This window comes from Tuber melanosporum (genome assembly GCF_000151645.1).
Source record: "Tuber melanosporum whole genome shotgun sequence assembly, scaffold_17, strain Mel28".
Lineage (NCBI taxonomy): Eukaryota > Fungi > Ascomycota > Pezizomycetes > Pezizales > Tuberaceae > Tuber > Tuber melanosporum.
This window is the reverse complement of record NW_003298830.1, coordinates 353,235-407,221: the sequence shown is the minus strand read 5'-3', so window position 1 is coordinate 407,221 and position 53,987 is coordinate 353,235. Positions and strand designations below refer to the sequence as shown.

Below are 53,987 nucleotides of genomic sequence, written 5' to 3'. Positions count from 1 at the left end.
GATAGGACTACTGTGTGAGTCAAGATAACTCTCCCATTAACCAGAGAAGAGACAAGCGAGGTGAAGGTGGAAGAGGATGGAAGAGTTAACCGTACCACTAGGGAAGAACTATGAAGGGATCAGAGGGGAGTGGAGGGGCCTACAATAGTTGACATAGTATTATCAAACTACGTGGGAGGAAAATAGGAGTGATGGAGTGTGCTGTAATGGAAATCCCTAGACCTTATTATTTATACAAACACCTCACCCACCCTAACTCTATGTGACTCATACCTTCACATCACCATATCCTATGACTTATAATCATGAGTCATATGAGATCCTTAGTTGACTTGTTTGAGTCAACTGCGCAACATACGTAAACCAATCATAATTCTTATAACAAGTCATGTGTGCTAAATGCATCACATACATGAAACTCGTGACTCATAAATATAAGTCATGTGTGAAAGTCATAACATCATATAACTTACAACTGGGAGTTATTACATAACAATAAACCCTTATGACTCACAAGCACAAGTTATGTAACCGGTACGGGTACTCGGTTATTGGTTTTATTTTAAGTATCGCTTTAATACTTGATTTGTTTTAAGTATCGCTTGATACTTAGATTTGTTTTATGTTTTGTTTTAAGTATCGCTTTGATACTTGGTTTGTTTTAAGTATCGCTTGATACTTGGTTTTGTTTTATGTTTTGTTTTAAGTATCGTTTTGATACTTAAGGAGTTTTACCAAAGAGTATCAATTGATACCTTTGATTAGTTTCGTTCATGCTAGACATGAACAGATTTGTGTATTTAAAGACCGCCTGTTTCTATGATAGAAAAGGCAGACTTCGACAGACAGTATTTCAATATACTTGGTTGAACGGTTACTTATTTGTTCCTCAGTACACCCTCGAAGCCTCCTTTAGTTCTCAGCTCTTGCCTCCTCTCTGGAAGAGCAGGCCACCTGCCAACTATCGTACCTTTACCGATAACGTGATTAGCACCTTGCGAACACATTACATTTTTTTAACCTCAGCAAGTGGTTAAGAACCTGTCCCGGATTTAGGCCTGATCAACCTATCGATATCCACCTCAGAACGCTAGCGGAGAGAAGTGGCAGAATCACAGCACATTCGGCTTCATCTCAAACCCAAGATAGAGTCTTTGACGACCAGGAGTGGGAAGCAAATCCCACGGCAAGACCTTACAAGAAAGAAACAACCCCAGCGCTCTGCTAAAGAGCTGGGCTATCCTGCAAACACGGAAGATACACAACCTCCAGGAGAATTCCCTTCTACTCCAGCAAAGAAGCCTTCCTTTGAACCTCCGATTGACCCCGAATCCAGTAGTGAATCAGATATGGCTAGCACAGGAGGAGGGCCTTCTGGAGGAGGGAAATCTCAGGCAAGGCCTGAAGAAGAGGAGGTACCCGCAGCGTTTAAACCCCCCAAGTTTAAACTCCACCTCCCAGCGAAATTCACAGGAGAAGGAAAAGACCTCAAACCTGAAGCTTTTGACCGATGGGCGACGGAACTCTCACACTTCCTACTCTTAGAAGGAAATGATGTGGAAGACCCTACAACCGGACTTATCATTGGATCATTTTGCGAAGGAAAGGCAACCGACGCATACCACCAATGCTATAAGGATTTCGGCGGAAATGTAAGATTAAGAAGAACTACAGTTCTCGATTACCTGAAAGGACGATTCCAACCCTCTATAACCAACGACCTCCTATACAACAAATTCAACCAGCTCCTGCAAGTTAATGGAACACATGTCAAGCGAATTACTGATGTGGCTATGGACCTGATGATGTATGTGGACCGAATGGAGAGAGGAAGTATCTCCAAATACATCCTGAAGCGACAATTCTATGACACTATGCACCCTACCCTCTGGCGAGAAGTAGAACCACTCGAGGAAGACGGCCATGATATTGCAGTAATAATTGCAAGAGCAGAATGAAAGGATGCCATTCTCCATGAGACCAAGGCCTACAAAATACAGACACCTTCTAGTAGGAGCAGCCAGCCACGGCACAAAGCCTCCAGCAACTCTGAAGATGATATCCCACGGGTTTTCAGGAAGAAAAAATCCTCCAAAGAATCGAGACGGCGGAAAGGAGAATGTTTTGAATGTGGAAAAACAGGACACATGGCAAAGAACTGTCCTACGAAGAAAGGAAAAGGAAAGGCAATTAAGCAAGAGGCGTCGGCCAACAATGTTGAAAGCGATAACACCCAATCCAGTGAATATGAAGAGATCCATATCGGATATATCGATGTGGAATGCAACCGTCTTCGACCTCCAACTACATTCAAAGCACACACTGCTCTGGAAGGTACTATCCTGATCAATAGTAAAAGGGCTCGAGTCCTATTCGACACTGGCACAATCGGAAGAGATATGATCAGTAATGCCTTTGTCTCTGTCCATGGACTCCTAACCCGAGACCTTAACCAACCCATACCAGTCAATATGGCAGTAAAGGGATCACGATCTAAAAGCCATAAAACCTGTTCTGCGACTATTCGACTTAGTTCTGCTATACTACCCCCTCAGGAAATGCTGGTTGGAAATCTAGCCAAATACGATGCCCTAATAGGTATCCCATTCCTGAACCACCATAAAGCTATAATCAGGTGTGGGGAATCAACCATCGATTTCCCAGATCAGAAGGTCAGAGTCTCATGCAAGCCAACAAGCGGAGAGTACCGAGCCGCAGTCTGTGAAGCAACTGCCCAACAACTATTGGATGATTACTCTAATGTTTTCCCTGATCAAATACGCAAAGAACTACCACCTATGAGAGAGGTGAACCACCACATTCGCCTCCGAGACCCCTCTAATCTCAAAAACCAACCCACCTACTCTATTCCTGACGCATACAAAAGCCCACTTTGTGATTGGATCAACCAACAACAAAGAAGAGGAGTCATCTACCGGGCAGAAGCCCCAGGTGCCGCTCCTATATTTGTTCAACCCAAAGCAGATGGCAAAAGAATCTGCCCCTTGGTTGACCTCAAACTATGGAACGAAAACACAGTTATGGACAGCTCCGTTATCCCAAACCCAACCCAGATCCTAAATGCAGTTGGACGGGCTAGATTCCGAAATAAGATTGACTTAAGCGATGCCTACTTCCAAACAAGGTTAGATCCAGAAAGCGAACGCTACAGCAGTTTCAATACATCCTTCGAAAGTTTCATTAGCGGAGTTATGTTACAAGGTGATATGAATGCACCCACCACCTTCATGCGAATTATGGAAAACCTCCTAAGCAAATACCTCCACCATTTTGTTTGGGTCTACATTGATGACATTCTCATCTTCTCGAACACTGAAATAGAACATGCCTACCATATAGGATTGGTTTGTACCAAACTAAGGGAAGCTAAATTCTACGCTAGAAGAAACAAATCAATTCTGTTTGCCGATAAACTCGATATCCTAGGACATGTTATAGATGATGAAGGAATACACGCAGCCCCTGGAAAAATAGTCTGTTTAACTGAATGGTCGATACCCCAAAATCAAAAGGAACTCATGCGATTTCTAGGACTAGTCAACTATATTTCCCAGTTCCTCCCACACCATGCCACTGTGACAACGCCCCTTACAGAACTTACCGGCAATGCAGAATTTGTCTGGACCCACACTCATGACCAAGCCTTTACCAACATCAAGGAATTGATTAAAAACGCTAACGTTATTCAACCTATCGACTATAGTAAACCAGAACCGATATGGCTAATTACTGATGCATCAGATGTTGGAGTTGGAGCATGGGTTGGGCAAGGGGCCTCCCATGAAACAGCAAGACCGGCGGCATTACACAGCAGGAAGTTCACTAATTCACAGATGAACTATGGAACAACAGACAAGGAAGCCCTTGCTGTGATTGATGCTCTCGCCGCTTTCAACCACATCCTGATGGGCAATACCTTCACTATTGTTACTGACCACCAACCTCTCACTAACCTTAAAACAGCAAGGATACCCGGAAGAAGAAGGACAAGATGGATAGGTAAAATCAGCAAATACGATGCAAAAATCATCTATACCCCTGGAAGAATGAACTATTTAGCTGATGCTCTCTCCCGTCTATATGAGAATCAAGATCTCGCAGATCCTCCTCTTGTTCATGACCACACAAGACAAAGTGAGGACAGCCCTGACGACACCTCCTATGAATAAGAACCATCGATGACTACCACCAGCTCTGCCGCTCCCTCCAATCCCTTCTCTTACACCATGTATAGCGCTGCCAGAACGGAACACGGAAAGGACATTGACGAAGAATGGAAAGACATTTGCACACTCCGCAGCACACCTCCTCACGAACTTGAACAATGCAGACTCCACTGGTCCTCCTGCTACCACGACACCTGCCCTTTTCACCAGACTGAGATTAAGTTTGGAAACAGATACCAGCGACCGTACTATATGCCTGCTGATGATTCCAAAGACACCAGCTTCGACACCGCAGAAGGAGAAGAAGAGATGATCGATGAAAATGAGTCAACCCAATCTCCTCATATCCTTAATCCTGCTCTAACACGATACCAAGGTCTTGAAGAACTCGAACAAGCAGCAGCCTACGTGGATGCAATATCCTATTTACACCCCCCACAGTCAGCCCCGCCATCCTCTCCTCCCATAATCGATTCACGACCACTATATGGTGGACCCTTACGAGTATACAACAATGAAACCATTGTCTCGGTCATACCCTCTACTATTCCCGAGCATCGCCGTCAACTCTATGAAACCTTCGAGGAAGAGGAAGCCCCTATCGAACCAACAAGAGGATTCCTAATCGAGGATGAACGAGATGTTAGATCGACCACAGAAGAATTAACCTCCTCTTTCCGAAGCCAAATGATAGCAGGATACCGCCATGACCCGATTTACTTCAAAGCCATGGATAGCTCCAGGCATGGAGACCTCACCCCCTACAACATATCAAATGGAATGGTCTATACCAGCACCCGTTATGGTGAACACTGCCTATACATACCAAAGGGCCATATGTTCAATGGAATGGCTATTAGAGAATATGTCATATCCGAGATTCACAACAAAGGACACCACAGTGCGGACCGCAACCTTCAATATACTTCAGAATATCTTTACTGGCCTGAGATGCGCAAGGACTTCTGCGATTTCGTCAAACAATGTGAACTCTGCCAGGCAAACAAGGAGTGAACACAACTACCTGAAGGAAAAGCACAGACCCTCCAACTACCATGTAAAATATTCGAATCATATGCCATCGATTTCGCAGGACCATTCAACAAGTCGGCAGGATATGATACCATCTTGGTAGCTGTGGATCGATTCTCTGGATACACATGGCTCATACCAATAAAGGTTACCAATTCCTCCAAAGACACCTGGAATAACCTCCAACGATACCTGTTTACCCCCCATGGGTACCCCTTATCTATTATCAGTGATGCTGATTCCCGCTTTACCGCCAGATTCTGGAAGCAAACCTTGACCTCCCTCGGAATAAACCACATCATGGCTGCCCCTGGACACCATGAGACTAATGGCCAAGCAGAACGAAAGATCCGCGAGGTTAAGACCGGAATTAGGAACATGATCAATGAACGACAAACCAACTGAGAACCAGCCCTTGTTGAGCTAGCAGCATATATCAATACCGGATTTTCAGACACCTTGGGAATGTCTCCATACAAGGCAATCTTCGGCCGCCAATATCCTCTCTTACCTACAACCCTATTCAAGAACTCCTCAGTCCCTGCCTCCGATGACCACTTAAACCGCCACCAAGCGATTTGCAATGATGCTTTCCCAGCAGTTAAAGCTGCCCGATTCCGAAGCACCACTACTGCTCAGAAACGACGACGCAAACATGTCCCTATTCCGCCAGGAGATATGCTAATGGTACATGAAAACATGTTCATTACTAATGTTGGACGCAGCAAGAAATTGCAACCCCGGTGGCGAGGACCTTTCAAGGTCTTATCCTTTGACGAACATATAGAAAACTACGAGGTCCAGATGGATGGACGCATGTATCGCTGCAATACTGCAGTCTTTCACACCTCATCTGTCAAGCGATTTCATCCAAATGACGACTCTAAATTCCCTGGAAGAACACACTCTCTGCCTGCACCTATCATCATTGATAAGAAAGATGAATAGGAAGTTGAAGAAATCAGAGATCACCGCTTTTGGCATGGAAATGATCAGTTCCTAGTCAAATGGAAAGGATATCCGACGAGTAAGAACAGCTGGGAACCACTAGAAGGACTAGAGTATGCTATAGATATGGTGAACAAATGGTGGAAAGACAATATATGTAACGATCCCTTCTCCGATAGTTAGTACTTGGCGACGGGGAACAATACTTCTCTTCGTGTCCTCTTCTTTCTTTGTCTTACGATAGCTCTAGGTCTCTGCCTACGTTACCGATAGTACAAGACCCTTGTCTTCTACCGGGAACGCCTATCGTAAGCTTTCTCTAACTCTTCTTCGTAAAGCACCTTCTTTGGCATAACGATAACGTTGCAATAAAGATAAAGATCGTAAAGATGTTTTATATTTTTTAAAGTAATAAGTAGGAAAAGTACTTAGAACAAAGCGTGAAGAACCTATCTTCTTCGGCCGCTTCGGCCTCCTTATATAGTGTTCTTCCCACCTTTTAATCATGTGACCTAAAGTGGTCACATGTGTAAAACCAAATCAAAACAAACTAGTCATGTGACCAAAGTGATCACATGCTCAAAACCCATAACCTTATAGCGAGGTCATGTGCGAAACTCATAAACCAATCATAACGCAATAAACAAGTCATATGACTCGACTGAGTCATATGCGCGAAACCCATGACCTCAGAATGAGGTCATGTGTGAAACATAAATCATATGCACAAGGCTTACCTGCAAGGCACACTCGCAAGGCATACTCGTCAGGCGCATGTCCCTTGACTCATATTTGAGCCATGTGCGAAAGTATCACAACTCCCACATATAACAAATCATATAACCCGAATGAGTTATATGCGTAAAACAATAACATACCTGTGACTCATAACCATGTGTCACATGAAAACCTTTTCCATGCTAAGCCAGGTTCGTGACATTAGCTCCCCTCCTCCTAAGCCTGAATCCCATCAGGCCTTTTCTCCCAGTTTCAATAGTTCCTGTCCTGCCGAGCGCATGCTCCTTCTCAGCTTGTGGAACTTATCGTCTGCCTCCCTCCATCTGACCCTCACCGATTCCAGAGTCAGGTTCGCCATTTCAATCGTGTGCCGCTGATTTTCGTTCAGCTGTCTAAGCTCCGCGATGGTTTTGTCGTTTGCCGAAATTGTGGCCTCTGCTTGGCCTAGTTGTTCTCGGAGTCCTCGGATCTGTCTGTGTAGGCTCCTCACGTCCGGTTCCATGTCTGCTGAGGAGTTTTGGGCCTCCCTCTCCCTGGACCACGTCCTCACGGCCCATGCCTTTCTGGCATCTTCTCCTTCCAACTCTTTTCTGCTCCCATCCTTCTGCGGGTAGAATCCTGCAGATATTTTTTGTGCCCTGTGCATCCTGCACCCATTTCTGAAGCATTGTTGCCAATGCTTTAGAACGTGGTCTGGGCATGGGCCACGCTTTCGACATTCCCTCGAGAACCATCCCAAACCTTCTTTGTCGCCAAAATGTGTTTGGCAACCGTCATCGTAGCATACTGTCCATGACATGGCGTTATGCTGTGCTTGTTGTTCCCTTTCCTTAAGTTCCTCGTCGGTTGGCCCCATGAATGAGTATTCGGGGCTGGTGGGTGTGGTTTGGCGGGGTTTATCGCCCCAGCCCGCGTGTTGCTGCAAGGGCGCGGGAGTTTTTCCCTCGCTTTTGTCTTGGTTGAAGGTGATCGTCACCTGGGCTGGGCTTGCCTGGGTATCGCTGGTGGAAGGTTGAGATGGCATCTTGTGTGTTTCCGAAGTTGTGTGCGAAGTATCAAGTTTTATCGTGTTCAGGAGAGTATCCTGTCCACTTGGCTCGGTATTGGAGGTGACCGTGGAAGAAGTGGGAATTGACTATTTCGTCGAGCTCGTATTCTGGTTCTCCATCGAGTTCGATCAGAGGGGGAGGAATAAGTGTTTGCGAAGGAAACTTATTGTCGTTGTGTAATTCGAGGAGTGAGATGTGGAATGTATTGTGTATTCGCATTGAGTGTGGAAGGTCGAGTTTATAAGCTCGGCTGCCCACTTTTTACAATATCCTGAAGGGTCCAATTTTCTTGTAGTCCAGTTTCTTTGATGGTCGTGTCGTATGGATGTTGCGTGGTATTAGCTATACCATGTCTCCAGGTTGTATGTTTGGATCCGATCTTCGGTCCTTATCGTATTGTTCTTTTTGCCGTTGTTGTGCTTGACTCATCTCGTATTGTAAGGTTTCGTGTAGTTTTCTCATATCCGCTTTCTCTGGTATCACATCATTAATCGTATATGATGGATGTGGTCTGACTTTGTAGATGTTGTCCGTAATTCGCAAAGAAGGGTGTCGTACCAATTGTTTCTTGCTTTCCATTGTTGTATGCGAATTCGGCCATTGATAACAGCTTGTACCAATCATCTTGCTGATAGTTGACACAGGCCCTTAAGTATTGTTCGAGTATCGCGTTTACCCATTCCATTTGTCCATCTGTTTGTGGGTGGAAAGCTGTGTACATCCTGTTTTGTATTCCCATTTCTCCGGTTACTTTCTTCCATAGTCCCAATGTGAATAGTGTTCCTCGATCGGTAATGATATTCTTTGGGAGGCTGTGAAGTCGAAAGACCTCTCAGAAGAATGTTTGTATAAAATCCCTCGTGTTGATGTCTTTTCTAACCAGAATGAAATGACTCATTTTGGTCAGGCAATCCACCACGACCAAGATGGTATCGCAATTTTCCGATGTTGGTAGGTCCGTGATGAAATCCATAGTGTAACGTGTTCGCAAGGTGCTAATCACGTTATCGGTAAAGGTACGATAGTTGGCAGGTGGCCTGCTCTTCCAGAGAGGAGGCTAGAGCTGAGAACTAAAGGAGTCTTCGAGGGTGTACTGAGGAACAAAGAAGTAACCGTTCAACCAAGTATATTAAAATACTGTCTGTCGAAGTCTGCCTTTTCTATCGTAGAAACAGGCGGTCTTTAAATACACAAATCTGTTCATGTCTAGCATGAACGAAACTAATCAAAGGTATCAACTGATACTCTTTGGTAAAACTCCTTAAGTATCAAAGCGATACTTAAAACAAAACATAAAACAAAACCAAGTATCAAACGATACTTAAAACAAAACATAAAACAAAACCAAGTATCAAACGATACTTAAAACAAAACATAAAACAAAACCAAGTATCAAACGATACTTAAAACAAAACATAAAACAAAACCAAGTATCAAACCATACTTAAAACAAAACATAAAACAAAACCAAGTATCAAACGATACTTAAAACAAACCAAGTATCAAAGCGATACTTAAAACAAAACATCAAACAAAACCAATAACCGATTACTCGTACCGGTTACATTCCCCAAAATAAAACAACTGTTTAAACAAACAAAACCTAATAATCATCAAAAACATCGGCTAAAGAATCAAAGGCTTCAAACTCCCCCATCTCTTGTTCATCATAAGTGTCACACCAGGGACAAGTTGAAATCCTAAGAAAACACTTAGACTCGAAGAAATCTAAGTCACAGTAGTCACGAATACCAGATTCGTGCTGTACATCAACCCAAGCATGATCGCAATCAGGACAGTAGTCAATCCAGAGGATTTCGAAATAGTCTTTAAGTTGGATAGCATCGCGGTTCAACAACAGTCCAACAATCTGTTGTCGCAGCCTCATATTGAGCTCCACATAGTTTGACATCGTTATGGTATTCGGATGGTGATTGGTGACTAGATAAAGTTGTCGAGAGCCTGCTCCATAGCTTGATTCTCCTCATCGCTGCTTTCAAACTCCGACGCAAAGTGTGGTGCCCAAAATCCATCTCTAGCTTCAAGTTCTGTGTGCCATCGCTCAGTTTCTGGCATTGTAGGTGTCCAGCACATGGTGATATAATTGATTGTTGGAGGGAGGGATTCGTTTGGCATGTTGTCTTTCCACCATTCGTTCACCATATCCATAGCGTGCTCTAGTCCCTCTAGTGGTTCCCAACTGTTTTCGCTCGTCGGATATTCTTTCCACTTGACTAGGAACTGATCATTTCCATGCCAAAGGCGGTGGTCTCGGATTTCTTCAACTTCCTATTCATCTTTCTTTTCAATGATGATAGGTGCGGGTCGAGAGGGGGTTCTTCCATGGAACTTGGAGTCGTCATTCGGGTGGAACCGTTTGACAGCAGAGGCGTGGAAGACTGCAGTATTGTGGCGGTATATGCGTCCATCCATCTGAACAGTGTAGTTCTCTGTATACTCGTCAAAGGATATGACTTTGAAGAGTCCACGCCATCCAGGTTGCAGTTTCTTGCTGCGTCCAACATTGGTAATGAACATGTTACCGTGTACCATGAGCATGTCTCCTGGTGAGATGGGGATATGTTTGCGTCGTCGTTTCTGCGGAGTAGTGGTGCTTCGGAATCGGGCAGCCTTAACAGCTTGGAAGGCATCGTTCCGAATTGCTTGGTGGTGGTTTAGATGGTCATCAGAGGCAGGGACTGAGGAGTTCTTAAATAGTGTTGTAGGTAGGAGGGGGTATTGACGGCCAAAGACTGCCTTGTATGGTGACATTCCCAAGGTATCTGAAAATCCGGCATTGATATATGCAGCGAGCTCAACAAGGGCTGGTTCCCAGTTGGTTTGTCGTTCATTGATCATGTTCCGAATTCCGGTCTTAGCTTCGCGGATTATTCGTTCCGCCTGGCCATTAGTCTCATGGTGTCCAGGGGCAGCCATAATGTGGTTTATTCCGAGGGAGGTTAAGGTTTGCTTCCAGAATCTGGCGGTAAAGCGGGGATCAGCGTCACTGACAATAGATAAGGGGTACCCGTGGGGGGTAAACAAGTATCGTTGTAGGTTATTCCAGATGTCTTTGGAGGAGTCGGTAACCTTCATTGGTATTAACCAGGTGTATCCAGAGAATCGGTCCACAGCTACCAAGATGGTGTCATATCCAGCGGATTTGTTGAATGGTCCTGCAAAATCGATGGCATATGATTCAAATATTTCGCATGGTAGTTGGAGGGTCTGTGCCTTTCATTCAGGTAGCTGTGTTCGCTCTTTGTTTGCCTGGCAGAGTTCACATTGTTTGACGAAATCGCGGAAGTCCTTGCGCATCTCAGGCTAGTAAACATATTCTGACGCATATTGAAGGTTGCGGTCCGCACTGTGGTGTCCTTTGTTGTGAATCTCGGATATGACATATTCTCTAATAGTCATTCCATTGAACATATGGCCCTTTAGTATGTATAGGCAATGTTCACCATAACGGGTGCTGGTATAGACCATTCCGTTTGATATGTTGTAGGGGGCGAGGTCTCCATGCCTGGAGCTATCCATGGCTTTGAAGTAAATCGGGTCATGGCGATATCCTGCTATCATTTGGCTTCGGAAAGAGGAGGTAAATTCTTCCGTGGTCGATCTAATATCTCGTTCATCCTCGATTATGGATCTTCTTGTTGGTTCAATAGGGGTTGCTTCTTCCTCAAAGGTTTTGTAGAGTTGACGCCGATGCTCGGGAATAGTAGGGGGTATGACCGAGACAATGGTTTCATTGTTGTATACTCGTGTAACCGGTACGGGTACTGAGTTATTGGTTTTGTTTTATGTTTTGTTTTTAGTATTGCTTTGATACTTGGTTTGTTTTAAGTATCGTTTGATACTTGGTCTTGTTTTATGTTTTGTTTTAGTATCGCTTTGATACTTGGTTTGTTTTAAGTATCATTTGATACTTGGTTTTGTTTTATGTTTTGTTTTAAGTATCGCTTTGATACTTGGTTTGTTTTAAGTATCATTTGATACTTGGTTTTGTTTTATGTTTTGTTTCAATTGTCGCTTTGACACTTAAAGAGCTTTACCAAAGTGTATCGTGTGATACCTTTGATTAGTTTCGTTCATGTTAAGACATGAACAGATTTGTGTATTTAAGGACCGCCTGTCTCTACGATAGAAAGATCAGACTTCGACAGACAGTATTTCAATATACTTGGTTGAACGGTTACTTCTTTGTTCCTCAGTACACCCTCGAAGCCTCCTTTAGTTCTCAGCTCTCGCCTCCTCTCCGGAAGAGCAGGCCACCTGCCAACTATCGTACCTTTACCGATAACGTGATTAGCACCTTGCGAACACGTTACATTTTTTTAACCTCCGCAAGTGGTTAAGAACCTGTCCCCGGATTTAGGCCTGATCAACATATCGATATCCACCTCAGAACGCTAGCGGAGAGAAGTGGCAGAATCACAGCACATTCGGCTTCATCTCAAACCCAAGATAGAGTCTTTAACGACCAGGAGTGGGAAGCAAATCCCACGGCATGACCTAACAAGAAATAAACAACCCCAGAGCTCTGCTAAAGAGCCGGGCGATCCTACAAACACGGAAGATACACAACCTCAAGGAGAATTCTGTTCTACCCCGACAAAGAAGCCTTCCTTTGAACCTCCAAACGACCCCGAATCTAGTAGCGAATCAGATATGCCTAGCACAGGAGGAGGGCCTTCTGGAGGAGGGAAATCTCAGGCAAGACCTGAAGAAGAGGTGGTACCCGCAGCATTTGAACCCCCTAAGTTTAAACTCCACCTCCCAGCGAAATTCACTGGAGAAGGAAAAGACCTCAAGCCTGAAGCCTTTAAACAATGGGCAACAGAACTCTCACACATCCTACTCTTACAAGGAAAAGATGTGGAAGATCCTACAACCGGACTTATCATTGGATCATTCTATGAAGGAAAGGCAACCGACGCATACCACCAATGTTATAAGGACTTCGGCGGGAATGTAAGATTAAGAGTATCAACAGTTCTCGATTACCTGAAAGGACGATTTTAATCCTCTATAACCAATGACCTCCTATAAAACAAATTCAACCAGCTCCAGCAAGTTAACGGAATGCATGTCAAGCGAATCACCGATGTGGCTACGGACCTAATAATGTATAAGGACCGGATGGAGAGAGGAAGTATCTCCAAATACATCCTGAAGCGACAATTCTACGACACCATGCACCCTACCCTCCGGCGAGAAGTAGAACCACTCGAGGAAGATTGCGATGAAATTGCAGTAATAATTGCAAGAGCAGAATGAAAGGACGCCATTCTCCATGAGACCAAGGCCTACAAAACACAGACATCCTCTAGTAGGAACAGCCAGCCACGACACAAAGCCCCCAGCAACTCTGAAGACGATGCCCCACGGGTTTTCAAGAAGAAAACAAAATCCTGTAGGGAATCGAGACGGCAAAAAGAAGAATGTTTTGAATGTAGAAAAACAGCACACATGGCAAAGAACTGTCCTACAAAGAAAGGAAAAGGAAAGGCAATTAAGCAAGAGGCGTCAGCCAACAATGTTGAAAGCGATAACGCCCAATCCAGTGAATATGAAGAGATCCATATCGGTTATATCGATGTGGAATGCAACAATGTTCGACCTCCGGCTACATTCAAAGCACACACCGCTCTGGAATGTACTATCCTGATCAATGGCAAAAGGGCTCGAGTCCTATTCGACACTGGCGCAATCAGAAGAGATATGATCAGTAATGCCTTTGTCTCTGTCCATGGACTCCTAACCCGAGACCTTAACCAACCCATACCAGTCAATATGGCAGTAAAAGGATCACGATCTAAAAGCCATAAAACCTGTAGTGCGACTATTCGACTTGGTTCTGCTATACTACCACCCCAGGAAATGTTGATTGGTAATTTAGCCAAATACGCTGCCCTAATAGGCATGCCATTCCTGAACCGCCACAAAGCTATAATCCGGTATGGGGAATCAACCATCGATTTCCTAGATCAGAAGGTCAGAGTCTCATGCTAGCTAACAAGCGGAGAATACCGAGCCGCAGTCGGTGAAGCAACTACCCAAAATCTATTGGATGAATACTCTGATATTTTCCCTGATCAAATACCCGAAGAACTACCACCTATAAGAGAGGTGAACCACCACATCCGCATCCGAGACCCCTCCAATCTCAAGAGCCAACCCACCTACTCTATTCCTGACACATACAAAAGCCCACTTTGTGATTGGATCAACCAACAACAAAGAAGAGGAGTCATCTACCGGGCAGAAGCCCCAGGTGCCGCTCCTATGTTTGTTCAACCCAAAGCAGATGGCAAAAGAATCCGCCCCTTGGTTGATCTCAAACTACGGAACGAAAACACGGTTATAGACAGCTCGCCTATCCCAAACCAAACCCAGATCCTAAATGCAGTTGGATGGGCTAGATTCCGAAGTAAGATTGACCTAAGCGATGCCTACTTCCAAACAGGGTTAGATCCAGAAAGCGAACGCTACAACAGTTTCAAAACACCCTTCGGAAGTTTCATTAGCTGAGTTATGTTACAAGGTGATATGAATGCACCCGCTACCTTTATGCGAATTATGGAAAACCTCCTGAGCGAATACCTCCACCATTTTGTTGGGGTCTACATTGATGATATTCTCATCTTCTCGAACACCACAACAGAACACGCCTACCATATAGGTTTGGTTTGTACCAAACTTAGGGAAGCTAAATTCTACGCTAGCAGAAACAAATCAATCCTTTTTACCGACAAACTCGATATTCTAGGACACTTTATAGATGATGACGGAATACATGCAGTCCCCGGAAAAATAGCCTGTTTAACGGAATGGTCGACACCCCGGAATCAAAAAGAACTCATGCGATTCCTAGGACTAGTCAACTACATTTCCCAGTTCCTCCCACACCACGCCACTGTGACAGCGCCCCTCACAGACCTTACCGGCAATGCAGAATTTGTCTGCACCCACACTCCTGACCAAGCCTTTACCAACATCAAGGATTTGATTAAAAACGCCAACGTTATTCAACCTATCGACTATAGTAAACCAGAACCAATATGGCTGATTACCGATGCATCGGATGTTGCAGTTGGCGCATGGGTTGGGCAAGGGGCCTCCCATTAAACGGCGAGGCTGGCCGCATTACACAGCAGGAAGTTCACTAACTCACCGATGAACTATGGAAAAACAGACAAGGAAGCCCTTGCTGTGATTCATGCTCTTGCAGCTTTCAACTACATCCTAATGGGCAATACCTTCACTATTGTCACCGACCACCAACCTCTCACTAATCTTAAAACAGAAAGAATACCAGGAAGAAGAAGAACGAGATAGATAGGCGAGATCAGCAAATACGATGCAAAAATCATCTATACCCCTGGAAGAACAAACTATTTAGCTGATTCTCTCTCCCGCCTATATGAGAATCAAGACCTCGCCCACCCTCCCCTTGTTCACGACCACACAAGACAAAGTGAGGACAGCCCTGACGACACCTCCTATGAACAAGAACCATCGATGGCTACCGCCAGCTCTGCCGCTCCCTCCAATCCTTTCTCTTGCACCATGTACAGTGCTGCCGGAACAGAACGAGGAAAGGACATTAATGAAGAATAGAAAGACAATTGCACGCTCCGCAGCACACCTCCTCACAAACTTGAACAAAGCAGACTTCCCTGGTCCCAGTGTTATCATGACACCTGCCCTTTTCACCAGACTGAGATCAAGTTTGGCAACAGATACCAGCGACCGTACTATATGCCTACTGACGATTCCAAAGACACCAGCTTCGACACCATAGAAGGAGCAGAAGAGATGGTCAATGAAGATGAATCGACCCAACCTCCTCATACCCTTAATCCTGTTCCAACACGATACCAAAGTCTTGAAGAACTCGAACAAGCAGCTGCCTACGTGGATGCAATATCCTATTTACACCCCCCACAGTCAGCCCCGCCATTCTCTCCTCCCATAATCGATTCACGACCACTATATGGTGGACCCTTACGAGTATACAACAATGAAACCATTGTCTCGGTCATACCCTCTATTATTTCAGAGCATCGACGTCAACTCTACGACACCTTTGAGGAAGAGGAAGCTCCTATCAAACCAACAAGAGGATCCCTAATCGAGGATGAACGAGATGTTAGATCAACCACAGAAGAATTAACCTCCTCTTTCCGAAGCCAAATGATAGCAGGATATCGCCATAACCCGATTTACTTCAAAGCCATGGATAGCTCCAGGCAGGGAGATCTTGCTCCCTACAACATATCAAATGGAATGGTATATACTAGCACCCGTTATGGTGAACACTGCCTATACATACCAGAGGGCCATATGTTCAATGGAATGACTATTAGAGAATATTTCATATCTGAGATTCACAACAAAGGACACCACAGTGCGGATCGCAACCTCCAATATGCCTCAGAATATGTTTATTGGCCTGAAATGCGACAGGACTTCCGTGATTTTGTCAAACAATGTGAACTTTGCCAGGCAAATAAGGAGCAAACACAACTACCTGAAGGGAAAGTACAAACCCTCCAACTACCATGTGAAATATTCGAATCATATGCCATCGATTTCGCAGGACCATTCAACAAATCCGCTGGATTCGACACCATCGTGGTAGCTGTGGACCGATTTTCTGGATATACCTGGCTCATTCCAATGAAAGTTACCGATTCTTCCCAAGACACCTGGAATAACCTCCAACGATACCTGTTTACCCCCCATGGGTACCCCTTATCCATTGTCAGTGACGCTGATCCCCGCTTTACCGCCAGATTCTGGAAGCAAACCTTAACCTCCCTCGGAATAAACCACATTATGGCTGCCCCTGGACACCATGAGACTAATGGCGAGGCAGAACGAAAAATCCGCGAAGTTAAGACCGGGATTAGGAACATGATCAATGAACGACAAACCAACTGGGAACCAGCCCTTGTTGAGCTCGCTGCATATATCAATGCCGGATTTTCAGATACCTTGGGAATGTCACCATACAAGGCAGTCTTTGGCCGTCAATACCCCCTCCTACCTACAACACTATTTAAGAACTCCTCAGTCCCTGCCTCTGACGACCATCTAAACTGCCACCAAGCAATTCGGAACGATGCCTTCCAAGCTGTTAAGGCTGCCCGATTCCAAAGCACCACTACTGCGCAGAAACGACGACGCAAACATATCCCCATCTCACCAGGAGACATGCTCATGGTACACGGTAACATGTTCATTACCAATGTTGGACGCAGCAAGAAACTGCAACCTCGATGGCGTGGACCCTTCGAAGTCATATCCTTTGACGAGCATACAGAGAACTACACTGTCCTGATGGATGGACGCATGTACCGCTGCAATAATGCAGTCTTTCACGCCTCTGCAGTCAAACGGTTCTACCCGAATGACGACTCCAAGTTCCCTGGAACGACCCACTCTCGACCCGCACCTATCATCATTGAAAAGAAAGATGAATGGGAAGTTGAAGAAATCCGAGACCACCGCCTTTGGCATGGAAATGATCAGTTCCTAGTCAAGTGGAAAGGATATCCGATGAGCGAAAACAGTTGGGAACCACTAGAGGGACTAGAGCACGCTATGGATATGGTGAATGAATGGTGGAAAGACAACATGCCAAACGAATCCCTCCCTCCAACAATCAATTATATTACCATGTGCTGGACACCTACAATGCCAGAAACTGGGCGATGGCACGCAGAACTCGAAGCTAGAGATGGATTTTGGGCACCACGCTTTGAGTCAGAGTTTGAAAGCAGCGATGAGGAGAATCAGGCTATGGAGCAGGCCCTCGACAACTTTATCTAGTCACCAATCACCATCCGAATACCATAACGATGTCAAACTATGTGGAGCTCAATGTGAGGCAGCGACAATAGGTTGTTGGACTGTTGTTGAACCGCGATGCTATCCAACTTGAAGATTAGTTCGAAATCCTCTGGATTGACTACTGTCCTGATTGCGATCATGTTTGTGTTGATTTACAGCACGAATCTGGTATTCGTGACTACTGTGATTTAGATTTCTTCGAGTCTAAGTGTTTCCTTAGAGTTTCCTCTTATCCCTGGTGTGACACTTATGATGAACTAGAGATAGCGGAGTTTGAAGCCTTTGATTCTTTAGCTGATGTTTTTGATGATTATTGGGTTTTGTTTGTTTAAACAGTTGTTTTGTTTTGGCGAATGTAACTGGTACAGGTACTGAGTTATTGGTTTTGTTTTATGTTTTGTTTTTAGTATCGCTTTGATACTTGGTTTGTTTTAAGTCTCGTTTGATACTTGGTTTTGTTTTATGTTTTGTTTTTAGTATCGCTTTGATACTTGGTTTTGTTTTATGTTTTGTTTTAAGTGTCGCTTTGATACTTGGTTTGTTTTAAGTATCTTTTGATACTTGGTTTTGTTTTATGTTTTGTTTTAAGTATCGCTTTGATACTTGGTTTGTTTTAAGTATCGTTTGATACTTGGTTTTGTTTTATGTTTTGGTTCAAGTGTCGCTTTGACACTTAAAGAGCTTTACCAAAGTGTATCGAGTGATACCTTTGATTAGTTTTGTTCATGTTAAGACATGAACAGATTTGTGTATTTAAAGACCGCCTGTCTCTACGATAGAAAGAGCAGACTTCGACAGACAGTATTTCAATATACTTGGTTGAACGGTTACTTCTTTGTTCCTCAGTACACCCTTGAAGCCTCCTTTAGTTCTCAGCTCTCGCCTCCTCTCCGGAAGAGTAGGCCACCTGCCAACTATCGTACCTTTACCGATAACGTGATTAGCACCTTGCGAACACGTTACAACTCATAAGGGTCCACCATATAGTGGTCGTGAATCGATTTTGGGAGGAGAGGGTGGCGGGGCTGACTGTGGGGGGTGTAAATAGGATATTGCATCCACGTAGGCTGCTGCTGGTTCGAGTTCTTCAAGACCTTGGTATCGTGTTGGAACAGGATTAAGGGTATGAGGAGGTTGGGTCGATTCATCTTCATTGATCATCTCTTCTGCTCCTTCTATGGTGTTGAAGCTGGTGTCTTTGGAATCGTCAGCAGGCATATAGTACGGTCGCTGGTATCTGTTGCCAAACTTGATCTCAGTCTGGTGAAAAGGGCAGGGGTCGTGGTAGCAGTGGGACCAGTGGAGTCTGCTTTGTTCAAGTTCGTGAGGAGGTGTGCTGCGGAGCGTGCAATTGTCTTTCCATTCTTCATCAATATCCTTTCCTCGTTCTGTTCCGGCAGCACTGTACATGGTGTAAGAGAAAGGATTAGAGGGAGCGGCAGAGCTGGCGATAGCCATCAATGGTTCTTGTTCATAGGAGGTGTCGTCAGGGCTATCCTCACTTTGTCTTGTGTGGTCGTGAACGAGAGGGGGGTCTGCGATGTCTTGATTCTCATATAGGCGGGAGCGAGCATCAGCTAAATAGTTCGTTCTTCCAGGGGTGTAGATAATTTTTGCATCGTATTTGCTAATTTCACCTATCCATCTTGTTCTTCTCCTTCTGGGTATCTTTTCTGTCTTAAGATTGGTGAGGCGTTGGTGGTCGGTAACAATAGTGAAGGTATTGCCCATCAGGATGTGTTTGAAGGCGGCGAGAGCATCAATCACAGCAAGGGCTTCCTTGTCTGTTGTTCCATAGTTCATCTGTGAGTTAGTGAACTTCCTGCTGTGCAATGCCGCCGGTCTTGCCGTTTCATGGGAGGCCTCTTGCCCAACCCATGCTCTAACTCCAACATGCGATGCATCAGTAATCAGCCATATCAGTTCTGGTTTACTATAGTCCATAGGTTGCATAACTTTGGCGCTTTTAATCAATTCCTTGATGTTGGTAAATGCTTGGTCATGAGTGTGGGTCCAGACAAATTCTGCATTGCCGGTAAGGTCTGTGAGCGGCGCTGTCACAGTGGCGTGGTGTGGGAGAAGGTGGGAAATATAGTTGACTAGTCCTAGGAATCGCATGAGTTCCTTTTGATCTCCGGGGTGTTGACCATTCCATTAAAGAAGCTATTTTTCCTGGGGCTGCATGTATTCCTTCATCATCTATAACATGTCCTAGAATATCGAGTTTGTCGGCAAACAGGATTGATTTGTTTCTGCTAGCGTAAAATTTAGCTTCCCTTAGTTTGGTACAAACCAAACCTATATGATAGGCGTGTTCTGTTGCGGTGTTCGAGAAGATGAGAATATCATCAATGTAGACCCCAAAAAAATGGTGGAGGTATTCGCTAAGGAGGTTTTCCATAATTCGCATAAAGGTAGCGGGTGCATTCATATCACCTTGTAACATAACTCGGCTAATGAAACTTCCGAAGGGTGTTTTGAAACTGTTGTAGCGTTTGCTTTCTGGATCTAACCCTGTTTGGAAGTAAGCATCGCTTAGGTCAATCTTACTTCGGAATCTAGCCCGTCCAACTGCATTTAGGATCTGGGTTTGGTTTGGGATAGCCGAGCTGTCTATAACCGTGTTTTCGTTCCGTAGTTTGAGATCAACCAAGGGGCAGATTCTTTTGCCATCTGCTTTGGGTTGAACAAATATAGGAGCGGCACCTGGGGCTTCTGCCCGGTAGATGACTCCTCTTCTTTGTTGTTGGTTGATCCAATCACAAAGTGGGCTTTTGTATGCGTCAGGAATAGAGTAGGTGGGTTGGTTTTTGAGATTGGAGGGGTCTCGGAGGCGGATGTGGTTGTTCACCTCTCTCATAGGTGGTACTTCTTCGGGTATTTGATCAGGGAAAACATCAGAGTATTCATCCAATAGTTTTTGGGTAGTTGCATCACCGACTGCGGCTCGGTATTCTCCGCTTGTTCGCTTGCATGAGTCTCTGACCTTCTGATCTGGGAAGTCGATAGTTGATTCCCCACACCTGATTATAGCTTTGTGGCGGTTCAGGTATGGCATGCCTATTAGGGTATCGTATTTGGCTAAATTTCCAACCAGCATTTCCTGGGGGGGTAGGACTGCAGAACTAAGTCAAATGGTCGCACTACAGGTTTTATGGCTTGTGGATCGTGATCCCTTTACTGCCATATTGACTGGTACGGGTTGGTTATGGTCTCGAGTTAGGAGTCCATGGACAGAGACAAAGGCATTACTGATCATATCTCTTCCGATTGTACCAGTGTCGAATAGGACTCGAGCCCTTTTACCATTGATCAGGATAGTACCTTCTAGAGCGGTGTGTGCTTTGAATGTAGCCGGAGGTCAAACACTGTTGCATTCCACATCGATATATCCGATATGGATCTCTTCATATTCACTGGATTGGGCGTTATCGCTTTCAACATTGTTGGCCGATGCTTCTTGCTTAATTGCCTTTCCTTTTCCTTTCTTTGTAGGACAGTTCTTTGCCATGTGCCCTGTTTTTCCACATTCAAAACATTCTCCTTTTTGCTGTCTCGATTCTCTGGAGGATTTTGTTTTCTTCTTGAAAACCCGTGGGATATCGTCTTCAGAGTTGCTGGAGGCTTTGTGTCATGGCTGGCTGTTCCTACTAGAGGATGTCTGTGTTTTGTGGGCCTTGGTCTCATGGAGAATGGCGTCCTTTCATTCTGCTCTTGCAATTATTACTGCAATTTCATCGCCATCTTCCTCAAGTGGTTCTACTTCTCGCCGGAGGGTAGGGTGCATGGTGTCGTAGAATCGTCGCTTCAGGATGTATTTGGAGATACTTCCTCTCTCCATTCGGTCCTTATACATTATTAGGTCCGTAGCTACATCGGTGATTCGCTTGACATGCATTCCGTTAACTTGCTGGAGCTGGTTGAATTTGTTGTATAGGAGGTCGTTGGTTATAGAGGATTGGAATCATCCTTTCAGGTAATCGAGAACTGTAGATCCTCTTAATCTTATATTCCCGCCGAAATCCTTATAGCATTGGTGGTATGCGTCGGTTGCCTTTCCTTCACAGAATAATCCAATGATAAGTCCGGTTGTAGGGTCTTCCACATCTTTTCTTTGTAAGAGTAGGAAGTGTGAGAGTTCCATTGCCCATCGTTCAAAGGCTTCAGGCTTGAGGTCTTTTCCTTCTCCTGTGAACTTTGCTGGGAGGTGGAGTTTAAACTTAGGGGGTTCAAATGCTGCGGGTACCTCCTCTTCTTCAGGCCTTGCCCAAGATTTCCCTCCTCCCGAAGGCCCTCCTCCTGTGCTAGCCATATCTGATTCGCTACTAGATTCGGGGTCGTTTGGAGGTTCAAAGGAAGGCTTTTTTGCCGGGATAGAAGGGAATTCTCCTGGAGGTTGTGTATCTTCCGTGTTTGCGGGATCGCCCGGCTCTTTAGCAGAGCGCCGGGGTTGTTTCTTTCTTGTAAGGTCTTGTCGTGGGATTTGCTTCCCACTCCTGGTCGTCAAAGATTCTATCTTGGGTTTGAGATGAAGCCGAATATACTGAGATTCTGCTGCTTCTCTCCGCTAGCATTCTGAGGTGGATATGGATAGGTTGATCAGGCCTCAATCCGGGGACAGGTTCTTAACCACTTGCTGAGGTTAAAAAAATGTAACGTGTTCGCAAGGTGCTAATCACGTTATCGGTAAATGTACGATAGTTGGCAGGTGGCCTGCTCTTCCAAAGAGGAGGCAAGAGCTGAGAACTAAAGGAGTCTTCAAGGGTGTACTGAGGAACAAAGAAGTAACCGTTCAACCAAGTATATTAAAATACTGTCTGTCGAAGTCTGCCTTTTCTATCGTAGAAACAGGCGGTCTTTAAATAAACATATCCGTTCATGTCTAGCATGAACGAAACTAATCAAAGGTATCAACTGATACTCTTTGGTAAAACTCCTTAAGTATCAAAGCGATACTTAAAACAAAACATAAAACAAAACCAAGTATCAAACAATACTTAAAACAAACCAAGTATCAAAGCGATACTTAAAACAAAACATAAAACAAAACCAATAACCGAGTACCCGTACCAGTTACACATAGTAATTGTTTCCCATGGTTGTTCGGGGACTTCGTTTGATTTTAGTAATCCATATGGTGCGTGTTTAGCCGTTTTCGTTCTCTGGCATATGTCGCAGTTTTTGACATATCGTTTGACCTCTTCGTGCAGTCCTGGCCAATAGATTGATCTCGTGATGAATTCCATGGTTTTAGCCGCTCCTCCGTGTCCTGCCGTTCGGATATCATGGTGTTGTCATATGATGTTTGTCCTTATCTCCTCTTCTTCCGGGATCCATTGTTTTCCATCGTACCACATATTTCCGTCCTTCCATTGGTATAACCCCAGTGCAATTCCTTTCTTCTCCCTTTTTCCTTCTTCCAAGGCTTCTCTTATTGCCTGGATTGTTTTGTCTTTCTCGTTCGCGTTCTCAATTCCTCTTTCCTCCTTCGATGTGAATTGAATAACCTCCATGGCCTCGAAGTATGTTTTTGGTAATAGGGTCCGTGTTTTTTGTTTGATTCTTTCGTCTTCTTTCGTTCGTAGTTTGTCACTTGCAATCCTTGTGAGAGCGTCTGGCTTTCCGCTCTCTTTTCCTGGTCGGTATTCGATTTTGAAGTTGTATTTGCTAAGGTGCTCTATCCATCTTATCTGGCGGTCGTTCAATTCTTTCGTAGTCATGAACGGGACCAGGTTCTTGAAGTCGGTTAGAACTCGGACTGGATGGTCGTTGTTTGAAACGTATCTCCTCCATTCTTTTAATGCTTGAACTATTGCTAATAGTTCTTTGTTTGCAACATCGTAGTTGCACTCTGCGGGGGTCATTGTCTTGGATCGGTAAGACACTGGCCTCCATTTTCCATCATCGCATTGTTGCGATAGTATGCCTGAACATACGTATTTTGAGGCATCTATTTCGATCATTGTTTTTCGGTTTGGGTCGAGATGAACCAGTATAGGTGCTGATGTTAGATGCGTTCGTATTCCATCATATGCTTTTGGTTCGTTTTCTCCCCATTCCCATTTCTTGTCTTTCTTCGTAAGGTTATAGAGTGGTTTTGCAAGCCTGCTAAATCCCTCTATGAACCTTCGATAAAAGTTGCAGAATCCCATTAAGCACTGAACATCTGTTTTGTTGTTTGGTTTGGCCCAATCCCAAATGGCTGCTGTTTTAACTGGGTCAACCTTGACCCCGCTTCGATTGATGATAAATCCAAGGTATTCTGTTTCTTCCTTATGGAATTCGCATTTTGTTGGTTTGATCTTCATTCCTGATCCTTGTATTGCCGCCATGATGTTGCTGATATCTTTTTGGTGTTGTTGTATGTTCTCCGAGTATATGAGTACATCGTCCAAGTATACGATACAACATATGTCGAGGTACTTGTTAAGTACCCTGTTGATCCATCTCTGGAATGAAGCCGGTGCGTTGGTTAGCCCGAAAGGCATAACCAAGTATTCGAACATTCCGTATCTGGAGGCGAATGTAGTCTTCCATTCGTCTCCTGCCTTGATGCGTATATTGTGGTATGCGTCTTTGATGTCGAGTTTGGTGAAATATTTTGCTGATCGTAGTCTGTCCAGTACTTCCCCAATCAAGGGTAGTGGATATCGGTCTTTCTTGGTAACTGAATTGAGGGCTCTGTAGTCCACGTAGAGTCTCATTTTTCCGTCTTTCCTTCTGACGAATAGTATTGAAGATCCTCCTGACGCGAAGGAGTCTCGGATCCATCCTCTCTTTAGGTTTTGCTCGATATACTTCCTAAGTTCTTCGAGCTCTGCTTCCCCTAGGGGGTATAACTTTTTATAGGGAATTTCTTTTGTTTTTCCCGTTTTTTCGTCTTTGTCCAGCTGAATTTCGTGGTCGATTCCTGGTCTTTGAGGTGGTAGCTCCGTAGCTTCCTCTTCTTGGAATAGATTTGTGAATTGGTGATATTCTTTTGGAACCAATTCTTTCCATCCCTTTTTGCTTTGGTATTTCTTGTCCTGGATTGCTAGTTCTGTGCTGATGTTGATTTTTGCTAGAACTGCTTTCTCGTCTTTGTATTTCCATTTGAGAATTCCGGTGGTATCTCCTCTTCGATAATATCGTCCAAAGGCTTGTGCTGTGATCTCTTTGATCTCAATTCTTTTTGTTGTATCGAGCTGGTTTTGGCCCATACTTCCAAATCTCTCGTTTCCTCTCAAGGTTTCTTCCAGTTGATCTACTTCGTGCAGATCCTCTTTGTTGATTTTTTCCATCATCAACTGTGCGATTCGATCGCCTTTCTGGACTTGGTAGTCCTCTTGAGCTAGGTTGGCCAGAACCACTTTGATTTCACCGGTATAGTCGATGTCGATCACTCCTGCCATGATCATGAGTCGGTGTTTGACGCTAGACCACTGCAGGGTGCTATTCGTCTATAGGTGCCTTCTGGGAGTCCAATGGCTATTCCCGTTGCTATCTTTGCCTGCCTGTTGGCCGGTATCTGGATTCCTTCGTTGGCATATAGGTCGTGTCCTGCTGCCCCTTTGGAACCCTTGGTAGGCACTTTTGCCTCTTGGTCCAGTCTTCGTATCTGAACCCTCTTGTCCTGCCACATCTCGGCAAACTTCGCATGTAAAGTTTCTTCTTCCGCTTCTCGTATTGGTGTGGAGTATACTACAGGTGAACTGTTGAGACATTGTGTCACACATAGTCCACCTGTAAACGTCATCTTGTTCTCGTTCCAATCGATCGTTGGATTATGCTTCCGTAACCATGGCATCCCTAGGACTATCTCATAGTTCTTTAGATCTGCCACTTGAAAGGTTGCCGTTTCCCTATGGCTGTCAATGTCCATAGGTACTGTCGCCGTATGGGTTATAGGACCCATCGCGCTTGGCTTTCCATCCGCTAGGTAGACTTGTTTTGCTTTCTTCGCTTGTTTGGTGTGGAGGCCGTATTTGTCGCATATTTCTCTATCGATGAAGTTTTCAGTGGACCCCGAGTCGAGCATTGCAAATATTGTTGTTCCTTCTCTTTCTCTGTTGTATATCTTCGTTTTGATCATGACATGATCTCCATCTTCTTCTCTTCTTTGCATGTGTAGTGCCGTGTAGTAGTTCGCTAACTTGATGGGTTTTCCAGGTCCACATCTTGGGTCTCCCAGACCACCATTTACTGGGGACCCTCTTCGTTTTCCGCCTGTGAATCCTCTGCTATCATCTCGCAGATGTTGCTCCTTTTCTGATTTTGGAAACGGTTATTTCCAGCAGCTCTGTTTCCTTGATATCCGTTGTCCGATCGGCTTCTGCATTCTCGTATCCGATGCCCTGCTTTTCCACACCTTAGGCATAATTTCCCATTCATCCTTCTGGCGTATTCTTCTTTAGACAGATTCAGAGCAGGTCCTGTTCTTGACTTGTCTAACTCCATTGGTTTGCCTGGTGGTAATGCTCGACTTTCTCCTCGAGGTGCTTGCGGTTTGAAGGTTCCGTCCATGTTCCTGGATGATTGGACCACTCTGTGCGCTATAGTATTTTCCGAGTTGCTCCGAACCATGTTCAATTTGCTTTCTTTGTCGATCGCCCATCTTGCAAACCGTTCGGCTGTCGTATAGCGCATGTAACCGGTACGGGTACTCTGTTATTGGTTTTGTTTTATGTTTTGTTTTAAGTATCGCTTTGATACTTGGTTTGTTTTAAGTATCGTTTGATACTTGGTTTTGTTTTATGTTTTATTTTAAGTATCGCTTTGATACTTGGTTTGTTTTAAGTATCGTTTGATACTTGGTTTTGTTTTATGTTTTGTTTTAAGTATCGCTTTGATACTTGGTTTGTTTTAAGTATCGTTTGATACTTGGTTTTGTTTTATGTTTTGTTTTAAGTATCGCTTTGATACTTGGTTTGTTTTAAGTATCGTTTGATACTTGGTTTTGGTTTATGTTTTGTTTTAAGTATCGCTTTGATACTTGGTATGTTTTAAGTATCGTTTGATACTTGGTTTTGTTTTATGTTTTGTTTTAAGTATCGCTTTGATACTTGGTTTGTTTGTGAGGCCAGAGAGCTCATAGTATGCTGTGGAGAGGAAGGCAGTATAGGTGAAGCCCTTAAAGGACTCAGAGAACTCAAGTGATTGAGGTTATTGGAATGGAGGAGAATATATGAGCTTGGACTTATACTTGGTAGAGTACTAGAAGCTTCAGTCTCCATCATGGTTAGGATCCCTTCAACTTATATGATAGAGGGGGGAGAAAAGAAAAGTCCCTGATAGTAACTCCAGAGCCTGGATGTGTTACTAGCACTAAGATCCTCCAATTTATCTTTCTGGCCACAGGAAATCTTGAGAACAAGTTTACTCTGAACCTGATCAAGAACTTTCTTTAAACGTCTTTGTGAGTTTACTATTCTTGCACATTCCCAGCTACTTACTCTATATATCGTCATCCATTACAGCTTTTATAATTCTTACATTTTCAATATACCTGCTCAAGACACTCCATCCAGTTTCTTAATGTCTGTCAAGATAACAGTTTTTCCACATCGCAGCCTGTCTCCCAACTTCCCCGCGTGACCCTGCAGATCTTTTTTTTCCGACCTTTATGACCCTGTGCGAGTACAGTACCTCCGTAAATGTGATGTGATTGAAACTGGTAAATTTCCTCGAACGTTTTCTGCTTTACAATTGGCTGAATAAACCCTTCTGTTTCCGGACCTTCCCCGACATGGGCTAGGGTGATTTGATAGGGTAGTTTTCACAGTCGCATTACTCTCATGGTGTTTCTCGCCGACTGTGAATGGCATACTAGGAGATGGCTTGGTGCACAGAACTTTCTGTGCAGAGGGCGCTTTCGTGTTTCCTTCGTTAGACTAGTGTAATTACATCTTCCCCTCAACAAATCAATCTGATCACCGCTTCACTTGTACGTACAGGACAAATAGCCACTACCATGTGGTTGGCTTGATTTCATGTGCTTTATCCTTCAACTTTGCGTAATCTGTTAATGCAATCACTTAACCAACAGCGTTCATCCCAGACTACCACTAATTTTGGCTTCCACTGCTCTTTGTTTGTCTGCGGGAATTTCATAGTCCACTTCCTGTAATTTTTCCTGGCTCCCATGCTTGATATTCCACCGCTACCCACAATCATTCTCAAATCCTGAACAAATCTGGGATTAATTTTGAAGCGCACAAGGAGAAAGGAGAGACTGGAGCGAGAAGTGTACCTTGTAAAGATATGATCTATCAAACTTGCTTGGATAGAGGATACCATTCGCCGGTCTGTCAGTGAGATTGCGACGGATTGCCGCCTTCCAAGAATTGGGCAGTTGCATCTCAGACCCAATGCTGAAGGCAATTGAATCTGACATCTGGGCAGCAGAGATGCTGCAGGCAAGGACTTCATCAAGTCCATCATGCAGATGTTGTTGGATCATCTCTACCACCTTTAATGGTGTTCCTGGAGGGCACGTCCATCCACATGATATCTTCTTAAAGAGCGGGGAAACATTAATTGTCAGATGTGGGTACAAGAGATGGATTGCGCTAATAAATTCATAGCAAAGCCAGCGCATAGACTTTGATGTGACAATGTGAAGAACCTGTGGAGCTGGGATACTGAAATAAGGACTTGCAAATGCGAGGGCAAGGGCGCATTCACAATGGACCTCTGGATCGCGAATTATTTTTGACGTAAGTTGGATCTTGAAGAGTGTCAGTATTTCCGGATATACTTCAATAACATCACCATACTAACGACTGGGGAACCTTTATATTCTGCCCAGTGATTGAGTGTATTTAGGAAGTCACCTGTGAATGGCCTTATATCGGGTGGTCAGTGTCCCCAACCGTCCCGGGCATGGTGGCTAAGGACGGCAGGTCATGGCGTCCATCTTCCATAAAGACGGCAGCCCTAGGGGTTGACGCCCGGGCCCTGCAGTCTTAGTACAAATGGGGTCTTCCGACAAGGCATCTGCAGGGGACGGTCGTCATTGGCAGTCACCTCTAGGCATCGCGCCTATTCCGCATCTTGAAACACCCGCAGGGCCCGGTAGTCCGTCCCGGGCATCTTCCCATGCACCGCCGTCCGTCCCGTCCGGACTGAAAGACGGACGGACTGGACGGTTGGGAACACTGGACATGGGTACCGAACTCCTATTACTAGAGTAAGCAAACTGTAAACTAGAGCAAACGTTTGTGGGAAAGATACCTTCCGCAAGCCTTCGACAATGTTACCAAGCCCTGAGACCTGCAGATCGAATCCCTATTACCTGAGTAAGCAAACCATAAACTAGACTAAACATGTGTGGGAAAGAAACCTTCCACAAGCCTTCCATATTTTTACCGAGTCCCGCAACCTGGAGACTAGACTCCTATTACTAAAGTAAGCAAACAGTAAACTAGACTAAACACAAGTGGGAATGAAACATTTCTCAACGTCCCAATTGTTTTATCAAGTCCATTGACCCGGCCCCACTATCAGAGCAATTGTTATCAGATTAGGAGTAATGGAGGGGGTTGCATTCCAACATACTCTTTATATTTCGGTGTCCGGAGTTTGTAATACGCCTATGAAGGAGGTGGTGGAGTTGGTTAGGGGATGGGAGGACGAAGGCACGCTTTCTTAGAGCACCGAGGACGCCGAGGGGAATGCGAGGCATGCTGAAGGGAAGCGTTAAAGAGGGTGATCAGTGTTCCCAACCGTCCGGGGCGCCCTACAGGTCCCTGGCGGGCTGTAGTCCCGGGCGTCCCGGGCAGGGTGGGTGAGGATGGCAGGGCATGGCATCCGTCTTTCATAAAGACGGCTGTCCAAAGGGTTGACGCCTGGGCCCCGCAGTCTTGGGGCGAATGGCATCTTCCGGCGGTTATCTGCAGGCCCAGGTAATTACCTGCAGGGCCCGGCCATTACCCACAGGGCCCGGCCATTACTACAGGGCCCGGCCGTCACCCGCAAGAACCTGGCACATCCTGCCCCCTGAGAAACCTCCAGGGCCCGCCCGTCTGTCCCGGGCAGTGATCTGGACTGACACCGAGATGTCCGTCCGTCCCGGCATCTACCCATGCACTGCCGTCCGTCCGGTCCGCACCCGGGGACGGACGGACTGGACGCTTGGGTTCACTGACCTGGGTGATAAGGAATTGGGGGCGAGACGAAGAAAAATGAGCTGCTTAGGTGAGAAGGAAAGGTGGATGTGTTGGTAAGAAGGAAAAGAGAGGACATATCCGTACACTTGTTGTAAAAATAAGTTGTCACGTGGCTCCGATAAGATGGTTCTTGCACCAAAAAAAAAAAAAAAAAAAAAAATCTTATTGTAGGCGGTTGTAAGGTAGGCTTCCTCCCACGCCCCCAAACCACCAACGCTCCCAAACCTCCTCCCCAACGCCGATATCCTCCTCCTAACACCCAACCCCCTATCCAACCAATACCGTACATGAGAAGAAAAGTTAAGAAACACATTAAACCTGTACAGTACTCAAACTATGCCGCATCAGGAAAGCACTATTCCTCCCTAAACACCATTGCCACTGATCCGGCGATTAGAGAACCAGCGGAGATAGCAAATTACAAGGGCTTTTACGGTACTCTACTAGACAAATAGGTTTAGAACCGTAGTAAAAAAATGAAAATAAAAAAGACCCATTTAGCGTTAATTTCTAGCAATTTTTGTGATTTTTGTCGATTGAATTGTTACTATATTATAAAGTGTGTTGAGGAAACTTCATCTTTTTAAAGTATTGGCGAGGTCGAAGGTTTCACCTTCTTTGGGACAGAACACGTCCAAAACTGGCAAAGGAGAGTCTGAGCTTTGGAAACCCCTACCCATGGTATGCCATGGTATATTGAACATATACCTCTGCCATCCATGGTATCTTAAACTTTTTCTCGTCGGGGTGACATTGTACAGTACCCGAGTATTGTGGGCGGATTTCGCATCCCTATCCCAAGAAGAGACTAAGTGGTTCTAATCGGTCCCGCAAGAGATTCCGTATTTTAAGATAGTTGCCATTTTCACATTCGGCGTTGTTGTTATTTTAGTTTTTTCCTCCTTCTGGCGGGCTTGGTGGTGTTGATTCTTGGGGTGATACCTGGCGAGGTTCGTGGAGAGTTTTGTGGGAGAAGAACTACTATCGTGCGGGTAGAGTAATTCCCGGTAACCTGTGTCATGCTGGTCTTGGTACGCGGTCGGCGGCCAGTGGATACCCGATTCGCGATCGCTATGGCTGTTCTGACAAGCTCGGTTCCTCCTACTGATGCCCGCCCATCACCCATCTCCCACGCTCCGTCCCCTGGCCCTCCCTAGTCCATTGTGTCCCCCGCGCCCCCTCTTCGTCCACTTTAGTTCTCAAGAGCGATTACCCTCGCGTCCACTTTTTCAGATATCTCGCCCACTGGTGTACTGTACTTGAGCAGCGCCTAGCCGTACTCCCCCAGACCATTTCCAGTCCCCCCCCCGGAAACTGACCCCATACAAAACAACCTCAAGCTAAACACGTCCCAAGCATCATTTCCATCACCGCTCAGACCAACTTCAGATGCATTCTGCAGCCCAAATAAGTATGATATGATCTGAGACAGAGGAGCCCCTCACTCGCCCCAAATTTCGCTACCGGCTTTAGCTCCTTTGGCCGCATTTCGAACTGCTCCAGGGCAGGTCCGCTCACATTGTCTATCCTTATCCACAACGCCGGCGTCACGCCACACCAACTTGTGTGAAATGTTAGAGCTCTACAAGTGGATATTGTTGTCCAATCAAGCTCGCATACTGGAGTACTCGGGTAGAGGGCTCGCGCGGGTGGCCATGGTCATTGCAAGTGCATGGTTCGACCGCATAGGCACATGGCGGTCGTTGGTGCGCAATTAATGGCTAAATCCTTTCGAATTTGCCTCTAGAAGGTACTGATTTGCAGTCAAGACCACAATTTTGAACTAGTCTCTTTTCAACACTTCTTCCGTTCACAAGCTCGTGGGATAACTTTTCCCCCCCAGCGAGACAAATACTTCATGAGATCAAAGACGACATGAGCGGGCCGCCAGTAGGTAAAGACTCGCGCTACGGAGGACATCTTTGCTCGCCTCGCCAATTAATCCACGCGCCTCTTTTCCGCAGGTTCATGCAATAATTGTCCCTTCTGCTTCGAAAAGATGCCACGCAACGAACCGAACACCGCAATGTTTCAAGGAGCTGCTTAACTCGGTGCTTTTTTTTTTTTTTTTCACCCCCTCCGATGTATGACTTTCTTTTTTTTTTTTTCTCCCGGAGAAAAAGAAGAAAATACAAGAAAAATATTCACACTTTTGGACTGTTCGCTGCGTCTTACAAGTACCTGGTCAGCACATTCCGCCACGTTACAATTTTCAGGGACTCCGCCTTTGCTGTCGTAGTTATACAGTCTTTCGGTTTTATTATGTTCATATCCTTCTCAGAGATAATTGTGGGAGCTATTAGTCCCCTTTTCGCTTTCTCCTTCCCTGCCCAAGAGGAGAAATGGTATGTATGGTATGGTATCATAGCTGACCACTCGAGTACCTGTAGAGGGCAACCGCTGAACCGGCATACGTACTCGTACCCTCAAGATAAGGCTTCGGTTACAGAGTGACTGAGTTTGGTTCAGTGCACGAGACAGCGGCTCGAAACGGTGTAATCACGTGAGCTAAATCATTGAGCAGCAGGGTTTTCCTCTTGATTTCCGCAGGTTGAACCGTGGCTCGGCCTATCAAATCGCTGGGAAATGCTAAGTCCACCTAAATATAAATCGTGCGTCATCCTCATCGCCCGTTACTGGAGTCGTGAAAAGATCACCTTTTTTTCTTCGCCTTCGAACACAGACAACCCCGTTTGAAAAGAGTGGGTGGCGGGCAGTCTGAGCGAGTCGTGTGAACCTCAGACAGCCAATCATCATTCGTCACTCGAGAATGGTTGTTGTCATTAAAGGTTGTGTAACAATGAACAGCTAGCCCATCCAACACTTTTACCAAGCGAACCTATCAAAATCTGGAGTACTTTGCCATCTACTGGAGAACGGCAGAAACGTCACGCCTAGCTGTCCCCTTGATCGGCTATCATGGTCGGACTGGAGAATCGGTATATATCGCAAGTGGGTGCGCACACGAGAAGGGAGTGTGGAGAGAAAAAATCCTAACTCCTCCTTGTTGTTGCTGTTCCTTTTACTCAATTTGCAGGGCATTTCAAAAAAAAAAAAAAAAAAATTTATTCGCAAAATCGCTCGCCTACCGGTAATGGACATCCCTGCACTACCGCTCTTCGACGCCATTCGCGGTGTCATGGCTGGTTCATGGCCAGACGATGAGTACGATCTCGCAGAGTCACCGCTTTCGTATGTAGACTACCGGAAGCAGAAACTCGATTGCGGTGAACCAGTCACCATCACGACACCATCCATCACCATCGTGAAGCAAGACGCCGAGCCCGAGTCGGTCGTCGTTGTCGGGGAGCCAAGCCCCGAGTCCGGGGACAGCGCAGACCCAGCGCCTAAGGCTGAATCAGGACCTAAGTTGGGAACTGAGACAAGCGAGACAGATATAGATACAAAAGGGACAGGTTACGTCGATGCTGGTGTGCAAACTGACGGTTCGTGGCTTAACGCAATGTTAGGATTCGAGGCGCCAAGAGAAAAGGATATTTCAGCGAGTGCATTACAAGACGGGAGGGAGGAGGACGGAAGGACAGTTTTGGGCACTGAAGTTGAAGAAGGGAATAACCTTCCGACGCGCTCCCGTAGAAACACTTTGGTCCAAACTGAAGGCACTAGCCACTTGGACCCCCTTCGACCCATCACTAGTGGTGGTGATTCGACGGAAACATTATCTATTAATTCTGACGGGCCCACGGAAGTGTCGACAGCAGTTCAAGTGAGGATCTTTAGCTCACCACCTCCCTCCTCCGTCACTACCTTACCTCTCGACCGACACGATTCTGGCTTCTTCCCCACACCAACTTCACGGCCACAGACTCCTCCTTTGAAATCAAAATCGAGACGATCACTCCCACCAAGTCCACCACCGAGTCCGCCATCCATGAGGAGGCAAGCAGTGGTCGTCGGTCAGTCGCTGATTGAGCGAAAAAGCACGGAGTCGACAACAACAAGCACCTCGGCCCGGATAATCTCCATAGAAAATCCCCAACCAAGCTCGGTGTCGATAGTCAGTCACAACTTTAGTACAACCTCCGTGACGCGTCCCCGATTCAGCACGAGTTCCCTGATAGTGCCAAACTCTCTCTATTCATCACCGAAGAGTTCCCGCTTCTTTGAGGATTTAAGTGACGAGCTCCGACCCGGAACTGCCGCGAGTGTGGAAGAACTCGCGCGACAATCGGAACCAAAAAAGGCGCCCAGCGTAAGACCGTGCACTACCGTACCGTCAGTGCAGTCGGAAAAGATCACCACATCTCTTGTGCGTCCAGCGACTGCGCCCGGCCCGTCTACCCCATCGAAGGGAAAGCATAGGAAGCTGAAATTAAGACTGCTGAAAGGTTGTGGCCTCAAGATCGGTATCCCGCAATGGGCCAAGAAGAAGAAGTCTTCTAATGAGGGGAAGAGGGTTGTTAGTTATGAGAGCACGGTCTTGACATTGGCCAGTGAAAAGGCATAAACCTTTCAGCGGTTTTAATTCTTCACACTATTTCGTTTGGGCCCATTTCTTGCATTACTAGAGGAGAATTTATCGTGGCGTTTGGTTTGGAGCATGGTGCATTTTTCATAGAAGGGAGGTTTTGTTTTCTCTTTTTCTTTCTTTCCTTTCCCCCTTTCTCCTTTTAATGCCCATTCTTTTCATCCCCCCCCGGTTTGGGGATTCTGCGGTGTATGGTTTACCGCAACGAATGATGTTTACGACTGAACTGAACTTATCCGAACGTACGCACCGGTTCCGCCCAACTTTGTGTTGCTGGCACCACAGCACACTCTCATTTCTGGTCTCTATTCACTTCTTGTGTTATGTTTTATTTTATTTTACGTTAATTTTCTTTTTTTAATTTTATTTCCTCTCATCTCGTTTAACCCTACATTCTGGGGATAGATAGACCCACGATGCCAAGAATACTTTTTGTCAAAAATAAGAAGCTAATCTAATTATATTATATCTTTCTAAACCCTTTCGAGATTACCCTCCGGGTGCACTTTATCATACTCGTGAATTAGGATTGGGATAATTTTTTAAAATTAGCATCATAATATGATACTACCCGTACGAGTAGAGTCCTGAATGAGCCCTTTGGGAAGCCTAAGCCTGGAATAAAAATAGTTAGGGTAGTCCAAGGAAAGTTGTCGAAGTATAGTATCATACGTACCGTTTAGTATGGAACAACAGTCTATAATAGATCATATCTTGTCACGACGGCAATCTCGATGGCGTTTTTACGCATATCGTACAAGTATGGAATAAGAGGAGAGGTGGTTTGTAGATTACCCGACGCGAGAGAGGATTAACTTGTCGTGCAGCGATGCGAGGCAGTGGGAATATAGTTAGTATGCAGAATAAAATTGTGATACCCTGCTGGTGGTCCGTCATCACACCCTTGCCCGATCTTGGCAACTTGTAACTTTAACCGTGAAGTATGATGTCGTATAATAATAATAATATAGAAGGAATTGGACCAAGATGTATGATACAGCAAAACATTCAATTACGACTATTGTAGTCTAACCCAAACTAAAGTATTCGTACCCTCGAACCCCCCCCACGATGAGAAATGAACCCTACGGTACCAGTATCGGTACAATATTTCCCTCCCGTCATAAAACGAGAAACTCGAAATTTACTTGTCTACTTCTTTCGCACGCAGGTTGTGCGCGTATGGGCTCAAACCGCCAGCCGCTAGACTAAAGAATTCTTTTGAAAGTCAGCGCTCGTCGTTCCATGCGCTAGCCATGTGTGTCTGTGTGAAAAAAAGACAAAAATGAACAAAAACAGACTGCACCGGCACGGCGCAACAAGTTATGGATAACCGGTGCGGATGACAGACAGATATTATCGTCCACGGGGAAGGGCGGAGCGGTGTGTAGAAGCGAGCCCTATTGGATCGAGGTTGGTGGGAAGGCTCGTTCTTTGCTGTGTTATATTATAGGACGTGGCGGGTTGTGTCTGTCTACCTGTCGGTTCACATGTACGGTATCGTAGTCTGCGAGTACTCAGGGTGACGGTGGTGGAGTAGGTTGACATGCAGTGCTGTTGCCAGTACAGTACAGTAACCGCACGGTTACGGACCGGAGTGTTTGGGGTGTGATATAAACTATCATATCGATCAAGATAATATTATGATGATATGTACAGTACCTGCTATAATGCAAAAAAGCTGACGGATATCATAAAATACACGCCCCCTTTCCCGTTTCGTTTTTCCCTACCGGTGCCGGATCGTTTACTGCAGTGCAACTGCAACCGCAACCGGCGCCCTTCCCGTTGCCGTAGGGCATTCTCAAAGCCGGCACAACGGCACTAGTTCTACCCGCCACAGAGAGCCACCAAGCATTGGAATGAGCGAAAGAAAAGAAAAGAAAAGAAAAGCAAAGTGGTCTTAGTAAGCCATCAAGGAACGCACCTTGTTTTCGCGAGGCTGATAGTTTTTTGTCCCGGCGGTTTTCCGACTAGGGAAAAGGAAAAGGAAAGGGAAAAGGAAAAAAAAAAGAAAAAAAGGATTCAAATTGTTGGAGCTAAACTCTTACTTGTATGCTCGTACAGTCCCGTACTAGTACCGGGGGTTGTGGGTAAGTCTGTCGAACCTCCCCTTATTGGTTCCAGTCCTTCGCGGCCACTCAGCGAACAGTATTTGCTCCAGCCACTGCGCCAAGAGTTCGACAGACTTTTTTCCTTCACAAAATATCAAATAATATTCTCTACACGAAAAATTAGCGTCTATGGCCCGTTCAGTTGCATAACTCGCGTTGCACACACGTAAATTCGGCCAACCAGACCAGAGTTCGACAGACTTTTGCGCACACCCTAAGTACACTACCGTATTACTACAGTATGCAGTATGTTATGCACGAAGCTTGTGAGCTGCGAGGTGAATCATTGAGGTGTTGGATGCGTACGGTGCTCTACGGCACAGTGCTACATACGCCCGGCACGTTGGGGGGGGCATACTGGTACATGTATCATTTGCTCGCTGGTGGTACATGTTTCTCCATTCCACCCCACCCCCCTCGAAGACGGGCCGAGGGAAAGGAGTGCTGGGCGGGTTGTACTCGTACGGTGCCACTGAGAATGTCTCTGCCCCCGTTGAATGGGTGTTATCAACCGCGATCTCCGGATGTTCGCTCACCATTTGGTTTTCTTTTGTCTCTCGATGAGTCCAGTCTGACACGTTTTCCCGGTCTGATCCGCTTGTCCAGCTAGCCTGCCTTGAACTCGCCCTCCTCGCTCGCTCACTGGGTCATGCCGTACGGTACTCGAGTAGAGCTTATCGGTAGCAGGAACCCTGCATTCCTTCATTCTTGTGCTTGAACCGAACTTTTACGAAATTTCGGCTCGGAAGCCAGAGGAACAATAACGGGGCATGACGGAGGTTTCCCTTAGGGGGGGGGGTGGCCCGGCCAATTGGAATTTTTCGGTCCCCCCGGGGATCTGTGGGGGGTTTGCTCGAATCAGTGGCGTTGCTTGTTATCCCTTTCAGGTACTATAGAAGAAGGCTGTCTCTATGGTGGTTCAACCGATACAAACGAAGGGGTAAAGCTCAAGTACAGTGGTATGACACTAACTCGAGTATACAAGTTTTTGGAATCTTCTATGTATCAAGCCATTAGCAGATACCAGATTGTCGGCCCCACGATAGGTTTATTTCGACGGATTGACAGAATCGGAAGAGCGATTTACTTATAACGTGCCCTACTAATACTTCTACTGGATTGACTTGGAACCAAGAGAGAGCTAATCCTTCTCGGGAACCCTTTGCCTCTGGACCCGGAGAGGAGCACAGGGCTGGTGGGGACAGTGGATTTCAGAAATTCTTGTTGGTGATATCACATGAGGATGGGAAACGGGGAGATGCTGGGCGGGTTAACCTTAAATAACTAACTACCGGTATTCCGTAGCTCCCTACCGACCTCTGTATGGTAACTGTATCGCTACCAAAACCGGACGGCTAGATTCTGGCCGTTGGTCAGGTTCTAGAGTACTTTACCGGTCCCGGTATGATACTACTTTTGCCTCTTGGGGATCGTGGATTGCTGAGAGTCTGAAACCCCTGGACTCTGGTTGGACGGCACTGTACCTGTACCGGCCTTCGCTACTTGGCTAATGTCTGGCGGCCTTTTTAAAAATGGACTTGCGGATTCCCCGCAATTATGCGGGTCGAGAGAGGAACTGTGCGATCTGACGTGGCTTGCAATGGTATCGCTGGTTAGTGGAAAGGTTACTGATCACACACATAGGTAATATAAATGTGTTTTTTTTAGAAACCTACACATTGGCCTTCAATATCAAAACATTTATTTTAGCATAGCCATGTTGATAGCCCTCTATAGCATACTCCTAATAGCTCAGAAATATTTTTTGAGCTTTCAATGACCTCTGTAGCCTGTTTTATCTGGAAAAACATAAAATATTTCCGAGAATGATTTCATATCAATTGGTCATATGGGTGTGATGTTACGAGTAGTTAAAGTGAAGATGGCTTTTGTGTTGGTTGAATCATGTTGCATGAAGGACACCATAAATCCTCATGAAATGAATAACAAAATTTAATACTAGAAAACTTTTGGTAGATATCTTATACTATAAATATTAAGTTGATAGGGCTTAATCATTGTAGTATTATGCTCTATAACTAGTTGCTATTAGCTTAGTATTCGTTGTTGTCTACCTTTTACTTGGTTCGGATTAGAAAAATATATTGGAAGCCCATTATTCAAGATAGAACTAAATTATGAAAATGGCGCATAGTTTACTAAGTAATTTGGAACAGGAAATATAATCAGATTTAGATAGTGATAGTGAAGATAGTATGTACAGTGAAACCTCTGTTAACTTCACTCTTCAATGTTTACAAGTCTCTAAAATTTCTATCCCTTACAGAAGACCAGTTTTGTTTTATAGGCTTTCCCTCTCTATGTTCTAGGATTCTCTTAATTACTCTTTTCTGACTGTAAAAGTCCCTAAATTCCAGTGTCTGTTGGTATGAAAATTTTTCAATATCTACCGATGAAATATTACTTGTAGAACAGAGAAAATTATTCAGATTTTTCATAGATAAATACCAGGAGTCTGAGAGAAAGCAGAAAGGAGAGAGAGAACCTCCAGAGTTGTGAGTCATCCTCCAGCCACAATTATCGTGAACAGAAATGATACAATACTTCTTGATTGATATACTGTATGCTCACAGGGTTTCCATTAGGCAGAGACAATGTATATAGACTCAGAGTTATCTAGGCCAACCAAGCTTTGTTTCGGTAGATGGAGATTGTTTAAGAAGGCTCGAATTATGCTCGTTATTATTTCTGACTACTAAGAGTAAGGTAAAGTAGAATAGAATCATAAGAACTATATTATATTTTTAAGGTCTTTTCTCCCTTACTTGATGATGTTTAAAAGCTTGGAGGGCACTTTGATATTTATATTCTGTGTCTGAGTGTTAGCAGACTACATCTATCTATTATACAAACTATGTACTTCTCTGGTTATAACTCGCTATGTCGGGTACTAGGCATATCTGATTTGCTACTAGACCTGAAATTATTCGGGGGCCCAAAGGTTGCTGTCTTTGCTGGTGTAGGAGGGAACTCTCCTGAGGGTTGTGGAGTTTCTGTGTTTGCGAGTTCTTTAAGCTCTTTAGCAGAGCATTGGGGTTGTTTCTTTCCAGCAAGGTCTTTCCGTAGGATCCGCTTCCCACTTCTGGTCATCAATGACTCAATGTTGGTGTTGAGATGAAGCTGAATGTACTGTGATTCTGCCACTTCTCTCCACTAGTGTTCTGAGGTGGATATTGATAGGTTGATCAGGCCTAAATCTGGTGACAGGTTCTTAAACACTTGCTGAGGTTGAAAAAAATGTAATATGTTCGCAAAGTGCTATTCACGTTATTGGTAATAGGTATGATAGTTGGTAGGTAGCCTGCTCTACCACAGAGAAGGTAAGAGCTAAGATGTAACCAGTGCAGGTACTCAGTTATTGGTTTTGTTTTATATTTTGTTTTAAGTATCACTTTGATACTTGGTTTTGTTTTATGTTTTGTTTTAAGTATTGCTTTGATACTTGGTTTGGTTTAAGTATTGTTTGATACTTGGTTTTGATTTATGTTTTGTTTTAAGTATTGCTTTGATACTTGGTTTGTTTTAAGTATTGTTTGATACTTAGTTATGTTGTATGTTTTAAGTATTATTTTGATACTTGATTTATGCATTTAAAGACCACCTGTTTCCAAGATGGAAAAGGCAGACTTTGACAGACAGTATTTCAATATGCTTGGTTGAACGGTTACTTCTTTGTATCTCAGTACACCTTCAAAATCTCCATTAGTTCTCAGCTCTCGCCTCCTCTCTGGTAGAGCAGACCACTTGCCAACTATCATACCTCATAATCAATAACGTGATTAGCATCTTGCGAACATGTTATATGAGAACTAAAGGAGACTTCGAGGATGTACTGTGAAAACTAATAAGTAACTGTTCAATCAAGTACATTGAAATACTGTCTATCAAAGTCTATTGTTTCTATCGTGGAATCAGGCTGTCTTTTAAATACATAAATCTGTTCATGTCTAACATGAATGAAACTATTTAAAGGTATCAAATGATATATTTTAGTAAAACCAATTAAGTATCAAAATGATGCTTAAAACAAAACCTAAAACAAATCAATTATCAAATAATACTTAAAACAAAACTTAAAGTAAAACCAAGTATCAAATAATACTTAAAACAAACAAAGAATTAAAGCCATACTTAAAACAAAATATAAAACAAAACCAATAACCAAGTATCCATACCAGTTACAGTATGAGTCACATTAGGGTTAGCATTGGATATGATGTGGATAAATAGTGGGCCAAGGACCCTGAGTAGCTAGCTTCCCAGTTAGTATTCTTGAAATATTACTACTCTCTTGTGGGTAGGCTTATAGTCCTGAGATGGGCTGTTTAGGGAAAGATAGAGTAAAGTTATTCTATTATGTACAGTGCCTCGTCAGAAGTGTTTGTGATCTTCTTACTAAGCAACCTCACCAAAAGTGCCACCTTGCCACATACCACTTCGTCAAATGCTACCTCGCCGAATGCCAACTCACTGATCGCGCTACCATATGATACCTGCTTCATACAACATTTATACCATGATACGATAATCCTTTATTTGAATAATTCTTTAATTTTAATTTACTCTGAATTTCCAATGGTTAACCAATTCGGATATAAATCAAAGCCTAAAAAACAAAATTCAAAGACTACTCGAACTGAAATGACCAATGTGGAAAATGGCATGATCATTGGATTTTTCCACTACCTCCGGAATATTGCTCTGGTTGCACAAATTATTGACCGGCCATGGTCAACTATTAAAAGCTTCCTCACTTGTACATGTGAGTATCTGTCCCTGGATAATATTCCTTGTCTTGATCGCACACCTACTCTCAGCTAGCAACAGCATTGTACAATCATCTGGGCTGCCAAATCCAACCGGAAAAGAACAACATTAGATATCAGCAATAAATATGCACAGGTCATTTCTCTTTTTACTGGTTGGTACCCATCTGAGCTTGAGTGATAGAACATGATTCTCTAACAAATTTATAGTGGATAGAGTACTCAGGAATGCCAATATTAAGAAATGACTAGTCAAGTCACGAACCAAGCTCAAAGCTGTCCATATAGCTAAGAAACTAAGATGGGTTAAAGATTATAGGAATTGGACAGCTGAGGATTTTGAAAGAGTCATCTGGAGTGATGAGTGCAGTGTGGAGGAATCCAGGAATCCAAGGCAGCAGTGGGCTTTCAGAGAACCTGGAGAGTAGTAGCTTGCAGACTGTATTCACCTAAAGGAAAAGGATAAGGGTATTTCGCTTATGGTATGGGGGTACTTTTGGGGTAAGAGGAAAGGTCCTTTGGTTCCTATTACCCAAAATATCAATAAGACCAGGTATGTTAGACTCTTAAGAAGACATCTTTTTCCTGTAATTTATCAAATTATTTCCTTTGGTATGCAACTTGAAGATATTCTTTTTTAGCAAGACAATGCTCCTGTTCACAAGGCTTGTAGTGTTATAGAATGATTTGAAAGGAATTTTATTAAATTGGTGGAACACCCCCCATACTCTCCTGATTTAAATCCAATTGAGCATGTATAGGCTGAGCTTAAAAAGCCATTACACCAGCAGTATCCAAGGATTGGAGATACCCCAGGAGGAAACGAAGCTGTTAAGAAGAGTCTTGCACAAGTATTACCTTTAGTTTGTGAGACAATTCCTGAGGAGTTTTTCGAAAAGTTGTGGAAATTAATGCCTGATAGAGTAGCTGCAGTATTGGAAGCAAGGGGAGGTTATACAAAGTATTAGCTAGCCTTATTTATTATCATTTTACTCTAAAATATACATAGCAGATAATTGATCATTAACCATTGATCGTTGAGAGGTGGTAGTTGACGATTGATTACACACTCACGCGAGCGCTATTGACAACCCCACCTCACGGTCTCATGGCATAACCACAATTAAACATGTCTCAGATCACGAACACTTCTGACGAGGCACTATACTATGGCACTACCTATGTGATTATGTCTACGATCAGAGTTGAAACATGGGTTGTCCCTTATTTCCAACCCAGAGTTTGGCTAAATCAATAGTCATGTTCATTACAGGAAAAGACATTTAAACGCTTGTGAAGCAGGGAAAAATCAGGCAAAGAGCAAAAGCAAAAAGAAGACTCTAAACACTGGAAAAAAAGTAAAAAAGTCAGGATTTATTGGGCAGGTCTCCATTGCTATCGTGGAGTCCTGATAATGCTTAGGTTTTCTGGTAGAAAAGCAGTGAAGAAAATTAGAGAAGATAGCACTACTCAAGTATGGGTCATGGGAGTGGTGGAATCAACCAGAGTAGTCACAAACGTAAATGCCATTAAAGCCAATAGGACAATTGCAGGTGTGAGAGTTGGGGGAGTCAGATAAACTATTGAAGATACAGGAGCTGTGTGACTCAGAGTGACAATGGCTAACAGGATGGTTGCAGAAGATAGATGAAAAGTTGCAGACACAGGAGTTGTGAGGGGAGGTATCAAAGTCGCAGTTGAAGAATCTTGTATGGTGGCTGTTTTAGAATGCTAGTTACAACTCTCAAGTGAGTCAACTAGACAGGTATTGTAGGCTCTATTGTGCCCATGGAGGTGTCCAGGTTGGCCTGTAAACAAAGTAAGATATCATAGTATTAGGAGTACCAGGATCCAATACCTAGGAACCACTCTAAATAGGATAACCCTACTCAGAATCGGAATCTCTGGCCTCCAACTCCCCTCCAATACCCTCCTCTGGCACTATTATAAGTCTCTAGCATTATGGGCTACAGCCTGGAGAGTTCCTATAAGTCTAGTAAAAGTCTACAAGTGGAGATGCTCTTGTAATACTGTATAAACTCACACAGTACAGGTTGATCGGTAGCTGTTTGCAAGATACGTGAGGGGATAGAGGACAACCTGGAGAAGGATCGCTAGGTGGTTTTGTGCAAAACAGACCTGAACTGACAAGGTAATACCACTTTGAAGTTAGAAGTAGTATGTAATGTTACCTGAGGCCTATAGGCAAGGTAACCAAAGTCCATTGCCCTAAAAGTGTAATAGTATTAGAGAATCATTAAGGACTCTAAAACACTAGTCTGAGGTTACGATAAGACCTACCTCAAGGAGGATTCACAGTGGGTAGTACCTATTAGTAGTCAACCTCTGAAGGGGTTAATCAGGAAAGCTATGTGGCTATCATCTAGAATGATATAGAGTAGAGTAGAACCGAATAGATGTTTAGGGAATGTAGATACTTGCAAAAAACTAATTGTATATGCGTAGAGAGTTTTATTGTTGGTATTGCATCTACTCAGGTATGACAGCTCACCACTGACATGTCCATAATAAGAAGAGTTTTTACTCCTGCAGTTGCATTGTAGTTGTAGCAGCTAAAACACTTCTGTTTGATAGGTGTTAGCAAACTACGGAGCAGTCTAGTTGGCTACTGAGGATCTTTGGTCCCACATGTAAAGGTTAGCTAGACAGCCCAAGGGACTTAAGAGCTTACAAATGTAGAGTAGTGATTGGGAGCAACTGGAAGTATATGAAATCTACTTAAGTATATGCGAGTTCATCTTTACTCTGGTAACTAACTTCTTCTAGAGATCAGAACTTAATTGAATAAAGCTGTAGCTTAACGATCTTAAGTTTTACTATTTTGTTTCTTTAAACTCTACTGGTGAGACTTTAAAATTTGATTATATTTGTTTCCAGAAGAATTCATCTTAGTACAGTCACAACCTTATAATTCATCTTCCCAGAGAGAGCCCCCTTCATACTCCTTCAAGATATGTTTCTTTACCTGGTAATGAGTCTCATCGTAGAAGTAATATACATTATTTTCTCGTTCTCCTCTGATATAGTGACCGTCTTATAATTGTCTCCTGTTGCTTAAGAAAATACTCTCATCTTCGTAAGTACTCCAATAGTATAATGTGTTCGCAAGGTGCTAATCACGTTATTGGTAATATATACAACAGTTGGCAGGTGGCCTACTCTTCTAGAGAGGAGGTGAGAGCTGAGAACTAAAGGAGGCTTTGAGGGTGTACGGAGGAACAAAGAAGTAACCGTTCAACAAAGTATATTGAAATACTATATTTTGAAGTCTGCCTTTTCTATCGTAGAAATGGGCAGTCTTTAAATACACAAATTTGTTCATGTCTAACATGAATGAAACTAATCAAAGATATTAATTGATACACTTTGGTAAAACTAATTAAGTATTAAAGCGATATTTAAAACAAAAGATAAAACAAAACCAAGTATCAAACGATACTTAAAACAAACCAAGTATCAAAGCAATACTTAAAACAAAACATAAAACAAAACCAAGTATCAAATGATACTTAAAACAAAACCAGTAACTGAGTACTTGTACCGATTACATTCCCCAAAACAAAATAACTGTTTAAACAAACCAAACCTAATAATCATCAAAAGTGGATTCTGAGAAACTAAAGGCTTCAGTTTCCGCTATCAGCACTTCATCAGTAGTGTCACACCAGGAACAAGAAGAAATCTTAAGAAAACATCGAGACTCAAAAAAATACAAATTATAGTAGTCACTAATACCAGATTCATGCTGTACATCAACCCAAGCGTTATCACAATCAGGACAGTAGTCCACCCAGTGGATGGCGAAGCAGTCTTCAAGTTGGATAACATCGCGGTTCAACAACAGCCCAACAATCTGTTGTCACAGCCTCACATTAAGTTCCAAATAGTTTGACATCGTTATGGTATTTGGATAGTGGGTGGTGATTAGATGAGGTCATCGAGAGCATGTTCCATAGCCTGATTTTCCTCATCGTTGCTTTCGAATTCTGATTCAAAGTATGGTGTCCAAAACCCATCCCTAGCTTCGAGCTCCATCTGCCCTCGCTCAGTTTCTGGCATCATTGGTGTCCAGTATATTGGGATGTAATTGATCGTCGGAGGGAGGGATTTGTTTGGCACGTTGTCTTTCCACCATTTGTTCACCATATCCATAGCGTGCTCTAGTCCTTCTAGTATTTCCCAGCTGTTTTCGCTCATTGGGTATCTTTTCCACTTGACCAGGAATTGATCATTCCCATGCCAAAGGTAGTGATCTCGGATTTCTTCGACTTCCCATTCATCCTTCTTATCAATGATGATAGGTGTGGGTTGAGACTGGATTTGTCCAGAGAACTTGGAGTCATCATTTGGATAGAATCACTTCACAGCAGAGGCGTGGAAGACTGCAGTATTGCGGCGGTACATGCATCCATCCATCTGGACAGTGTAGTTTTCTGTATGCTCTTCAAAAGACAAGACCTTGAAATGTCCTCGCCATAGAAGTTGTAGTTTCTTGCTTCATCCAACATTGGTAATAAACATGTTTCCATATACCATAAACATATCACCTGGTATAATAGGAACATGTTTGCGTTATTGCTTCTGAGCAGTAGTGGTGCTTCGGAATCGAGCAGCTTTAACAGCTTGGAAGGAATCATTCCGAATTGCTTGATGGCAGTTTAGGTGGTCATCAGAGGCAGGGACTGAGGAGTTCTTAAATAGAGTTGTAGGTAGGAGAGGGTATTAGTGGCCGAAAATTGCCTTGTATGGAGACATCTCCAAGGTGTCTGAATATCCAGCATTAATATATGTGGCGAGCTCAATGAGGGCTGGTTCCCAGTTTGTCTGTAGTTCATTGATCATGTTCCTAATTCCAGTCTTGACTTCGCGGATCTTTTGTTCTGCTTGGCCATTAGTCTCATGATGTCTAGGAGCAGCCATAATGTGGGTGATTCCAAGGAAAGTCAAGGTTTGTTTCCAGAATCTGGCAGTGAAGCGGGGATCAGCATCACTGACAATAGATAATGGGTATCTATGTGGGGTAAATAGGTATAGCTGGAGGTTATTTCTGGTGTCTTTGAAGGAATCGGTGACCTTCATTGGTATGAGCCATGTGTATCCAGAAAACTGATTTACAGCTACTAAGATGGTGTCATATCTGGCGGACTTGTTGAATGGTCCTGCGAAATCGATGGCATAGAATTCAAATCTTTCCCAAGGTAACTCAAGGTTCTGCACTTTCCCTTCAGGGAGTTGTGTTCATCCCTTATTCGCATGGCAGAGTTCACATTGTTTGATGAAATTGCAGAAGTCCTTTCGCATTTCAGGCCAGTAAACATATTCTGAGGTATATTAGAGGTTGCGGTCCGCACTATAGTGTCCTTTATTGTAGATTTCAGTAATGACATATTCCCTAATAGTCATTCCATTGAACATATGGCCTTTCGGGATGTATAGGCAATGTTCACCATACTGGGTACTGGTATAGACTATTCCATTGGATATGTTGTAGGAGGCGAGATTTCCATGTCTAGAACTATCCATAGCTTTGAAATAGATCAGGTCATGGCGATATCCTGATATTATTTGGCTTCAGAAAGAGGAGGATAATTCTTCTGTAGTGGATCTAACATCTCGTTCATCCTCAATGAGAGATCCTCTTGTTGGTTCGATAGGGTCTTCCTCTTCTTCAAAGGTTTCATAGAGCTGTCGGCAATGCTCGAGAATTGTGGGAGGTATGACAGAAACAATGGTTTCATTGTTGTAAACTTGTAAGAGTCTACTGTATAGTGGTCGTGAATCGATTAGGGGATGAGAGGATATCGGTACTGACTGCTAAGGGTGTAGGTAAGATATTGCATCCAAGTAGGTTGCTACTTGTTCGAGTTCTTCAAGACCTTGGTGTGGTCTTGAGGCAGGATTCAGCATAAGGGGAGGTTGACTTGATCCATCATCAACTTCATCTATTACCTCTTCTGCTCCTTCTGCAGTATCGAGACTGGTGTTTTTGGAATCATCAGCAGACATCTAGTGTGATCGCTGGTATCTGTTGCCGTATTTAATTTCAGTCTGGTGAAAGGGGCAGGTGTCAAGGTAACAGTGGGACCAGTGGAGTCTGCTTTGCTCAAGCCCGTGAGGAGGTATGCTGCGGAGGGTGCAATCATCTTTCCATTCATCATTGATATCCTTTCCTCATTTTGTTCCAGCAGCTCTGCACATAGTGTAAGAGAAAGGATTGGAGGGAGAGGCAGTACTGGCAGTAGCTATCGATGGTTCTTGTTCATAGGAGGTGTCGTCAGTGCAATCTTTGCTTTGTCTTGTATGGTCATAAACAAGAGGAGAGTCTGTGAGTTCTTGGTTTTCATATAGGTGGGAGAGAGCATCAGCTAAATAGTTAGTTCTTCCAGGGGTATATATTATTTTTGCATCATATTTGCTGATTTCTCCTATCCATCATGTTCTTCTCCTTCTAGGAACCTTTTCCGTCTTAAGATTAGTGAGAGGTTGGTGGTTGGTAACAATGATGAAGGTATTGCCCATCAGTATGTGGTTGAAAGCAGCGAGAGCATGAATCACAGCAAGGGCTTCCTTGTCTGTCGTTCTATAGTTCATCTGTAAATTATTAAACTTCCTGCTGTGTGATGCCGCTGGTCTTGCCGTTTTATGAGAGGCTCCTTGGCCAACCCATGCTCCAACTCCAATATCCGATACATCAGTAATCAGCCATATCGGGTCTGGTTTGCTGTAGTCGATAGGTCATATAACATTGACGTTTTTAATCAATTCCTTGATGTTGGTAAAGGCTTAGTTATGAGTGTGGGTCTAGACAAATTCCGCATTACTGGTAAGGTCTGTGAGTGGTACTGTCACAGTGGGATGGTGTAGTAGAAACTAGGAGATATAGTTGACTAGTCCTAAGAATCACATGAGTTCCTTTTGATTTCGGGGTGTTGTCCAATCAGTTAAACAGGATATTTTTCCCAGGGCTGTATATATTCCTTCATCATCTGTCACATGTACAAGGATATCGAGTTTATCAGCAAACAGAGTTGATTTATTCCTGCTAGCTTAGAACTTAGCTTCCCTTAGTCTGGTACAAACCAAACCTATATGGTAGGCATGTTCTGTTTCGGAGTTTGAGAAAATAAGAATATCATCGATGTAAACCCATACAAAATGGTGGAGGTATTCGCTTAGGAGGTTTTCCATAATTCGCATAAAGGTGACTGGCATATTCATATCACCTTGTAGCATAACTAGGCTAATAAAACTTCCAAAGGGTGTTTTGAAACTGTTGTAGTTTTCACTTTCTGGATCTAACCTTATCTGGAAATAGGCATCACTTAGGTCAATCTTACTTTGGAATCTAGCCCATCCAACTGTATTCAGGATTTGGGTTTGATTTGGGATAGCGGAGCTGTCCATAACTGTGTTTTCATTTCGTAGTTTGAGGTCAACCAAGGGGTGTATTCTTTTGCCATCTGCTTTAGGTTGAACAAACATAGGTGCGGCACCTGGTGCTTCCACTCGGTAGATAACTCCTCTTCCTTGCTGTTGGTTGATCCAGTCACATAGTGAGTTTTTGTATACGTCATGGATAGAGTAGTTGGGTTGGTTCTTAAGATAAGCGGGGTCTCCAAGGTAGATGTGGTGGTTTACCTCCCTTATAGGCGGTAGTTCTTCGAGAATCTGATCAGGGAAAACATCAGAGTACTCATCCAATATGCGTTAGGCAGTTGCTTCACACACTGCGGCTCAGTACTCTCTGCTTGTTGGCTTGTATGAGACTCTGACCTTCTGATCTGGGAAATTGATGGTTGATTTCCCACATCTGATTATAGCTTGGTGGCGGTTCAGGAATAGCATCCCTATCAAGGCATCGTATTTAGCAAGGTTTCCGCCTAGCATTTTCTGAGGGAGTAGGACGGCAGAGCCAAGCTGGATAGTTGCGCTACAGGTTTTATAGCTTGTAGATCGTGAACCTTTTACTGCCATATTGACTGGTATGGACTGGTTAAGGTCTCGAGATGAGAGTCCATGGATAGAGACAAAGGCATTGCTGATTATGTCTCTTCCAATCGCGTCAGTGTCAAATAGAACACGAGCCTTTTTGCCGTTGATTAGAATAGTACCTTCCACGGTAGTGTGTGCTTTGAACGTAGCAGGAGGTCGGACACTATTGCATTCCACATCGATATATCCAACATGGATCTCCTCATATTCACTGGATTGGGCATCATCACTATCAGTCTCAATATTGTTAGCCAATACCTCTTGCTTAATCGCTTTTCCTTTTCCTTTCTTCGTAGGGCAGTTCCTTGCAATGTGTCATGTTTTTCCACATTCAAGGTATTCTCCTTTCTATCATCTCCATTTTTTGGAGGATTTGGTTTTCTTCTTGAAAGCCTGTGGGGTATCTTCTTCAGAGTTGCTGGAGGGCATGTGTCGCGGTTACCTATTACTGCCAGAGGATGTCTGTGTCTTATATGACTTGGTTTCATGGAGGAGGGCATCTTTGCATTCTGCTCTTGCAATTATTATTGCAATATTGTTGTCATCTTCCTCGAGTAGTTCTACCTCTCGCTAGAGGGTAGGATGCATAGTATCATAGAATCTTCGCTTAAGGTTGTAGTTGGAAATGCTCTCTTTCTTCATTCCGTCCTTATACATTATTAGATCCGTAGCTACATCTGTGATTCTCTTAACATGCATTCCATTAACTTGCTGGAGCTGGTTGAATTTGTTGTATAGGAGGTCATTGGTGATAGAGGATTGGAATCGGCCTTTTAGGTAATTGAGAACAGTAGATCCTCTTAATCTTACATTTCCGCCGTATTCATTATAGCATTGGTGATATGCATTGATTGCCTTTCCTTTGCAGAATGATCCAATATATAGTCCGGTTGTAGGATCTTCCACATTTTTCCCTTGTCGGTGAAGGTAGTGTGTGAGTTCAGTCGCCCATTGATCAAAAGCTTTCGGTTTGAGGTCTTTTCCTTCTCCTGTAAACTTTGCTGGGAGGTGGAGTTTAAACTTAGTGGGTTCAAATACTGCAGGTACTTTCTCTTCTTCAGGTCAAGCCCGAGATTTTCCTCCTCCTGAAGGCCCTCCACCTGTACTAGCCATATCCGATTCGCTACTGGATTTGGGGTTGTTAGGAATACCAGTACCCGATACCTAGGAACCACCCTAAGTAGGGTAACCCCACTCGGAATCGGAATCTCTGGTTTCGAACACCCCCTTCCAGCTCCATTACGGGGCCCGCGTGTCATCATATATATCAATCTCAGTTGCATCCTGTGACTATATTACTACAGAATTGAAGGTGTTAGAATATCACCATATACGTCATTGCCGTCCGTCCCACCGGATCCTGTTCACAGGATATATGAGAAGGGACCTTCGGCTAGGTCTGAGAAGTGGAACGGAATGATTCCGTCAACCACTCAGAGAGTTACCTGGCCTCAAAGACATGACACCTTTGCCATGGGCAGTAAGTAACGGGACGATTTTGCACAAATAGTAAAGGATCTCTACTAGAGACCAATACATTTACATCTACCAGAAGAGTCTATAACTCCAAAAGGACACTACCAAAGAAGCCAACGAACTTCACGGAGTGTTGCAACTGGGTTTCAGAACACGTTGTAGCCATGGGGTGATTCTTAATACTACAATGGTTACTGAAACCTACTACCCACAGAGCAACCAAGGGTTGCCGACCAAGGGATTAATTACCAATCTGGTGGAATAGCTTCCTGCGAGTTAATAGGAAGTCATCCAAAGAAAATCTATCAGTTGGGTATGCAGTTACAAAGGATCGGAGTCAGATGACCTAAGATGGTTGTAATGACGACCACCTTTGCAGATATAGTTGTGGATAGAACTGATCATTTTATCAATGGCGAAGACAATTGGAGCCAACTCAGTTCGACTTAAGAACTAGGCCATAAGTCTAAAGATTCTGCTAATCGGGATATTACTATTGGGGACAGCACGCTTCCTAAGAAAAAATATTGTAATTACCAAAGAGGGTGTGATGGTTTTCAGGGTCCACCGGTGTTCGCACCTTGGAAGAAAACTCGATGTCACAAATAACGATTGAAGAAGTACATAGTTGTATGATAAATTGATGTAGTCTGCGAATACTCAGACTCGGAATATAAATATCGAAGTGCCTCCCAAGCTTTAGACATCATCAAGCAACAGAGAAGAGACCTTAATAATATACTATTATTTTTACGATTCTACCCTACTTTACCTATTTTACTTCGCTCCTAGTAGTCATAAACGAAACGAGCAAAGTCTGAGCCTTCCTAGACAACCTCTGTCTACAGAAACGAATCTCGATTAGCCTAGACAACTTAGAAGTCTATCAAGTTGTCTCTGCCTAACAGGGGTTAATTAGAAGTTCAAAGAATGACTTTTTTGCTAGTGTAGAAGGGCATTCACCTGGGGGTTGTGTGTCTTCTGTATTTGCAGGTTCTCCCAACTCCTCAGCAGAGTGCTAGGGTTGTTTCTTTCTTGTAAGATCTTGCTGTGGAATTTGCTTCCCACTCCTAGTCATCAATGACTCTATTGGTTTTGAGATGAAGCCGAATATGCCGTGATTCTGCCACTTCTCTCTGCTAGCGTTCTAAGGTGGATATCGATAGGTTGATCAGGCCTAAATCTGGTGACAGGTTATTAACCACTTGCTGAGGTTAAAAAAATGTAATGTATTTACAAGGTGCTAATCACATTATCAGTAATAGATACAATAGTTGGCAGGTGGCCTGCTCTTTCAGAGAGGAGGTGAGAGCTGAGAACTAAAGAAGGCTTCGAGGGTGTACTAAGGAACAAAGAAGTAACTGTTCAACCAAGTATATTGAAATACTGTCTGTCGAAGTTTGCCTTTTCCATCGTAGGATCAGGCGGTCATTAAATACACAAGTCTTTTCCATGTCTAGCATGAACGAAGCTAATCAAAGATATCAAGCGATATTCTTTAGTAAAACAAACCAAGTATTAAAACGATACTTAAAACAATATACAACAAAACTAAGTATCAAACGATACTTAAAACAAAACATAAAACAAAACTAAGTATCAAGCGATACTTAAAATAAACCAAGTATCAAAGCGATACTTTTAAAACAAAACATAAAATAAAACTAAGTATCAAACGATACTTAAAACAAACTAATAACCAAGTACCCATACTGGTTACAGGAAATGTAAGAAGACAAGCCACCTAGGTAGGCCGGTATTGACCAGAGGGGTTCTTCCTCACCCAGACTCTCAATCCTGCGGAGGTGGAGGTCTCCGACACGGGTTCAGGAAGAGCAGGTGAGGATTGCCTGGTGGAAAGTCTCAGCCTCTGTCTTACAGTACTGACAGATGTCAGAGATATCCAGATCTCACCAGGATTAGTGATATGCTAGTAGCACTTGCCTGACCTTATTTGATGGATTTGTCCTGCCATAAACTTACTCAGCCTGATGAAGGGGTGGAGTAAGAGCATGGAGGAGTATGCATAGTGGAATGGGGGGATATTGTTTTACCCCAGCGTTAAGGAGCATTTGCCTGCAATCTTTCTTGATGGCAAGGAATAGGGGGTCGCCTGAAGCTGTTGGGAGAATAGGTGAGGGGAGGAGGACGTCAGATGTCGGGAAGACATGGGGAAGATAGCCTACCAGTTTGACTACCCTGTGGGCTATGGCATCTAGCACGAGGTGTCTTCTCACCAAAGGGGAAGGTTTGGGAGTTTTTCAGTTTAGTGGCCTATATCCTAGCCTTAGGCCAATTATAAGCAGGTAGTTGTCTTCTGATTAGTGGAAAGGTGAGGTTATAGGCAAGGAGGAGTGGACCCTCAATATGGCGGGTTTCCTTTCTGGTAGGAGGCAGACAATCCTAAGTATCACCCGGTGCTGTCAATACTCCATGAGACATTGGATTGGTGGAAGAGCTGACTCATAAGAGAGGATGCCAGTAGGGGCTTCCATGAAGCAGTTGGTTATCCACCGCTGGACTGATCTCTAGAAGATGGCTAGGCAGTCCATCATAGATGCTGATGTACTGTAGGTCCTTGAATCTTACTATTTATATAAACACCTCACCCAACTTTAACCTTATATGACTCATCCCTTAATATCACTATATCCTATGACTCACAATCATGAGTCATATGAGATTCTCAGCTGACTCATATGAGTCAATTGCACAACATACCTAAACCAATCATAAACATTATAATAAGTCCAGTGTGCTAAGTACATTACATGCATGAGACTTGTGACTCATAAGCATAAGTCATGTACAAAAGTTATAACATCATATGACTTACAACTGTGAGTCATTGCATAACAATAAACACCTATGACTCACAAGTATGACTCACATGAAAACCTTTGTTCCAACTCGGCAATCTGCCTTGTTACAATCCAGTTTATGACACAAGTACTCTACTAGAAACTATTAAATTAGCCAATCTATTTGAATCTGCTTCTTCAAATATCTTTTATAATTGGAAGAAAGCTTTTATTACTCTCTTTAATCTGATTGGAGAAATTCAAAACTTCCATGTGTTTGTCTTCTTAAAAGAGTTTCCTAGAGTAACCCTGCGGCAGCACCGACAAACACAAGTTGGCTAAT

The 53,987-nt window shown here is 43.9% G+C and overlaps 1 protein-coding gene across 1 annotated transcript; it reads left to right on the top strand.

The window, feature by feature from the left end:
* Positions 1-33,058: 33,058 nt before the first annotated feature.
* GSTUM_00005017001 (uncharacterized protein) lies at positions 33,059-34,432 on the top strand (the record flags this gene model as incomplete). The annotated part of the gene is made up of 1 exon (XM_002837007.1): positions 33,059-34,432. One exon carries the CDS (start codon positions 33,059-33,061, stop codon positions 34,430-34,432), a length of 1,374 nt encoding a protein of 457 aa, XP_002837053.1.
* Between the last annotated feature and the right edge of the window lie 19,555 nt (positions 34,433-53,987).